General features: G+C 38.7%; 2 protein-coding genes across 2 annotated transcripts in view; one reads left to right on the top strand and one right to left on the bottom strand.

Annotated features, from left to right (window-relative positions):
- The window catches only part of LOC128737448 (IDLSRF-like peptide), a 10,540-nt gene extending 5,442 nt beyond the window's left edge, over positions 1-5,098 (bottom strand). Inside the window, exon 1 of the mRNA XM_053832084.1 lies at positions 4,978-5,098. Coding sequence (XP_053688059.1) covers positions 4,978-5,098 — 121 coding nt within the window. The remainder of the gene's footprint in view (positions 1-4,977) is intronic.
- A 17,218-nt stretch (positions 5,099-22,316) lies between these two features.
- Positions 22,317-68,573, top strand: LOC128738612 (chromatin-remodeling ATPase INO80). The gene is made up of 14 exons (XM_053833886.1): positions 22,317-22,659; positions 22,717-22,910; positions 22,997-23,143; positions 23,204-24,668; positions 24,785-25,379; positions 25,440-25,964; positions 30,825-31,089; positions 31,147-31,314; positions 48,698-48,856; positions 58,209-58,311; positions 58,823-58,923; positions 60,680-60,884; positions 61,255-61,407; positions 68,228-68,573. The coding sequence occupies exons 1-14, from the start codon at positions 22,398-22,400 to the stop codon at positions 68,488-68,490; spliced, it is 4,605 nt and encodes a 1,534-aa protein (XP_053689861.1). The 5' UTR covers positions 22,317-22,397; the 3' UTR covers positions 68,491-68,573.
- Positions 68,574-72,089: the final 3,516 nt, after the last annotated feature.

Raw genomic sequence — 72,089 nt, 5'->3', positions numbered from 1 at the left:
ACCAGCTGGTAACAAGCATTGTCAGCATTATAAGAGGGTTAGCAATAAAGTAGCTGTATCTTTTGCCAAAGTAGCAATTAAGTAGCAATTAAGGTAATATAAATGCTTATTGGCTTGCATGTAAATAGCATTGGTAATGCTTATTGGTTACCTGGGTAGTGTATTATTTACACTGTATTTTTATCGTGGTCAGTGTTTCGAAAATTGAAAAAAAATGGTGTCATCAACGTCGCGAATTTATTTTGCGCAAACACCTGGAAAATTCTCAACTTTCTCATCATGGATGATGAGATTTACGTCAAAGCGGACTTTCGGCAACTTCCGGGGCTACTGCACTTCGCCACCCAGCCCAAGTTTGATATTCCATGCATCATGCAGAAACATTCGTAATCTGCCACGAAATACATGATTTGAAAAGCGATCTGCTCATGTGGCAAACAGAATGCGCCGTTCGTGACTACCGGGACTGTAAACGGGCAGATCTACCTCAAGGAGTGTCTACAGAAGCGTCTGCTACCTCTGTTGAAGCAACACGAGGGCCTTCGATCTTCTGGCCGGATCTAGCTTCGTATCAATATTCAAAGGATGTCTTGGAGTGGTACGAAGCCAACGGGGTTCCTTTGTTACCCAAGGACATAAACCCCCTCCCCACGCACCGGAACTAAAGCCCAGTGAAAAATACTGGCCTATTATGAAGCAGGCATTACGGAAGCATCCCAAGGAGGTCAAATCTGAGGAAAACATGAAGGAAAAGTGGGTTTCCATACAGAAGAAGCTGCAGCCAGATGTTGTACAAAACTTTTTGAGTGGAGTTAAGCGTAAGGTGCGAGCATACGGTTGTGGTATTGAAGTTGAATTAAATAAATATGCCAAAAACATGCTGCTGGGTTATATTTTATTATCAGAAAGTTTGAAAAGGATCGGTCAATTAGACAATTTTCTGGAGTTTTTCTCTTTATTTGATATAAAGATTTTTTAAATTTATATTTATATAAGGAACCGAGTGAAAATTTGTTTGAGTATGCTAATCCAGCATCCAAAAAAAATAAGTAGATCCACCTGGCGGTGTGACCTGGCCTTTGATCTGCAATAACAATAATATTTCAATTTCTCAGTTAAATGAGGATGTATAATTCGCATAACTGTAGTTTTAAACTTCTGTTATCACTCATGCTGAGGATTGGCGTTTCGTCTTCAGTTATCAAATTTTTATCTATACCTATAAAAATGGATTTCTGTCTGTCCGTATGTTCCTTATAGAATCGAAAACTACTGAAACGATCGGCGTGAAAATTTGCATATAGTGGCTTTTGGGGCCAGGAAAGGTTATTATGATGGTTAGAGACCCCTCCCCCCACTAAGAGGGAGAGCACCAATACAAATGAAACACAAATTTCTGCATAACTCGAGAACTAATCAAGGAAATGGAACAAAAGACAAGATTTTTTTCTATGGTGAATTGAGACCCCACCCCTCTTTAGAAGGGAAATTATGACCCCTCTCCCCTTTAAGAGGGGGGGCTTCCATACAAATTTCCTCATAACTCGAGAACTAATCTAGCAAATGGAACCAAATTTGGCATATGAAGGTTTTTGGAGGCAAGAATTTTTTCTATGGTGACTTAGGACTTCCCCCCCTCTTTAGGAGGAGGGGCTCCTATACAAATGAAATACAAATTTCCTTATAACTCGAGAACTAATTAATCAAATGGAACCATATTTTGCATGTGGGTGTTTTGGAGGCACGAATTTTTTCTATGATGAATTAGGACCTCTTACCTTTTTAGGAGGGGGGCTCCCATACAAATGAAATACAAATTTTCTCATAACTCCAGAACTAATCAAGCAAATGGAACCAAATTTAACATGTGGGTGTTTTATAGGTCATTTTTTCTATGGTGATTTGGGACCCCTCCCCTCTTTACGAGGGGCATTATATCCCCTCTCCCTGAATAGTGGGGGGCTCTTATACAAATGAAATACAAATATCCTCATAACTAGAGAACTAATCAAGCAAATGGAACTAAATTTGCCATGTGGGGGGTTTTGGAGGCAGGATTTGTTTTATGATGGTTTGAGACCCCTCTCCCCTGTGGTAGGGGGATAAGGACTCCCCAAGTAACAATTCTAAAGCCACTTGGTTTTACTTGAATTTTATAAAGGTTTTATTGCGGTATTATTCATTACCTCTGGGTTTATTGTGGTATTGCGCAATACAAAGAGGATACGAGTCCAAACACACTTATAGCTAGCTAGAAAACCATAATGAAACTGCCAATAAAGCAAATTTATTGTGGTTGCTTATATTACCACGTTAAAACTTGTTGGCTGCACCTCGTTTCTTATAAACTTACCATAAGTGTGGCGTGGCAATACAAAATGGTGTCAATCAAAATTGATCTTATCGCGGTTACTTGTCAAACCGCAATAAATCTGTTAGTTTTATAGAGCAATTAAAACGGTAACACCCTAACCAAACAGTTTTTTTGAGGCTATTATGAAAAATACCAAAGTTCAACACCAAAATCATTTTTTATGCGAAGCCATATTGCCATATTGTAGTATTTTGTTTTAGCTCGCAAACAACAGTTCATCAAAGCAAAGTATTTTGCAGAAAGAAAGTTATTATCAGTCGGTTTTCCTGTCAAAGGCAGCAACTAAAATGATTTTTTTAGAAATTGAGATTGACTAACTGAATATTTTCAATTTGTTAAAACAAACAGTTTTCGAAAATTGCAAAATTTCAGTGGCGCGCTGATTATATCGACCTATCATATCAATATGCACGATGAAATTAAATGCGCACATGCTGCACACCAAAGAAATTGCTTAGGATTGAATAAATATTCTATGGGATATTTTATTCTGGTCGCTATAAACCAAATCGTTCAGAATGATCTGTCAGTATTTAAACTTTTCTGATCACGGATATATTTTCAAGTTGACAACTTATTTAGCTTTTGCCAGAAAAGCGAAAAGCGTTCTTAAATTATAGCGATGGCTGTCAAGCTTAACCGGTTTTATGCTTTCAGTAGAGCGTGATACGACTACTTGAGCTTATAGCCTGATTCTTATAGCGTTATGAAAACATTCTAAGGAGTGGGTCACTTGGCCAGAAAGCAGTTTTATAGCGGTCATCAGAAAGTTCTGGTGGAGCTCATAGTTTTATAAGCGCTTTTATGGAATTGGTCATGACAACCACTATACGAACGTAACAAAACTTGGAATTGTTACTTGGGTCTCATACAAATAAAACAGAAATTTTTGCTTAACTCAAAAACTAATCGAACCCGAGAAATTTTAGACTCTTTCATAAAACATTAGTCAATAACAAGACCACCAAAAACTATCAATAGTAAAATTAGATAATTCAGCGCGAGACGGCCACAGGCCGCGAGTGTTGCCGGCGCCTGCCGACGAAAGCGCCGGCCACTGCGGGGGATCACTGACCTCTATTACTTTCCTTTAGTTGGGTCACCGCTGCGAAATGGTACTTTCTACGAAAAGATTTTCCGTGAAATGGTACATCCCGCATAAGGTTTTTCGCGAAATGGTATGCTGCGAAACTCTATATTTCGCATTATGGTCAACCGAGAATTGGTGTTCCGCAAAATGGTATTCGGCGAAATGGTTTGTAATGATGGCGAATATTTAAATGCTATCCGCTTTATTTTATCAGGCTAAGCATTGGGGGGAGTTGTTTTCTACTTTACTGTGAGGAAAATTTGTATATTAAAACACCAATGAACTCCCCAGAAACTTGCAAAACTCGAGATTGTGACAAAGGTCATTCGAGATTCACGATTTATGTACAACACAGTTTAATTTGTGGCAATACGAAGTTTGTCGGCTCAGCTAGTTTAACATAAAATTTCCAAGAATGTACCGCGTGCAATAGTTATATTTTCTTTCTTGGGCTGTGTAAATATGTGTGAGCATTAGTCAATTTACACACACATGATCTATCACATGATTCAAATTTCTTTATGTAACTAAGTCTAATCATCACCGGATTTGGAGGTTAAGAGATGCTGAATGTACTCATTTGCATAAGTATAAGTCATGTCATATGTCGTATGTCATTTGCATTCAAATCGGTTAAGGAACCTATAACAAAATGAATTTTCATGTTTCGCACATTTGTTATACATAACTTTTGAACTAATTCCGATCAATGCAAAGTTCAATTGCAGCCTACTTTCATTTGAAACTGACGCACACGCACGCACACATACACGCGCGCGCGCACACAAACATATGTACACGCACTTACACGTACGCAACGATCACTCACATGAAAAAACCCTGCGAGGGTGGCCGTGAAGGTATGGATATCGAATATTGGTCGTTATCCCGATATCGGTTCACATCTTCTTCCTCCCAAAGTAATAAATGACGGTAGTTCCGGAAGAGCATGGAATAGAGGGGGAAGTGGGGATTTTTATTATGGATAGGCACATAGTATAAAGTTGTGAACCCTACACTGTGTCATTACATACATTACAGGCCAGCCTTTTAAAGGTCTTTCTATAACAAAAAACCACACACATACACACGCAGAAAATGCTCCGCTTGCGAAACGGAGTCGAATGGTATATGACACTCGGCCAGCTAGGCTTCCTTTCGAAATTCGGGAGTGACTCCTACCTTTATGCTATATATTTATATAGTAAAAAGGCAAAGCTCACTGGGTTTGTTTACATTTAGATTGTTGACTCTTTTCAAATATTGGTCGAGAAATATTCACATTCACATCCACATACAAATTTACATTGACTGAATAATAATGGCTGCTACCTGTTACATTGTATCTGATTTGTACATGTGCACTCCATTTTGAAATATTCGTATTGTGACGAAAATCACAAATATTTTTCGTATTTTTCGTTCTCTAGTTATTTGAAAAAAATTGTAAATAGCAGAATAATCAATAAAATTATTTTATAATTAAAACAATAATATTCGATGCTTAACTTACCACTTCTTTTAGAAACCTGAGGCAGATGCCCGTATAGACGGCTTAGGTCGATAGCAAATACAGCAATCGGTAATAATGCGAATATAACGTTACAAATAGCAATCCAGTGTAATTTTGCCATTGCGAGATATATTCTTAAAACCACAGAAGGAGGAGCCTTTAGATATGCAATGACTTGTATATTTTTGGCGAGAGTTTAAGTCCTTGACTAAAAAAATCTCATTAATAAAATGACATCAACTTAAATTTTCGAGCGAAGATGCATTGGAGCTATTATTAAAGCAAAAGTTAATGAAATTCTTTAGTTTTAAATAATTTAGTGAACGTAAACCTTCTAAAATTGCTCACTGTTGCTCCACAGCACTTTGAATTAACTATGACGTTTCGCGTAGGCAGTTTTCCTTTTTATATAAGATAGAAAATTATTGCGCAGACGCTGAAATGAATTTAGAAAAATAATATCGAAACCCCTGTATTTGCAATAAATTTTGAATTCGAAATCATTGGTAACAATGTGCTATAAACCTAGTTACCACTCAGGTATCTACAGTGTTTAGATATAATATTTAAAGTTACCCCTGTCGTACCTAAAAATGTTCGTTTTACATATTATGATAGTCATTATCTCACATAACTATACATAAATTATTAGGGGTATTAGAGAAGGGTAAACATGCATATGTGAACATTCGCAGGTCAGCTAAATGGTTCATGTCTTGGGGTTCTATATGAAATTTTGTTCCGAACCTGGTCAACAAATCATATCGCTTAATAGTTTAAGAGCTTGCTGAATTAATCCTTTATATGATAGCAGTTACAACTATATTAGCATAAACGAAGGATATTGTTTGTTTCTTTAACAATATCGTTTTAGTATGTTATGTACTCAACAGGTACCGATACCATTTGGCAGCATTCTGAATACTTTCAAATCGCTGAACTTGTAAAAATGGTAATTTTGGAGCCGCTTATGAAAACCAATTATGGACCTCAGGCAGTCATAAGACTGATTGGGAGGTTGTCCTTCGTTGTCTATTTGTGCATATGATACAGATCACTTGTGCTTATATAATACTAGCTGACCCGACAAACTTCGTATTGCCACACATTAAACTATGTTGTACATAAATCGTGAATCTCGGATGACCTTTGTCAGAATCATTGGCGGAACTAGGCGGGGGGGGGCTAAGTCCCCCCTAGGAGAGATTTAGCCCCTCCTAGAAAAATTGACTTGGCCGACCAATAAAATGGTCGAAAAAAATGCCTGGGCTATAGCCCCCCTATAAATGAGCGCTAGTTCCGCCAATGGTCAGAATCTCGAGTTTTGCAAGTATCTGAGGAGTTCATGGGTGTTTTAATATACAAATTTTCCTCACAGTAAAGTAGAAAACAACTCCCCCCATCACTCAGCCTGATAAAATGAAGCATTACGAACCATTTCGCCGAATTCCATTTTGCGGAACACCAATTCTCGGTTGACCATAACGCGGAAGATAGAGTTTCGCAGAATACCATTTCGCGAAAAACCTTACACGGGATGTACCATTTCACGGAAAATCTTTTCGTAGAAAGTACCATTTCGCAGGGGTGACCCAACTGAAAGAAAGTAATAGAGGTCAGTAGATCTAGGAAAATAAATAAACCTAGATAGAGGTGATCTCTATGGGGGGCTGCCCCCCGCAGTGGTCGGCGCTTCCGACGGCAGGTCGCCGGCAACACTCGTGGTCTATGGCCGACTCGCGCTAAATTATCTAATGTTACTATTGCTAGTTTTTGGTGGTCTTGTTATTGATTAATGTTTTATGAGTCTAAAATTTCTCGAGTTTGATTAGTTTTTGAGTTACGCAAAAATTTCTGTTTTATTTGTATGAAAGTCCTTATCCCCCTACCACAGGGGTGAGGGGTCTCAAACCATCATTAAAAAAATTCCTGGCACCAAAAACCCCCACATGCAAATTTTCACTCCGACCGGTTCAGTAGTTTTTGATTCTATAAGGAACATAGAGCAGACAGAAATCCATTTTTATAGGCATAGATTTGTATGAGAGCCTCTCCTCTTAGTGGGGGGAGGGGTCTTTTGCCATCGAGAGAACCTTCCCTAGCACCAAAAACCTCTACATGCAAATTTTCACGCCGATCGGTTCAGTAGTTTTCGATTCTATAAGGAACATACGGACAGACAGACAGACAGACAGAAATCCTTTTTTATAGGTATAGAAGATTATCAATAATGTATGTTTTCAAAGTTTTCTTAAATGTGTAAATAGATGAAATATTTTTAAGATATATTACCAAGTTATTGAAATTAATTATTGCCGGATAAATACAGTCAAGTCTAATGTAATTTGTTCTTGGGGTTACGATGCTGAAGTGCGAGTTTCATATCGATGGGCTTTATTTAATTCTCGTTGACAGCATTAAACGATCCCTTGCACACTCATAGAAATGCCCGTATGTACGTGTGGGTGCAAATCTGCCAAAATGTTTCGATCTCATGCGCTCTTTAAGAAATTTCTATTCCGCTTCACTCCTTCAGTAAACTTTTGGAGGTGGCAGCAGCTTACGTTCGTCAACGCGAATGACCGTAACTTTAGTCTGTTTTTGATCAGATTATCTTTGAATTTGAATATAAATAGGGTAGATGCTCCAGTAATGGAGGGATTATGTCGGGGGATAGTGTGTAAAGACAATTTGAACGCTCAATTTATCAGTTTCCAATTGAACTACATGATAATATGATGCACCATAGTGTTGGCTTTAAATACATACCAAAATTATACCATTCTGCTGGTTAATATAACTAAAATATTGCTTTTCCTGACATTAGTATGTGCTCCAAAAGTAGTGGTAATGTTCCTATAATAGTGGAAAATTTGCCTATAATAGTGGAATGTTGTTTACCGCCTTAGCAACGCTTGCAATGAGCATGGCAGCAGGTGGATAACAACGTAGGCTTGTTAAAATGCTATGGATTGTTACGAATTTCTTAAGCAATTGCACTCTATTGGACCGCTGAAAAGGAATTTGTAATTTTTGCACCAACATCTTGAATTTTAACTGTGTATCTTAGATAAAGCTGTTAACAAATATATATTTAACAATAGAAAACGGAAATTATCTCGAAATCCGCCAAAATCATGATATATTTCGAGTTTCCACCACTACTGGTACTACCACAACTACTGGAGCATCTACCCTAGTACAGGCTCATAATGATAAATTTGGCGTATATTTAGCACTTTATTAACAGTATATAAGCACAGACAAACAGACATAACTCTTAGAAGAAAAATCAACAAAAATTATCGTACCTTACATTTAGCTTGAACAACCCCATCGACATCTCTATATCGAGCTGCAGTGAACGTCAGCGACAGCATGTCTGGGGCTCAAAATTTGACAGCGGGCCCAAATCAGACTGCTGGCAGTTGAATGAAACGCAGTGCTGACATGCTATCTTATTTTCGCACACACGAGATGTTGGCGGCGAAAACATGGTTGCCTGCCGATGGGGTGGCTTGAACACTAGTACCACAGACAAACAGACATAACTCTTGGAAGAAAAATCAACAAAAATTATCGTACCTCACATTTAGCCTGAACACCAGCACCATCTATGATAGGCATTCCCAAATATCAAATAGCAACAAGAGTATGCCTCGAAGTAGCAATTATTTTTATGGGGAATTCCCCTTCTTTCGTCAAAAAGCGCCACTTTGACCAAAACGGAGACATTCCCAACTAAGCTTAAATTTGAAATGACGGTTTAATCGTTACGAAGAATGGAAAACGAGTGTTATGTCTGTTTGTCTGTGCTAGTACCATCTATGATCGACATTCCCAAATATCAAATAGCAACAGGAATACCCCTCGAACTAGCAAGTATTTTTTATGGGGCATTCCCCTTCTTTCGTTAAAAAGCGCCAATTTGACCAAAACGGTGACATTCCCAACTAAGCTTAAATTGGAAATGACGGTTTGATCGTTACGAAGAATGAAAAACGAGTGTTATGCCTGTTTGTCTGTGATATAAGTATATACACGGTAAAAAACTATCACGTTAAAGTAAAGTGATTTACCTTTGAATTCGCACTACTTGCCAAACATTATAATTTGAAATGAAAACGTGTTGAAAATGAATCAATTCGAAGCACGATGAAACCAACAGAAAATCACTTCAATTTCGGGTGTGTTACGTTTTGAATTTTGGACTGTCAAATGAATTGAAAAAAAAACGCATATTGAGATTATTAACTTGTTCGAAAAGTTTATTTAGTATATTACATTAATATGATGGGTAACATAATTTACCATAATAATTGATATTGCGTAATTATCCGTAACCACAATCACCGATCATTGAGGAGATTACCATTCTTAAATATTTTTGGTTGCCGCTGCCGTGTTCATGTCCATCTCTATTTGATCAATTCCCTAAACTGAAAACATTTAATTTATTAATTTCGATCACGGGGATAAATTCACTATACTCACGGTCTAGAATAGCAGTGATTTCAAACGAAAACATGGTTTGGCTAGCTGATTTTCTGTTTTTCTGCTGACCATTATAAGTTGCCCGTTTGTTTCGTAAGACTTTGACATATATGAGTTGCAAAAACAAGATTCATTTTCAATGGATGAAAACAGTCGTGCAGATTCTAAGGATATGCATTATAATTTGATGGTGTTTTATATTAAATACCTCTCAATAGAAGATCACTTTGTTGAAAAATAAAAATCTCGAAAATCAATGCTAAATCACTTCAATTTGCAGTGCGGCGTGACAAATTGAAGCAAATGCAAAAACCCTTGAAATAGACGTGACAATTTTTTACCGTGTAGTATATAGTCGCTTCGTCCGCTACGCTCTTCGATTGCTTCCATGGCGACAGCCAATGAGGAATACTCGATACGAGGATCGTTGCCAACTCATCCGAATCGATACTCTCGAACTTCGCCGAGAAACAGCGCGCGCCATGGTTGTTTCGGATATCTTGACATCCAACATCGACTGCCCTACCATCCTTCGTCAAATCAACTTGAATGCACCACCCAGATCACTGCGGAGGTTATCTCTACTAAATTTACCTTTTCGACGGACGAATTACAGTGCCAACAGCGCTATCTCTGGTCTACAGCGTTTTTTCAACCGAGTTTCGGCAGTATTTGATTTTAATTTATCACAACGAGTGTTACGTTCGAGTTTTGTCTCTATGTTTCGACGTTTTATGTATTAGTTATTAAGGTCCATTAGGGCAAGTCTTGCCTGTTGGTAATAAATTTGAATTTGAATTTGAATTTGAATTTGATATAAGGTTCTTACGTTTGGGTTTAGGTACTATTCCCAGATTCTCATGCACTTATTCAGAGTAATGAAGGTAATTTCTCTTAGAACATATCCACACGGAGAAAAATGTGGCAAGTTTAAAACAACCATAAATTTGGTTGAAGCTCAAACTAAATTTTTTATTACGTTAACATCGGAATTTATTTAAACAAAATTCACTAATCTAGTTGAAAGAAACGACTTTTCCACTTCGACTTTTTGTGAGTTGAAATGGTTATTACAAAGGTCAAATCCTGGCTGGAATGAAATTACCACCACTGCTGATTGTAGTGGCTGGTCGTCATGGCTGCCGGTGTGTGCTCGAAATAAGTGCGTGTGTATAGCTATTTTGTCGTTCCGATGGAATCAACCAACACTCCAATGGCAAACGTCGGTAATGAACAGAATGAAGCCTTGTGGGCTTCTTATCAACGTAATCACATATCATCGCAACAACAGCAGCATTTTGTTACACCCGTTGGATCATCGACTAGTGGAACTTCAAATAGTTATTTTCAGCCGAGCGCTTATTCTAGTTTCAATTATGGTCCATCGTCAAATGCGAGCAATTTCACCGTGCTATCCGATGGATTCGGGAATTTCATTAAAGTTTACCATCAATCCAATGAACAGTTCCATCGGAGAATGCAGCCAGCAATATTAATCTTATCAACCAACCATATCTGAAATGTATTCACCCTTTGGTAGTGGTGGTGCATCGTATCTCGCCGAAGGTTTACCGCGATCTTCACAGGAAACATTTTTGTAAGCTAATCAGTCGATTCAACAACTATCAATCGTTACCCGAACAACACTCTGCGCAAAAATCTTACGTACATCAACCTTCCCAAATGATGCCTTCCTCCGTTCCGACTGTTAATCTTATGCAACCAACGATCTTTACCAGTAGTTTTATCTGCTACAACTTCTACTTCTACTAATATCAACAATTACAACCAACTAAACGATGACAACGATGCTAAGCTGATTCAGAATACCAACAAAATACAATGGATCGTAGCCGAGGAGTACCAACACAGTACCAATAAGCAGCAGTTCATTGAAAATACCGGCGGTAGTTCTAAGTTATCCAATGCAGCAGAAAAATCGGCAGCAAAATCATCAAATGGCGGAAACGGCTATGCTTTCAAGAAGAATCGAGTGCGAATGACCAACAATCTTAACGATACTCATGTTGAAAAGATGGTATCGGAAATCGGAATGCGTGGCTCATATGAACGTGGCGGTCGAGCCACGGGTGCGGGTCGAACCAAGATGGAAAAAATCAACCAACAAACAGCGGGGACAGCGTCCACGGAAAAGTCAAAATTACGTGATCATTCAGAAAATTGGGAATGCGCCTTGATGGATAATACTCGGAAGTAGGTTCCTAAATGAATAACATTCATCAAAGATTTAATCAGATTTAATCATTGTTTTCAGCTTCGTGAATTCAAGCGCTGGAGGATTCCCTACTACCTATACAATCCCAATCCATTCCCCAACGATTACAAGACAACTAGGATTTGAACTTCTAGTATACGGATGGAGCATTTGGCATGACTTCCACCAGTTCATCGTGATATATGGTTTTCTATCACCCGAAATCTAGTTTTACGAATTTCGAAGTCCCTGCATCGGTACTACAAAACGAAACAATCTGGCAAATCTGGCGTAGTAAAAGCTTTCCAACCGATCGGAAACCGAGGCAAGGGTGGTCAATCGTTCACTTCCAAATTCGAAAAACGACACTCAGTTTTTCACCTTGGTCCAGCAGGGCGGCGTCGATTGGCTGTGACAGTATTAATGAGTAATGAGTAATGAGTTGGTCCAGCAGGGCGGCGTCGATTATTGGAATCAGGCGACCATACGGTACAATCGCAGTAATCTGGGTGTTGTTAAGAAGAATCCGGACAAGCTGACGTTCCCGAACGGTTTGAAAGTGGATTGTGAGGCGAAGCAGTTAATTCGGGTCATCAGCAACAAGTTACCGATTTTCCTGCACTTGCTGTTGAATTACAGCCAGATCAATTTTCGTGTGCTGTGAGCTGATGTTCACGGTACGGTTTTGGACTCGATTTACGATGCAGAATATAATAGTGTCAATTTCGCATTCAGTTAATTGGTTCGGCCATATAAATGATGGCTACATAAGTTTTGGCTTTGTAAAATTAACCAATACGTATTTAAGTAATTATTTATAATTTATTTTGCATGAAATTATCTTACGAAAATACACTTATAAGATAACGAACTTTAAAAAAATTGTTTCAATAAGTTGGTTGGTTGTTTCAAACAACATTGTTGGTTACATCTAACGCTGCAAGGATTATTTCAAAAAACAATATTAGTTTGTTTCAAACGTTTCAATGTTCAACTTAAAAGACGAATCAGTTTGTTTAAAACTAAAATCTGTTTAGATCAACTTATACAGTTTAGTTGATATTACCTAAAAGATATCAGCTGTCAAAATTAAACAACCAAGATTCTGGTTACTTCAAGCAAATATTTGTTGAATTGAAGTTAATTCCTAAAGCAAAAACAACCTAATATTTTAGTTAATTTCAAACGTAGCGGTTTGTCAAAGTAACCAAATATATATTTACGCAAATTTCAATTTGAAAATCTGGTTGAAACAACCTAAAATATGGTTGTTTTTAGCATACATTTTTCTCCGTGCAGGTAACCAATAAGCATTTCCAATGCAATTTAAAAGCAAGCCAATAAGCATTTAAGTTGCCTTAAATGCTACTTAAATGCTATTTTGGCAAAATATGCGGCTACTTTACTGCTATCCCTCTTATAGTGCTGACAATGCTTATTTGCAGCTAGTTACCAACAAGAAGAATTTAAATAGAATTGTGGATGCCAATTTACAACAGTGCAGACAAAAAGCTGATAAACAACACTCTGCAGTATAAAACGCCAGGGATGCTAATAAACGACTGATTTGCTGCTTATTTTAATGCTTATTGGTTACCTGGGTAGTTGAGCGCGTTCTTCCATATAATATTTTTAGATAGTTAATTTGGGAGTGTACATGAGCATAGAAAAGATTTCTTTTCGCTTTCATTGGAACATATGTAGACCAACTTTTGAAAGGGGCGGATAAGCAAACTGTCAAACAGAACGAGTGAGAGTTATTGTTTACTAGAGCCGCATAGGAAAATGAACTCTCACTCGTTCTGTTTGACAGTTGGCTTATCCGCCCTTTTCAAATGTTAGTCAACATATTGCTAGCTTGAAAAAGAAATAAGTGAAATTTTACTATTCTACAGTGTTTCTGTTTCTACAGTGTTCAACGTGTAGTTTAAAAGTTATAAATGAATTAATGGATGGTCATGGTACTACCACTTACTTTAGCCCACATGATAACGATCCTTCTAGCTTGGCTACTCCAAGAATGAACTATTACCGGCAGCCACGTAGCCAGGGGGGGGCCTGGGGGCCTTGGCCCACTCCGAAATATTTTGGCTTACATTAAAAAAAATCAATGCAGAATAGCAATACACCAAACTAAAACAGTAGCACAAGTATATTTTGGATGAGTGCGCCTTTGAATAACGATATAACCGACATCGTTTTCTATCTCTTACAGTCTGTGAAGATTCTCAACTATGCAGCTCTTTGTTACTCGGAACATTCGGCATGTACAAAGGCGACGAATTAAGGACATGGTATGGAGTCTTGGTACCTGGAACTGCAGATCGCTCGATTTCGTTGGTTGTGACAAGCTGCTCCATCAGTTAGAGCCCCGTAAGTTTGGCATCGTGGCACTGCAGGATATCTGTCGCAAAGACGGGAAGGTGTGGAGGATCCGTGGCGGTAAAATCCAATTTTTCCAGAGCGATTCAGCGACCAACGAGCTATGAACTGGCTTCGTAATGTTGGGCAAAATGCAGGATCGCTTAATGGACTCGGGGATAAAAGGTCGTTTCTTCAACTACACCATCATAAACGTACTTAGTCTACACGAAGGTAGACCCGCCGACGAGAAGGGAGCGTTCTATGCGCAGCTTGAGGCAACGTACGACAACTGCTCACCACGGGACATCAAGATCATCATAGGGGATATGAACGCCCAGGTCGGCAGGGAAGCAATGTATAGACCGGTGATCGGGCCCCATAGCCTGCACACCGAAACGAACGACAACGGCCAGCGATGCATCAACTTTGCAGCTTCCCGAGATTTAGTGATCAGAAGCACTTTCTTTTCCCACAAAGATATCCATAAAGCCACCTGGAGATCACCTGACCAACGAACTTCGAATCAAGTCGACCTTATTCTCATCGAGGGTCTGTTTTTCTCGAAAATCACCAACGTACGCTCCCTACGGGATACGGATATCCACTCGGACCATTACCTAGTAGCAGTACATGCGCGCTCAAAACTATCGACGGTTTATACCTCGCGACAAAGCCGCCTTCTCGGTTAAACATTCGGCAGTTAAGCATCCCGCTGAAAACTACGTGCGCGTACTGGATAAAGCTCTGCCTTCTTCTGTGGAGCTAGATGCTTCGACCCTCGAAAACGGATAGAGTATGATACGCTCGGCCATCAACGAGGCTGCAACCTCGGTGCTAGGAGTGGAAACCTCAAGTGCACGAAATGATTGGTTTGACGGGGAATGCCAACAAGAGGTATAGAGAGGAAAAAAAGAGCTTGCAAAAACTATCTAAGCATATCCACGAGAGAATTTGGCCAAGTTACGACCAGCGCGAAATGAGTTGACCATGATCCTGAGGAAGAAAAAGCGCCAGAAGGAGGACAGAGATTGTGAGGAGCTGGAACAACTATTCCGGGCTAATGACATGCGCAAGTTTTACGAGAAGATGAACCAAACTTGTGAGGGCTACACATCTAAACCTGACATGTGTAGGGATGAGGGAGGGGATCTAATCACAATGAGCGCGAGGTGGTCGACAGATGGAAGCAATATTTCAATGAGCACCTCAACGGCGATATAGCAATAGGAGACGCAACGGAAGTTGACCTCGAAGTGCCTACAAACGACAACAGCGTGCCGGCTTCCGATCTCGAAGAGAACCGGCAAGAAATTCTTCAGCTGAAGAATGGGACTACCGGTCTGATTAGCGCTTTATACATCGTCAGCTTTGAACGGCGTATGTTCCTTATTCGAAGCGTCTTGCGGAGGGAAAAGTAGGCTTGGTGCGAGAGTGCCAGAAGCTATGCAGTCTTTAAAAATCCTATAAAACATTCTTCTCAACAGCAAACTAATTAGCAGAATTCATATTGTACGCAAACTTTTGAAAAGCATTAGAAAGTTACTTGTGGTACATCATGTAACTTACATGAATACTTATCTAAACTAATCAATGGGAAAAAAAATTCTGTAACATAAACATTAAATACGTTTCTTAAACAAATGGTTATTCTGCATAATAACTTGGCCTTCTTCAAGAGGCCAGAGAACCTCTTAGGTTTAAAACTTCTCTAATAAAAAACTGGCTTGCCCCCCCCCCCAAACGAAAATCCTGGCTACGTCACTGATTACCGGGTATGGCCACGTGAAGGCGCTAGGCACGAACTTGAAACGGCCAGAGCTTTGTTGAACGCTTTGTTATATTGCCTTCCCCATTTCATAACCCCCTACTAAGACCTTCCTCAAATATGCCTAAACACCTCACCATCTCTTATTGTGCGTTACATCATATTTCATACACAAGATTATTACATTTCATTACATTATTCATTTTTTTAATTATCATGAAAAGAAAAACTACAATAAACAACTCTCTAATAACACTAGTGAGCAAAATATAACAAAAATCGTGAACTCAGTAAGTTGAAAGTGAGGTCAGAAAAAATTCACGTAGAACAGTGTTTGAGATACACGCAAAATTTGAAATTTTGCTTAAACAAGGAAAATACATGTACATAAATACAAATATCTCCGGCTGCAGTGCATCAATTTTAAATCTCTTTTCTTCGTATTAAGGGTGAGAAAATTTGCTATCGATCAGTTGAACTTCACTTTTTTGTAAGAATAATATGTACTGTTGAGCGGTGTTGGGCACCGCTAATTTCCTAATTCGTTAGCCGACCAACCGCGAAACGCTAATTTATAAACTCAGACTAACCGAATTGTTGCTGATCCATAATTCCAAATGAAATTCCGCTGTTTATTGTAAAAGTAACGAGCTTCAAAGCATTTTATCCATTATAATAGGTTTGGATCCATGCACGGGTTCTGATTTTCACTACAATTTGTTTATTGATTTAATTCTAATTAACAAATTGTCTGAATGAATTTTATAATCTACACCAGCGGCTCCCAACCTTTTCTGGCTCGCGAACCCCCTGGCGGAATTCCCTATCCTATTCTGCAGCGAACTAAATTTTTGACGAACTCAGGAAGTTCGCAAACCCCTATTTGGGAAACGCTGATCTACACAATAATAGCTTTTGCAGAAATTTGTTAGACGGCACACCAAAGTCAAACAGGTTTTCTACTGTACAAAAGGTACGCATGCAGTTGAATCCAAAAGTCGTCCGGTGGAAGCTGAGCTGAAGAAAGCCAGTAGATCGGAGGGTGCGTTGCGCGGCACGAAAGTAGAGCTGTGATATAGGATTCTCGGGCTATCGATTTCACTGCACTTATCACTTTTGGTACAAACATTGTTTGCTCGATCTTTCTGCGTCGTTCAAGATTATCAGTGCCATGCTGTAGGGTTTTGTACATTTGAATGGTTTTATACAGAAAACTCAAAGCAACACTTGCACACCGCGATGTGGCCATGTTGCGAAACACGCTTTTTTGAAAAATGAGTGGTTTTTGATTGGACGATGGAATTATCGTGAGTGTCTCGTCTGTTTGTCTGTGACTATGCTTTCTTCAAGGGGTGGTGATTGTCGGCTTTGCGGATGACATCACCTTGGAAGTCTATGGTGAATCTATCAGAGAGGTAGAGTTGACGGCTGCCCACTCTATAAGCATTGTTGAAGATTGGATGCGATCCAGGAAACTAGTCCTAGCGCATCATAAAACGGAGGTTATCGTGGTGAACAACCGCAAGTCGGTGCAGCAAGCAAATATCAGCTTCGGGGACTGCACTATTTCATCAACGCGGTCCTTAAAACTCCTGAGAGTCATGGTCGACGACAAGCTCAAGTTCGGGAGCCACGTTGACTATGCCTGCAAGAAGGCTTCCACAGCTATTTCGGCATTGTCTCGTATGATGTCTAATAGCTCTGCGGTATATGGCAGCAAGCGAAGGCTATTAGCCAACGTGGTCCAGTCCATACTCAGGTATGGCGGGCCGGTGTGGTCATCGGCGTTAGGTACCAAAAGCTATCTAGCCAAGCTGGACAGCACCTATCGTCTCATGTGCTTAAGAGTGGCGAGTGCGTATCGCACAGTTTCACATGACGCAATCTGCGTCTTAGCGGGTATGATGCCTATTGGTATCATCATCAGCGAGGCCGTAGAGTGCTTCAACCAACGTGGAACTAGAGGCATACGGAGTACCACAAGATCGGCCTCGATGATCACATGGCAGCGGGCATGGTCTAATTCCACAAAAGGCCGGTGGACACACCGACTTATCCCGGAACTATCCGGGTGGGTCAACAGGCGCCACGGCGAAGTCAACTTCCACCTGACACAAATTCTGTCAGGGCATGGTTGTTTTAGACAGTATCTGCACAAGTTTGGGCAGGCGGAGTCCCCCGCGTGTCCCGAATGCGTGGACTTTGAGGAAACTGCAGAACATGCTTTCTTCATATGCCCTCGTTTCGCGGACGTGAGAAGCAGCATGATGGCAGTGAGCGGACAGGACACTACTCCGGATAACTTAGTCCAAAGGATGTGTTCTAGCTCGGACGTCTGGGAAGCGGTCAATGCGGCTGCTACCCAGATCTTACTTGAGCTACAAAACCGCTGGAAAGCCGATCAACGGCGAATGAACAGCCTAACTACCATAGTCCAGTAGTTATCTAAGAGTGTGCGTTAAGCACAATAGCCCCTCCCTGAAGTAATACCGATAAGGTGGTGCCAGGGGGGATTGAGGCTGGAGACTCGAGTAGGGTTTTAGTGGGTCTGGATCCTCAGGCCCCAGTAGAGGGTGTCGGGATACCAAACCCCACTCCATGAGTTGTCTTCTCAGGTGTCTGATAGCAGATTTCCCTACTCGTTAAAAAAAATACTTTCTTCAACAATATTTTAGATAATAATTAACTCTATAATTTCCCCTTACACTACTTTTTCGAATTCTGTTTCGTTAAGGCGTTCAGGTCAATTGAGCATCTACTGAGCAAAAAGCCGAAAATGAAGCCTGGAAGAACATCCGTTCATAGCAATGAGCCTATCATGTCAAAAAGAGTTGAACATATTCAACGATTGGTCATGCTTCCCACCTCTTGTATGAAAGGGCCAAAAGGGAATTGGTCGATAAGCAACATCACTTACACATACCAGGGATTTAGAGAATCTCTTTCCAAGGGCTAAGTCGCCTGAGTCAATCGTTGAATAAACCGTCTTAATGCAGAATGACTCCAGCAGGTGGGGAGAAGAGCTCGCTCATTATCCACGATGTGTTGTTAATCGGGCCAAGATTAACCCTTGAAAGTTGACTGTTTCACTCTCCCTAGGCCCACCGCTTCAAACAAGTGCTCTGATGGTCCCTCCCTCTTCCCCATTCTAGTTTATTTATAAAATGTGGTATATATGGTATATGTGGTATATAAGAATAGAACAATCTCACCAGCAGTCCTTCGAATGGAATAGAGTTGCGTCCTTTTAGTTTCCATAAGTGCTTCTAATAATTAGTTTAATTTTTTCTTCTGGTATCCAATATCCATGTGCAGTACTAACATTCGTGTTGGCCAAAGTTTTATATAGCAGGAGGTGCTTCATAAGCTAAAACGAACAAAATTAAAATAACTTATTTCATGCTTACCTATTAACAAGGTCGTGTGGCTCCGCCGTCTGCCCAAAACCTCGATTTTGAGATCAGACAACCGGGAACCACCCAGTATCGCACCTCCCATGCTTGGCTACTCAATAGAGCATTACCGGGTATGGCCACGTGGAGGCGCTAGGTAGGGGCTTGGGATAGCTAGAGCTACAGGGGTTAGACAAAAAGATCGGGACAGGCAAAATTTTGATGAAATTTAAACGACCATAACTTTAACAAAATTGAACATTTTTAGATGAAACCAATTGCATTCGACGGGGAAATTTTCCTAGTTCTCCTAAAATATTTCAAAATTTGCAATAGTCAGCGGACACCGGGGATATTCCGGGTTGTCTGGGGGTATGTCAAAAACTGATTTTTTTCATCATTTCATTTTACGAAAATGGCCGTAACTTGGTTGTTTCTCGTCGGATTTCCGTTCTTTTTTCACCAATTGACTAGAAATAAAATCTAGTTTTGGGATAAAATATGAATATGAATAAATTTCCATGACAGAGAAAGATACAAGCGATGAAAAAATCAGTTTTTGACATACCCCCAGATAACACGGAATATTTTCGGTGTTCGCTGATTATTGCGAATCTTGAAATATTTTAGAAAAATTAGAAAGATTTCCCCGTCGATTGCAATTGGTTTCATCTAAAAATATGCAATTTTGTGGAAGTTATGGCCGTTTGAATTTCATCAAAATTTTGCCTATCCCGATCATTTTGTCTAACCCCTGTATCAGTAACTTCGACAGTTTTCCCAACAAACATTCTAGTTGAATAACAGCTTATCAACCCTCACAAAACCACCGTGATTTCTTTTACACGAAGAAGAAAAACAAAAATTCCCGACTTGTACCTGGAAGTTATCAAATTAGATATTTCTCCAAAAGTCAAATATTTAGGAGTAACTCTTGATAGCAAACTAAATTGGAATTTACATTTAGATGAAATAATAAATAAGGCTATGAATGCTTTATGGATAAGCAGGAAAACGTTTGGAAATAAATGGGGATTGAAACCTAAAATGATTCATTGGATCTATACGGCAATAGTAAGACCCAGAATAACATATGCAGCCTTACACACTTAATTTTTTTTTACCGAACTCTGAGCAGCCGAACGTTCGGTAAAATTCGATGGTGCCAATCGACGTTTACGGATCATTAGTAATGTTTGGCATCATAAAAAATTTTTACCGAACGTTCTGCTGCTCAGAGTTCGGTAAAATTTACGATATTTTACCGAACTCGGTACTTTTTTTTAAGTGTGTAGTATGGTGGCCGAAAACTAAAATTAAATATGCACAGAAGGGACTGGAGAAGTTGCAAAGATTTGCTACAATCTCCATTTCTGGAGCAACCGGTAGTACACCATCAAAAGCACTAGATGCTATTTTAAGTTTACTGCCACTACACCTATTCGTGCAATTGGAAGCTGAGAAAAATGCACTAAGGCTAAGAAGAACAAAGAAGTTTCTTGATGGAGACCTTATGGGCCACCTCAGTATTTTAAGAGATTTCAAAATTAATCCTATATTAACCCAGGAAGACTGGATGGATAGGCAATATAACTTTGAACGACTATTCCAAGTGACCGAAACAAGTCCCACGGAGTGGGAATCAGGTGGGCCTAATATTCAACCAGGATCCATCATCTTCTACACTGACGGTTCTAAATTAAACAACAGAGTCGGAGCAGGGGTAACGGGCCCCGGAGTCAACATATCAATATCTATGGGTCAATGGCCGACTGTATTTCAGGCAGAAATACAGGCAATAATTGAATGTGCTACAGTTTGTCTGCGACGAAATTATAGACATGCAAATATATGTATATTTTCTGACAGCCAGGCTGCATTAAAAGCACTAAAGTCAGTATCGTGTTCTTCGAAGCTGGTTTGGGAATGCATTAAATTGCTACAGCAGGTGGCTAAAAAAAGTACAGTAAGTCTTTTTTGGGTACCTGGGCACTGTGAAATTGAAGGCAATGAAAAAGCGGATCAATTGGCAAAAGCTGGATCGATTAAACCTTTCATTGGACCAGAACCATTCTGTGGGGCCTCAACGTGTACCCTCAGAATGGAATTGAGTAACTGGGAAAAATCAATGATAAATGACATATGGAAAAATAATTTAACAGCTCGCCAATCAAAGCGATTTATATCACCTGACAAAACAGTAACTCAGAGACTTCTTAGTCTATCTACAAAAGATTTACGTACTTTCTGTGGCCTGGTAACGGGCTACTGCTCAAGTAACTATCACTTAAAACAGCTAGGCAAATTGGAAGATGACTCTTGTCGTTTTTGTAACCTAGATAGCGAAGATGCGGAACATCTGCTTTGTAACTGCGTAGCACTTTATCATAGAAGGAGCAAATTCTTTGGGGAGGGTTTAATACAACCCTCAGTTGTGTGGACAAGTTCTCCCAATAAGGCAATTAACTTTATTCGTGGTATTATACCTTATTGGGACAATGCCATTAGTCAACAAGTGGAAACCACTCCTATTAATAGTGATACGACACCTTGACGTGGCTTACAGTAAATAGCGGCCCGCCACAATAGATCAAATTAGTGGTCGCAGCGGAGAAAAAAAAAAGCTTATCAAGCGCTTGTTACTCGGTAATTAGCTATACAAGGGTTGAATAAGCTACTAATCATCAAAAATGTTTGTTGGGTTTCTAAGTTTTAGAAAAAAATTTAAGTCACTTGTGAACAAATTGCTTGTAAAAGTATTCTGTTATGTATATTTAAGTGATATTATAACGATTTAGACGATTTGTTTCCAAGATCCACTCAATATTACAAAAAATTATCGCGGTTTCAACAGCGTTTTTCGCAGTTGCACGTTTTTGCACATCGCACATGTGACTGTCTTCCATTTATGGGCAGTTTAGCAAAATCGAACCTATTTAATACTAAAATGACTAAAATACATGTAACAGTGTATTAGCATACCTTCTTTTTGACGTTTGCTTATCGCTAACCATGGTTGATCCATCAAGTCAGTTTTTACAGTTGTCATGTACGAAGAGTGTCGAAAACCTGTTATTGTAAATAAATATGCCGCGAGCACTACACAGCGGTCAAAAGTTTGATTAGGTTTAGTTTAGTGATTTGTGAACAATTATTGTGTTACCACTTATGTTTGTTTGAGGTTAGCAAAATGGCAGGAAATAACATTCATCTTGGTGGAAATGTTGGTGACAAGAAAATGGCTAAACCTTTGCATATTCAACGTATCGAAGCCGCTCTCGATATGCGACCTTTTTTGGCCTACGCCGAAAAAGTTCTTTCCGAACCATTGACTAGTAGTGATGATGAGGACGATGAAGATACTACTGACGATGATTCCGACTCAGACTCGTCTAGCGGAAACATCCGCAATTATAGGAAACTAGCTTTTGGTGTAAAAGTTTCGAAGCAAGGTAAATAATATTGATGCACGCTTTCTTAGTATCTCACATACTACATGTTTCTTCCAGAGCGCAATGAAGACAAGCGATTTCTTTATAATTTAACTTCCGTTGGTCCGGAGAGGCTCTGGTTGCAAAATCTTTTACTATCTGATTCCGAATCGGAAAGTGAAATTTCGGATGAAGATGAGTATATTCGAGATATGCTCAAAAATCACCTCCGAGAAAAAAAATACAGAGGAAAATACTACAGCACCATAAGCGTATGTCTCACGTGGATTTTAATATATTATCTTGATTTGTCTTACTCTGTACATTATCGACTGCTTTGTCTTATTTTCGATTGCAGAATTCTCAATACGGATATTATGGAACCGGGTTGTTATCAAACTACGACATGTTTCCAGAACATCAACGATCTATCGTAGGGGTTCGAAAACGTAGAATGAAGCGTGTGAAGAAAACAGTAAAACTAAAATCCGGAAAAAAGAAAATGGTAAATCACAGACACGGAATATATTTTAAGTAATGCTTAAAATTTTCAATTGTCTTGTAGCCCAAAACTGAAGAAGATGATCGAGTATCTGAGCTTGGTGATATCGATTGGGAGGAACAGTTGGCTGCATTGAAAAGTGATAATCAAGATGATATCGATTCAAAACCAACTAGTCCATTGGGAACCAAATCGAAACGTGGACGCAAACCTGCTGCAAAAACTCCAGAAATGATGGCCGCCAGAAGACGGAAAATCTGGCAACTAATGGCAAAGAAAGAATTAGGCAAATTACAGCGAGCCAAAATAAATAATCACAAAGACATGATAACCAATTGTCGACGAGTAGCATCGCTATGCATGAAAGTTTCGAGACAGAAAGCGATGCAATCGCAAAAGTTAATGAAGGAAACCATTTGGAAAGCTAAACGACTGACCCGCGAAATGCAAGGATATTGGAAAAGGTATGATCGTGTTGAAAGGGAAACGAGAAGACGCATGGAAAAGGAGGCTGAAGAACAGCGCAAAATAGACATAGAGATGGTGGAAGCAAAACGACAACAAAGAAAGTTAAACTTTTTGATTACACAAACAGAGCTTTACGCTCACTTCATGTCAAAAAAGCTTGGAAATGTGTCGAAAGAAGAACAGTTGAAAATTTTGTCACAACTTGACGAGGAATCGAACCCAAGACTAGCATCAATTGATTGTTATGATAGTGATTTGATGAAACAACAGGCTCATAAGAATGCTTCTGACGCGTTTAACAGCGATCGTTTACGCAAGCAACAGTTTGATAAGGCTGTTCAACAAAAAATTCCGACTAATCAAAGAGTAGATGAATCTGGAACGATAATTGATTTACCGCAACCAACTATTTTCCGTGGTTGTCTAAAAGGATATCAGTTGAAGGGGATGACCTGGCTGGCAAATCTTTATGACCAAGGAATAAGCGGAATTCTTGCAGATGAAATGGGTCTTGGTAAAACGGTCCAATCGATTGCCTTTTTATGTCATATAGCGGAAAGTTATGGTGTATGGGGTCCATTTTTGATTATTTCACCGGCTTCAACTTTGCATAACTGGCAGCAAGAAATGGAAAGATTTGTACCGGATTTTAATGTCGTTCCTTACTGGGGATCACCCAACGAAAGGAAAATCTTGCGCCAGTTTTGGGAGCAGAAAGATCTACATACCAAAGAAGCCAGCTTTCATGTAGTGATAACTAGTTATCAATTAGTAGTATCAGATTACAAATACTTCAATCGCATAAAATGGCAGTACATGGTTCTTGATGAAGCCCAAGCGATTAAAAGTTCAAGTTCTGTCCGTTGGAAACTGCTTTTGGGGTTCAATTGTCGCAATCGGTTACTACTCAGTGGTACGCCAATACAAAACAGCATGGCTGAACTGTGGGCGCTATTGCACTTTATTATGCCTACGTTATTCGATTCGCATGAGGAATTTAACGAATGGTTTTCAAAGGATATTGAGAGCCACGCGGAAAACAAAACCGGCATAGATGAAAGTAAGATTCACCATTTTTTTAAACTGTTTATATATTGAATTTGCTGTGCTGTGATTTTGTTTTCTTTTTTTATATTTATTATGTTAAATAGATTTACGGTAAAAATATTCTTTCAGAACAAATTTCCCGGCTGCATATGATTCTCAAACCATTTATGCTACGACGTGTAAAGAAAGATGTAGAAAATGAATTGTCGGACAAAATTGAAATTATGGTTTACTGTCCATTGACGACGCGGCAAAAATTGTTGTACGTTGCGCTAAAAAAGAAAATTCGCATTGAAGATTTGTTACACCTAACTGGTCATGGAACTGGCGATGGACATGCGTTTGACAAAAACTTTACATCCAATCTGATGAACCTTGTGATGCAGTTTCGAAAAGTGTGCAACCATCCGGAGCTGTTTGAGCGGCGAAATGCAAAAAGTCCATTTTTCTGTCAAACGGCCGAATACACGATTGCGCGGGTAATATTCAATGAAGGTCTTATTTCGAGATCCTTTCCCAGTAAGCGTCATTTACTATACAACCGGTTTAATATTTTCAAATGTGAAAACGTCTTCACATCGATATTTGGAAATTCTGATGGATCTGCTGTTAATTACCCAAATATGCAGCATTTGAATGTCAACGACACCTTCTCATTTAGTCGATTTTTACATTTATCGCCATCAGAAATAGAGAAGTTGACATTAAACGGTCTCATCTATTAGTAAGTATTGAGTTCTGGTTTTTACTAAGGCTATCGTAAATATTTACATCTAATTTGCAGTTTCAATCATGTCTATCAATGGCATGAATATCTTAAGCTGCTTCATTATCGTTGGGTTTTTTGGCGAAATTCCGGAAAAACAAGCTGCTTATTACTGGAACCAACAGTTGAAAAATGGACTAACCCTCTGTATAAAACATTATACGTAGTGTTAACTAATTTAATTTTCACGGCAACTAGTCAAAATAGTATTTATACTCACACCTGCCACCGGAAACGTACAATGCAGGAAACAATGGAGCATCGAATTTTGAGAAGTCGAAAAGTTGTGAATTTGAACCCTGTTGAACGACAAATGATGGCATCAACTTCTGACTTGGCATTTCACGACCTAGATGACATGCAGCCAGCATCAGCAAAGGAAAAGCACGCCAGTACAAAAGCTTTGACTACAAATGTTCCTCTTTTACCGGAGTTCTTACACAGTTTTCAGTCTGAAACAAAACTTGAATGTTGGCCAACAGAGATGCCACGGTTCTTATATGGACAAATTTCACGCATTGTTAGTCCCGGACGAAAACACTAGTAAGTACTCAGCTTTTCTATTATACTAATATAACGAACGGATGCCACAATAGATCAAATAAATGGTCGCAATGGAAAATGTACCCAAGTGGAAAAAACGAACCGATTCTACAGTCCAACGATCTTTCCAGCAGTTGATAATATTAACATAATGTACTCTGCAATTAGAACTATGCAGTGGCTGGTGTTTTCACCATTCCGGTCGTTCACAAATTGCTGTTGCACAAAACTAAATATTATCGACCCCAAAACTTTTCCATAACACCTTGGGAGGACTGAAACTCCAAGGTATGCCTCCAGCTTGACCAGTTTTTACCATTTTCCAAAACCGCCTTATGGACTAGCTTGTTACTGTCAAATTTGTTCTAAAACATTTTATACATTTGCTCAACATTCTACGGACAGTTAGCACTGTGCCAACAAACCGTTCTGCCGTAAATGCTATTGTTCACAATCAAGAGTTTCTATTGACAGCTCAGTGAAATTTTTATTTTTCTGGAATTATCATCGGATACCTCAGGTCATTTGATAAATTGGAATTCCTTCGGCTAGTTTCTTATTGGTAGCTGCATATGCTAACTTACTTTACTTTATTGGCTACGTGCCGATATGGACCCTGCGCCGAATGAATTATGGTTCTCTAGTACTATCGGTCCTGTGCTGCCGTTCTATAATCGCTTTGAACACCAGCTGAACGTACGTCTTCGACAGCGCACATCCATCGGGTGTGATGTCACATGTCACGAACGTACCAAAGTGTATGAATTCCTCCACTACTTCACATCGTTCCCATCCAGCTCCACTTCGATCAACACCATTTGGACTCCCACGTCCTCTGCCAGCAACCATGTATGTACTTTGTTTTGGCGTTGTTAATGGCAAGCCCCAATTCCGCTGCTTCTTAAAGGTCTCTTCCACTGCTCTACGTTTGTTTTCGATTATATCGACGTAACCCACAAAACCTAGAAGAATGTGAGATTTCGTGATGATAGACCCCTTCCTTTTCACGTTTGCTCTTCGTATTGCATCTTCAAAGGCCATGGTGAATAGCAGGTTAGAGAGTGCATCGCCTTGTTTCAGTCCATCTAACATCACAAAAGCGGCTGAGGTCTCACCCCCCACTCTCACCCATATAGCGTCGCACGAATCAGCCTAATTAGCTCGGCGGAATACCATGTAGCGATACTCATGAAATCTAGTTTGGTACTCACCGACGAAGGACTCCGCAAATGGCCTCGATTTACAGAACAGCATATGGTAGGTAAGCCAACTTACAGGCAGAATTGAGGAATGTAGGCAATGCCTCAATAGCTTTTACGCCCGGGTCGATAGAGTTTTTTGAAAATAGGCCAATTGGGGCCATCGAACCACTCCTCTGGCATTTGTTTTTCCTCCCAGATCCTGGCAATAATCCGGTTGATTGCGTTGTACAGTCACTAGCTGCACGTTTTTAGAAGTTCAGCCGAGATAGCACCCTTCCCAGCAGCCTTACCGTTTTTCTTACTTACTTTACCAGTCGAGAGCTGGGGTGGTTTCCTCTCCTTTGTACTTGGTCCTGGGCAACTCGTCGCCAACTCGTTGCGCGCCTCGACGCACGCAAGACGGCTTCAACCTGGTCGAGCCATATAGCACGTTGAGCCCCTCTATACCTGGTGCCGGTGAGGTTCTTGAAGAGAACGGATTTCACTGCACATTCGTCTGACATCCTTGCGACGTGGTCGACCCACCGTAGTCTCAGAACTGGTCTCGCCAGGTGTACGATGGGAATCTCTCCAAGCAGTACCTGTAGCTCGTGATCGATACGCCTCCGCCACACCGCTTTCCGTTTGTACTCCACTAAAAATAGGCCGCAACACCTTGCGTTCAAAAACGGTAAGTGCCCGGGTGTCTTTCGTAAACAAAGTTACTGTCTCAAGTCCGTAGACTACCGGTCTGATTAGCGTTTTGTATATCGTCAGCTTTGTGCGGCGGCGTGGTCGATCCTCCTCCGGGAGGAAAAGTAAGCTCGATTTCCAGCTTGAAAGCGTCGTTGGATTTCCTTACTCGTATTATAGTCGGAGGTGACCAGCGATCCCAAACATACGAACTCATCACCCACTTCATCACCATCAACAGTCACTGTCCGTGGGAGGCAAAGGTTGCTTTCTCTGGAGCCTCTTTCTACCATACGTTTAGTTTTCAATGCATTGATTTGTAACCCTATCCTCCTAGCTTCCGTTTTTAGTCTGGTGTAGATTGCCTCCGCCGTCCCAAGGTTTATAGTAATGATGTCAAGGTCGTCTGCGAAGACTAGAAGTTGGATACTCTTGCTGAAGATCGTTCCTCTCGTTTCGATGCCCGCTCATCGGATCAAACCTTTAATAGCGATATTGAATAACATACAGGGCATTCCATCCCCTTGCAGCAACCCTCTGCGCGATTCGAAGGGACTCAAGAGTGTCCCCGAAACACACACCTATCACATCACTCGCTCCAGAGTAGCTCTGATCAGCCGTGTGCATTATTTGCAATAGCTGTTCACGTTCAACTGTATCTGAAATCCACGAAACTATGATGCGTGGGCACGTTGTACATTTCTGTTGTCTGGACATTTCTGGAGGATTTGTCGAAAAGTAAAAATTTGATACGTAGTACCACAGGCTATTTTTTTATTGATTATTTCGAAAGATTAACATTTTGACCATATGTGTTTCAAGTCATTTCGATGAATTTCAAAAATTGACAAAGTTACAGCTATTTGTACCGCGCATGTCTGGAGCGATTACACAGCGAATAAAAACTTCAACGTCGTTTTTCTCGAAACCAGGTTTTGAAAGTCGGTACCATAAATATCTCAAGAACGGCTCAAGCAATTCTCATGATTCTTTTTTTGTTTCAAAGCCAACAAAATTATCTAGTGTTTGACCCATCCTTTTTTCGATATTACAATTTTTGTATTTTTTAGAAATGTTTAAAGTCAATTTTTTCGACTAAAAACCTAACTTTTATGTTTGAATGTCCGCCATTTTGTTATACGTTCGAATTTAAAAAAAAGGATGGGTCAAACACTAGATAATTTAATATACTTTCATGTCGTTTTGGAATTTTTCAATTCGGATAAGTCCCCCAGCGCCAATCCATGGTACCGCAAATCATGTTTTTTTTCGAATGATCATGTTCAAGGAGCCGTTGGGGGGAGGGGAAGAGGTTCACATATGCAAACAAAATTGTAAATATTAGTAGAAAGTGCAATGTTTAGAATGCAAAAAACCCGAATCGATTAGCTTTTCGCGTTATCGAGAAAAAATATTTGAAATAAGGCAAAAAATATGGTGTAAAAAGTACTATGCCCCATTTTGCCATTTTTGTAGAGCTCTGCCGGGAATCGGGCCTTTCCTGCGGCTTTATTATTCTTCAGCTGACGAATTTCTCGCCGGATCTCTTCGAGATCGAAAGGCGACACGCTGTTGTCGTTTGTAGGCACTTCGAGGTTAACTTCCGTTGCGTCTCCTTCTGCTATATCTACTATATCGCTGTTGAGGTGCTCATCGAAATACTGTTTCCACCGTTCGACCACCTCGCGCTCGTTTGTGATTAGATCCCCGTTCTCGTCCCTACACATGTCAGATTTAGGTGTCCCTTACGAGTTTGGTTCACCTTCTCGTAAAACTTGCGCGTGTCATTAGTCCGGAATAGTTGCAGTTCCTCACGATCTCCGCCCTCCTGGTGCTTTTTCCTCCTCAGGATCGTGGTCAACTCATTCCGCGCTCGTCGATACTTGGCCAAATTTTCTCTCGTGGACATGCTTAGATAGTTTTTCTAAGCTTTTTCTCTCTTTATCGCTTGTTAGTATTGGAAATGGAAAAATTACGCTTTGCCGCCACGGATCCTCCACACCTTCTCGCCTTTGCGACAGATCTACTGCAGTGCTACGATGCCAAACTTTCGCGGTTCTAACTGATCGAGCAGCACGCCACCAAACAAATTTAGCGATCTGCAGTTCCAGGTACCAAGTCTCCATTCCATGTCCTTATTCCGTCGCCGAATGTTCCGAGTAGAATTTTTTTGAATCTTTTTAGTTTTAGTTTACTGAATTTAGATAGGTAGCCGTAATAGGGTTGACGCTACCGAGTCTCGAGATGGGGCTGCCATCTTACAGTGTTGAAACAACATTGTGCCTCCTTCCCTGTTGATATACGACCTTAGTTACCACCGGGGTTGATTACCCGATCTCCGCTAAGGTTGCTCGTATTCCGGCTGGTACCACATGGGTGTAGGGATAGTAGTTGCTGGATAGGGGGCTAAAGACCCCTATGGGTTAAGTTTTACGCATTATCTAACCATTTACTAACCGTTTTTCAGCTCACTGATTGCCCTTCTCCTGTGTTGGTGGCTCCATAGTTTGGTTATCATTCACAATTCTTATCCTGTTTCTGCTGACCTCCGTTTTTACTTCTCCGTTCAACAGTATTTGGGTTGTATTTAAACGACGTAATCCATTCACTAGAAAGCATTGGCGGATCTAGCGCTCGTTTCTAGGGGGGCTATAGCCCCGGCATTTTTTTTGATCATTTTATTTCGTCAGCATATTAAAATTACATGCACATTAACGCATAGAATCTTGTAACAATGATGCAATTAAAAACTACTCTTAAATTTTCATTACCTAGAGTTATCTAACTACAGTTTTTTTTCCTAAATTTAAAAATCCATGTCAATTTTTCTGGGGGGAGGGGAGGGGCTAAATCTCTTAAAAACAGCCACTTTTACACAAAACGCTATTGCCGTTAAATTGTAATTTCGCATTAAAACTTTAAAATTACATTAACATGTATTATGTCGAATATGCAGTACAGTAGTGCATTTATTTCTTTGAATTAGCTGCGAGAGCCGAGAAGCCGCATGGACAGCAATCCGACATGAGCATTGCGAATCCAGGGAAGGATTCGAGTTGGTGGATAATGCGTTGAAATTGTCTTATCCAAGTGCGCATGGCTGGTCTAATATTGTTATCCCAGATAAGCAAACATTAGTGTCCGATGCTGGCAAGTTGGCAGTATTGGACTCCTTATTGTCACGTTTGAAAATACAAGGACATAGGGTGCTAATTTATTCCCAGATGACGAAAATGATTGACCTTTTGGAGGTTAGTATTATAGGATAGCTAAGGTGTTGCCATCTAAATTTGTTGTATGTTTTATAGGAATACATGTGGCATAGGAAACATCGATATATGAGGCTGGATGGGTCTAGTAAGATATCTGCAAGGCGTGATATGGTTGCAGACTTTCAAAACCGTGCTGACATTTTCGTTTTTTTGCTGTCAACGAGAGCTGGTGGTCTCGGAATAAATCTAACGGCTGCAGACACGGTAAGTTTGTACTCTTTTGGTTTAGTGTATATTAAGTTTTTCCGTAAATTAATTTTGCTAACGAGAGGCTATGGTAGTACGATTGTCTGCCGGATCGTGTTTTAAGTCCCTTCGTCGATTTTTATTTTCAAAACTATGTTTGGGAAAAGCTTGCGTGAAACAGCAAGATGCCGCATCATTGGAGTACGAAACAAGTTGAGCGACTGAACCGGATATGCGGCATTCCAGTTGTCCTTGACACTAGTCTTACAAACTAATTGTTAGACTTAAAATCTCGACTGGGAACAACTATTAGAGTCAATAGGAAAATCGTAGCACTTGCTCCGTAATTGTCATAAATTCTCAGTTGGTGACATCAACATTCCTGTGCTTCTGTATGTGAAATTTATAATTTGAGCCATTCCACGTCAAGTGACCGAGAAAAAGTACAAACGTGTAATCGACCATCACGGATTTGAACCAAATTTTGCCAGACTGTTCGTTTTCGGTCAGAAAGTAAAAATCCAAAATTTGTCGCCGATCGGTCATTCCCTCGATTGATGGAAGCACCTCCAGTTTTAAGGAAAATACCCGTTTTGTCAAAACCTCTTATTTTCTTTTGCTTATATCTCCGGAAATTAGGTTTATAAAGAGACTATTTTCACATTTTCAAAGGAAATTACCCAAGCATTTCGAAAAAGATATTATTTTTGTGCACCAGTGCTGTCAAATATTTTTAAGCTCAATTTGAAAACTAAATTTACATTTTTCTCAATGCAGACAATTCCCGAGCAAAGTCTTAGAGCAAATTGAAAACAAAATTTGATATCTTGATGTAACGGATTTTGAATACTCGTTGTGATTTCATTTTGGTCGACTTAGCGGTTAAAATATCAAAATTGATTGCAAAAATTCCACGCCGTTGAATTGAAATTGAATACTACTTTTGCTATCAAAAATATCAAACGGAATACTAATCTTACTGACAATATTAATAAAAAGCAGAATTAGTTGTCATTTTACTATCATCATAATTTTGCTATCATCATATAATTTGAACCAACCATTTTACTAGAAAAAAAAATTATGTAAAAAAAGGTTAATTTAAATATTGATGGTTTATTTACGTCATAAATAGAATCTATCAACACATTTCTTTCAATAAAAATGAAAACAAAATGAAAGCAAAGTCTGATACACCACTGTCATTTTGAGTTGGTAACAAAACATGTTTTCTATTTGATATCAACAGCAGAATATGCAATAATTTTGATAAACTTTTGTTGTCAATCCTTGCTCGAGTTTGATCTCAAAAATTTCAACTTCATCGTGTTTCGCAGATGTTTTTACATAAGAATCACTCATCGCCCCGAGGTATTCTTTGTCGATCCCGAGATAAAGCGTTTTAAAGCAAGCAATCCCCCAATTTTTAATGTAAAACTAAGAGCCAAATAACTTTCTCTTGAAGCAGTGATTCTCCACGCAACGTGAAAATATTTTAGCAAATGGGAAAAGTATTTTTACAGTATATAACAAAGTTTTTCTTAACAGTGTTGCCAACTTTTCAGTTCCCGCATGATTATTTACATTAATTAAGTGAATATTAGTCTCCTAGCAATAATAATAAACAAGGAAGGTAAGAGCTCATGTCTATTAGCGAGATGACACAGTTTACAGGGCTACGATGAAAACAATTAACGCATATTAGTATTTTTTTGAAACGGTGGCTCTACAGTTGATGAAGGGACGGTAGGGGAAAAAATAAAAATGTTTTGGTGAAAGAGGGGAAAGAGCGGAAAGGAAGAGGAGGGGGGGGGGGGGGGTGAGGTGCAAGAGTCGAACCAAGCTATAAGACCCATGCACCTTCCAGCATTGGACAAAAGGTAGGAGTCAAAATAACTACTTGTTAAGTGTAGCTAGCAATACTTCCCCCCCTCCTCACCTTTCCGCTCTTTCCCCTCCTTCACCAAAAAATTTTCATTTCTTTCCCCTACCGTCCCTTCATCAATTGTAGAGCCACCGGTTCAAAAAATATTAATATATGAGCCGCTCCGAATTATAGTGGTCTAATGACCATTTAGTTAATTTTACAGGAGACGCAATTGTCTAAAAACCTCTATAATACATTCTATACAATTATTTTCTCCAAACCAAGTGTTCTAATGTGTAGTGTATAACGTGATTCAACATGAGAATACATAAAAATCCCAACTTTTGTCAAAATCTACGGTTTATTCACACCAATGTACATAGACCAGTATGATTTCATATATATTTTCACCGTAATCCCCAAAACGTTCCGCAACATAGTGGTCTATATCCATTCCATGGGATTTGTAAATGGCTATATCTTGCATTGCTGACTATCTAGAAAGTTGCGGTCTTCGGGAAGGTTATTCCAATGATTACCAGCTTCAGGGTGGTATGGAAAATAGCGCAGAAATGTCTCACTACGTGGCGCCAGTGTATACGTAATATTCATATACGGGTTGTACCTTGCGCTGCTAACTATCTAGAAAGTTGCGGACTTCGGGAAGGTTATTCCCATGACTACCAGCTTCAAGATAATAATATTAAAATAGTATAGAATTGTCTCACTACTACAAGGCTATGAGAAATAGTTAACTTCAACATTCAATTTTTTTTTGTCTAGCTACGTTAACTGCCTGTAAAAATTCATCTACAATTAATGGTACTTCGTAGAAGGGCAGAAAAATCCCACCAACTGACTTAATCTATTGGTCTCAGTCACGTGAACATATCCCCAGTTGCTTTCTAAACATTTTGCATGATTCATGAAAAATTGTGTAATCAAAGAAAATTCGGTACCAACTTTTCAAAAGGGCCAATCTGCAAAATGTAAACAAACCGAGTGAGGGTTATTTTCTGCTGGACTAGCATTGGAAAAGAAACCCTTACTCGGTTTGTTTACACTTTGCAGATTGGCCTTTTTGACAAGTTGGTACCGAATTGTTGCATTTTTTCACTAAATCTTATAAATCGAAACTTGCAACAACTTGGTAGGCAATTATGTCACATAAATAAATAAATAAATAAATGGTAAATAGTAAAATATTCACTAATTTCTTAGCTAGTTAAATAGCAACTGTAACATAAACACCCTTTCCAAAGAAAACAACTTCTCATAGTTATTACTAAGACACTAGCGCCGCCCATTGAGTAGATTCTTAATTATTTTTACCATCTTAAAGGTAAGAGTAATTTTATAATTTGAGTCAATTCTTCACCCGGTTAATCGAGTCTAAAATCTGGTCAATCTTGTATGACGTGGTAGATGAGGTAGCCTCTCAGTTGGCCTCGAGGTACGATACTGATCTAATAAGCTAGTCGTCGTATATTCGAATCTCGGCTGAGAGGCGCTGTTAGAGTCAATAATCAATAGCATCGCATTTCTCAGTTGCAATCGAGATATACAAACCAAATGGTTTACTGGGAACAAATGCTTCGACGCCCTGCCGGTTGGTCCTTAGTCATCGTTGCCGTCTAACATCAAGTAGGTCTAGTCATCCTTCGCCGGAAAGTTGTTTTTCACCAGCACCTTCAGCATGCCTTGACTGACGCATCCACATAAAAATGTTCGTTTTGGCGAGGTACTTCTTTACTGTTTAGTTCCGACCTCCCCAAGGCACGGAAAGCTGAGGGCACCTTGCTCTCGGTGTCCCTTTTCAGCTTCTACTGCAGTTAACCATTCTCTAGAAGGGAGATGATGTTGTATGTGCCGGATCGGCCATATCCGGCGGACACGAAGTGCCTCACAATGACCAACTTCTTCACTCCGGGCTGGATCTGGGAGTACGAACAAAGCATTGAGTGTAGTTGCTTCCCTATTTTCGTCACAACTGCTAAAAATCAATTGATAACGCTGTCGTTACCTTGTGAGGATTATAAACCTTCTCTTTTTATACGACAGATTTCGCAGACAGCTATTAAAGTACAGGAAAATTGCAGGGCTAGTGATATGGTTCAAGGGTTTGCAAGGAGGAGAAACTACCGGAGTACCGGATGGAAGATGTAATCTGTCCCATCTACAAAAAATGCAACCGGTTAAATTGCTATAATTACCGCGGCATCACGCTGGTCAACACTGTCTACAAGGTGCTCTCTCAAATTTCGTCTATATCCAATAACAAGAGATTTCGTAGGGCAGTATCAGGCGGGCTTTATGGGGGCTCGTGCTACTACGGATCAAATTTTTACTCTCCGACAAATCCTCCAGAAATACCGAGAGTACAACGTGCCCACGCATCATAAAAAAAGCAAAGCCATGGGTATAAACGTCCTTCAGAACATGACCCTTCATTATCGACAGACTTTGCAGCCGGTTATTTATTAGAATACATGAAAATTACGGGGCTAGCACAAAGATCCTATTAACTCTGTAGCGACACCACACAGTCGAGATTCGAACATACGACGACTGGCTTGTTAGGCCAGCATCGTACCCCGGAACTAACCGGGCGGGCGATACGGGCCCACGCATCATATTTTCGTAGATTTCAGAGCAATATGCGATACAGTTGAACGCGAATATCTATGGCAGATAATGCACGAGTACGGTTTTCCGGACAAACTGACGCGGCTGATCAAAGCTACCCGGGAGTGAGTGGTGCGCTACGCAGGCGTTTCGGGGACTCCTTTCGAATCGCGCAGAGGGTTGCGGCAAGACGTTGGACTGTTCTGTATGTTATTCAATATCACTATTGAAGGTGTGATCCGGCGAGCGTGTATCGAAACGAGAGGAACAATCTTCAGCAAGAGTAGCCAACTTCTAGCCTACGCAGACGACCTCGACATCATTACTAGAAACCTAGAGACAGCGAAGGCAGTCTACGCCAGACTAAAAAGGGAGGCTAGGAGGATTCGCCACCGCACAAAGCTGACGATGCACTAAACGCTAATCAGACCGGTAGTCCTCTACGGATTTAAACAGTAGCTTTGGAGAGTGGCGTAGGCGTATGAACCACGAGTTGCAGGCACTACTTGGAGAGATTCCCATCGTATACCTGGCGAAAGTTGGGAGATTACGGCGGGCCGACCACGTCGCACGGATCCCGGACGACTGTGCAGTGAAATCCGTTCACTGTTCAAGAACCGCATCGTCACCAGGAATAAAATGTGAAATCCGGTTCAAATCCGGTTATAATCTCTGATTACAGCTTGGGTCGACCCATGCACCTTCCAGCATTGGACAAAAGATAGGAGTCACAACGACAACTTGTTAAGCATAGCTACCTATTACCCCCCCCCCCTTCCTTTCCACCCTTCCCCTTCATTCCCGGAAAAAATCCTTCATTACTTTCCCTTACCGTCCCTTCATCAATTGTAGAATCATCATTTCAAAAAAATATTAATAAAATGTCACCGATGGAGATATCTCACCATGAAAATTTTCAATAACCTTAACCATTTTGCAATTGATTAACAACCATATTATAACTATCACGCAACTGGTCATCAATTATGAAATAATTAGTATGCAAACCATCTAACCCTATTTAGAACTGGCAGAGCTATTCGCTGTTAAAATCAAGCATTTGGGCGAGACTTTAGTTGGATCAACGATTTGATATATTTCTCATTGATTTAGGAGATACAAAATGTTATGCGTTTTTTTTTCAAAAGAGATAAGTTGAAATGTCGTAGTTTTCCGGTTGTTTGAGAGTAGGCTAGGCTAGGGTAAAGTCATCCTAGCATTGAACCATGCATAAATAAAGTGTTCATGCAGAGAGCCAAATTTGAATAAGATCGAAAATACGTTCCTTTACTGCTCGCATTTCTGGGGAATCGCTATCGCTAATGGATCCAAGGTCCGCACAATGTGATGCCACTGTTGAACAAAATGAAATTAGGATTATAGTTGATAATAATAAATATCTTTGCTAACATGGAATCACTACTGCTGGTGAGTGTTCGTTCAAATCTTCCTGTATTCCCATCGGACGCCATGGGTCAAGTTGTCCATGTGTGAAAAATACGTTGGTAACGGCAGGGTTCATGTGCCCGTATATAACATTAGTTCGAGCAACGTTGGTCTCCAACTGCATCGTGTTGAACCTGATTAAAATATAAGGTCATACGCATCAAACTGTAAACATATCGATGGTTATTCAACCTACACTCTGTCATACAAATCTTCACACATTTGAATGTAAAGTTCCACGGAAAAGCTAGATCCAAAAATTTGATTTTCCGATCCAGAAGTTTGATACCAGCCATACTCTGCGCAAGTTTGGTAAAACCATTGTCTCACTAAAATTTTACGAAATTCATAGAACTATAAGTTAAAACTTTTTACTAAAGCAAGCTGAAGTCAAAATCTCAATTTGGAATCATATTTAGTTTTCTTACTTGCGCCGATATTTGCTCCGTGATTCCAAGCAGTATTTCTGTAATATTGAATTGCAGCCGCGTAGGTAAAATCCATACAGCCGCTAACACCTTGAGTAAACCATTTAGCTAAAGCTTCCATATCGCTATCGACAGATTCATCGTTTATGATATCACACATTCCTTCAATATCTCCTGGCCAATGATACTGCACGACTCCAGCCATATAGTCGGATATGGAACTCAAAAAATTACCCTTATCCAGTGTGTTCGAGAAGTCTATATTATTACACACCATGAATTGCTCACGCACTCGATCAAATTCTCCTTGGTCCAAAAGGTCTTCAATCTGATCGAAAGCCCTGTCTATTCTTTCAGCGCATGGGTCACCCCCTACCAGTCGTATGGATTCTGTCACCACCTCCTTATATTCTGTAATGTATCAACCTTGTAATGAATCTTTTGCACAACATTGAGTTCATCTTACCGACAAAATCCAATTTAGCTAAGAGCGGAGCACTTGACGCCCATGCGCCATTTACTAAATGAGGATATTTCTGTCTGAACCAGGCAACCATTGTTGCAGAGTAAGATCCGCCAGCCATGATGACACTAGCATTGGCTGCACCTTCAATTGTATTCCTTGCTTCTTCAACAAAGTGTGCTAAATCTGCTAATGCTTGATCTATATTTAGAAACTTAAGCAGATCTGTTCGAGTATTTCTGGAATGTAAATGAAAATTATTCAAATCTGTGATATAAGTCAATTACATTCTGTGATTCTATTACACTGTCGGACGACTGAGGCCGTAATATCTATGTTCCGTATAGAATAAATACGCGCCCAGATCTTTTGCCATATCATAAAAATGACCCCGTGAAATACTACCAGCGCTAATCGTCCATTCTCCTCCCACATATATGAATAGAGGTCCTCCAGGTCTATAGTGTTCTCCATTCTCCATATAACGCTAATCAGTCACATTGGCATATTAGTTTTATAAATTTATAAAATTTCGATTAAACTCACCATGCTCCACGTAGATGGATTTTGAGGATCAAAATTATCGACTTTTTGTCTTATCCATTTTGTTTGCACTACTCTGACATCTTTTGAGACCGTACCTCGTATCGGAGGTTCCCTATGCAATCGCTCCCGAAAATCAGTGTGAGTAGCTACTAGAACTATAAACAACGTCAGCAATAGTTGGGCGATAATTAGTTGCCTCATTTTAGACTTTTCTACTGTCAAATGACATGGCATATACTTGACTGCGCTTTTAAGTAGCAGTACCAGCAGTTAATCTTATCTAACAAAGCTCAAATCTGGTAAATTTTTACAATCACATAAATCAACTACCGACCTATATTGTACCGTACCGCTTTTAATTTCGATCAGCTTTTAATTCTTTGATGTGTTTATAGGCTATACAAATGCTTAATAATTTTCCATCTACACCAATCCTTAAGGCAAGGTAAAAAGCAGTCACAAAACTTGTAATTTTTAGTAATCCATTAAGGATCCATACAGGATTCAACTCAACTCAATTCAATTTCAAACACTGAGTTATTGCTTGCCTGTTTGTATGCTATCGGAACTTTCTACTAAGTTCCATATAAATTGGATAGATACGCTTCATTATGTTCATAAATCTAATAAAAATATATAATGCGACTTCTAAAGAAACCTAGCAGAACGTTTTATACTTTCTTGATAATGATAATAATAAAAATTTGGTTGTTCGTTTGCATATTTTGACTGTTCGAAATATATACATTTTTCCTATCAGGGAATAAATTAGAATTTTTGCTAAAGCCGTAACCAGGTGCGATTACGGTAAATAACCTTTAAAACCGCTTCAATTACTGGGCTTTTAGCTGCGTGTTTAAAATTTCGTGCCATAAAATCTTATCAGATTATCGAATGTAATAAAACAATAAGTTTATCTGACGTAACATTTCGACTTTGCTTGTTATATGGTTTGTAATTTAGATTCACGCTGTGAAAAAATCACAACTTTTATCTGTTTATACAGAGTATGAGTCCATCGATTTTCACGCGATTGTTTTTCAATAGTTATAAATGGACGTGAAGATCGATGGAAACTTTGCTCGTAAAAACGATTTATAAAGTTGTTCCACAATTTCCCGAATTCTCATTTTTAGCGATTAATCGGTTCGCATAGCAAATAGTGGAGGCAAATGGCACTTAAGTCATTTACAAGCGAAATTGCGCTTTGCCGTTATGGTTTCATGCTAGGGATTGTTCGAATTTAGTATATAGGTATAGGTATGCGACAATTTCATAAATTAACAATACACTAAAGTTAGACGTCACACGTTGAATCGTTGACATCATGTAAAAACCGCATTAATTCGAAAAATGTTGTAAACAACCGTGTCAATTCAAAAGCCGTCATAAAATAAACCGTGTTAATTCGAAAATTGTTGTAAAAACCGCGTTAGTTCAAAGCTATTTAAAATCCAAAAGTCATCGATAAAACCGCTCGAATTTAAAAATCGCTGAAAAACCACCTTGTTTCAAAAAATGTTGCAAAAAAACCGCGTTAATTCGATGATCGTCATAAAAAACGCGCGAATTCAGAAATCGTAAAAATAAACCGTGTAAAAAAGACTTGGGTGTATGCAGAAATTTAGTGGTTTATGCTATATTCTGCAGTATATATTCAGTAGGATTTTAATTGACGGTAGTCCCAAAAATTGTATATAATTTCTCTATTTTTTCTGTTTTTTGGAATGTTTCTTTTTCACACTAAATAATAAAATTATTAAAAGATAGTTTTTAAGTTTTTGAGATATAATTTTTTCACGTAGGACTACGTCTTACTTTAATAGGTGGCATGGTAGAAAAGCAAAGATGACCGCGACACGAAAAAATGATAGATTTTCAACTATAAGCTCAGCCAATTCTGAATATATTTTTATGGTTCGCATATTATTTGAATCACAAAATATGTGCCTTTTGTATAGTTTTTATTAGATGATTGTATTTTGCAAGTAACTCCTGGAATTTTCACGTAAAGTTGAACAATTTTTCCAAATTCACTGCAGTATTCCTGCATTTGTTGCCATAGTTACCATTGTTATTAATAACATATAACCAATTTAAGTGAGAAGTGAGTGATTTTGTGCATCTGATTTCACAATGCTCCAAGCAAAATACATGCCAAAATACTACAAGCGAGTCCGTGAGGAGGCATGATTAACTGTAACGGCTAAGAGGCCAGCGTTGACGGTAGCAGAGCGCTGTAATCTCTACCGTTTGAAATCCTGAAATGGTCAATACATCATTAGTTGGTGCATCGCACGAAATAGTTGGTCCCTCCAACGTCAAAGTGTTGCGTGAGGTGGCCGCTCCGGCGCACGTAAAAGCCAGCGTATCGCCTAATGTAACAGGTGAGTTTTATAGAGACCGAAAAGATGTAATGTAGGGTATGAGATCAGCCATCAGACATTAGTTGTTTCTTTCATTGCTTGGACGTTACTGTTTATCACGTTTATACGCATTTTTCTGTTACTTAATGTCTATAGTCATAACAGGCCCTGCTTGTGACGGCACATGAGATAGTTAAAAGTTATTGTAATTATTTAGAAATCCTTAGAGTTGTTTTATATAAATCAGCAAACTTTCATTATGGTTAAATCTTTGTAGGGATGTTACCATACAGCTTCTATATTATAAAAGTTTAGAAATGTTGGTGATGATCAAAGTCAAATAAATTTTAATTTTAAAATTTTCATGTCTCCACTGCCTGAGGGGTGAAATAATTATTCAAATTCACCACTATCTTAACCAGCGACAATGTGATTTCTTCCCTTCAACCCTTTAAACAAACCATTTAAAATATTCGGACAAGCGACATCAACTCGATGGCGTTGCCATCGGAAATCACATGTGGTTGATATGTAAGAAAAAGAATGTCATTTATGATTATACCATACATTTCTTCAATACACAGTGTCCAAATAAAAAAAATCAGCATTATGATTATGTCTGATTTCGACCTCATGCTGCTCAAAATAATGGTTTAGCATTTACCAGATTGCTTATAATTTACATAATGCGAAGTTCTGCAATATGTAATAATCTAATCTGCTAAATAAATTCATAAAATCAATAATCATTTATATTTCACAGTGTCTATCTATGTCCATTGTAATATGCAGTTACGGTTACTCCTTTCAAACATTAAGACAAACATTTTGATCAAACGTCTTTTACGTAGTGGAGACACTGGATAGTAGCTTTCAGAACGGTGTAAGAATTATAATTTTATATCTGATAACACTATGGGTTTTCACTGCAGTACAGAATAGCCAATCCAATCGTTCCAATCAATATTAAACTTTCAAAATAAACGCAACCGTTAATAAAGAGTATTATAATTTCCACCAGCAATCAATTTTCAATCAAGTGTTTTTATTAAGGTGCGTCTAGATTGGCAACTAGTGGCAGCCAAGTTGTTCCTAACTGTTGCTAATGTTTCCAAGTAACTATGGTGACGTATCACAAATTTGTAGGTGGCGACAGAAGCAACATTGAGCAAAATCTAGCAACATATCGCACTCCAAATGTAGCCAAAATTGTCCATTTTAAACGCACCTTTACATTAGCTTTGCGTAGTCCTACGTTGAACATGCGGTCTTGTACACAACCCCTCTGACTTTTAAAAGAATGTTAAGAAGGCGGTAGTGACGCATGGTATTTTACTTGGCTTCAAACATACAGACATTTTTTGCAAGGAAATAAGAATTTTATGCTTGTAGTGATTTCCGGAAAAATTTTCCACTCGTGTCTATTTTGTCCTTTAGACTCTATCATCGCCGGTGGAGCTGACGCACAATTTGTAATAACTCAGCTCTGTCAGTGATGGTGGTATCTACCTTCCACATTCCAAAAATGTGGTCCAGGGTAGCTCGGGAACCCGTAAATATGACCCCACAATTTTTTTATTAATACTGATAGCCCAGTAGGAGTTTGACTGTTTTTTGAATGCAGCCAATCAGCCGCATACGAAGTTTACAGCCTACAATCCATGTGTCCACTCAAGAGAAGCCTACAGTCGTTCTCTCGCTTTGCGTTCAAATTGAAGAGTGTAAACTGCAAACTGACTGGGAGCATAAAGGTACCAGTACACTGTTTGCTGAATCATCCAATATTTGATCTATTTCATCAAATAAATTTGAAAACCCGTGTACTGACCCAACCAAATATTCGAACAAATTTTATTTTTCAAAATGTCGCCGAGCTTTTCCAATAAAATTTGGCGGTTTGTAAAACAGTGTAATATGCCAATCAAATTAAATTTGTTTTCGTAACATTTTGCGCTGTTCGCCGGTTTGTTTGCTTGAAACTTATCAAAAAAGCTCACAATGTTTATTATTTGAACTGCTGCCAAAATCGAATTTGGTACAGCAAAAATCGTGCAGAAAGGAACTTTTGCAAAGGAAATGACACTGGAATAAATCAGGACATTATTAAATTAATAGTGAAAAGTTAAAAAGATTATGAATAATGAGGAAATCACTTAATAGACCTGTTTTTCGAACATGATTTGTTTAACGGGAAAATAGCAGACATTAACTTTTCGTCGGAGAGCCCAATTTCGGAAGCAGTTTTTGGACCCAATACCTGGGGTCTGGTTGTAAAAATATAAATACTGCCTTCTTCTTGCCAATCCGAACACAGCGAATATATTTTCATGAACAGAATTTTTGTTTCAAACAAAAAAACTGCTTTTGAAATTGGCAGAATCGATGACGACTAATTTCACCTTATACCCTCTAAAATTAGGCACTACCACGTATATAATACTACATATGTGAAATGTATTCTAGTAAATCTAGTAAATAAATAGTCAGCATGTAAACGTTCATTTCAGGATCGAAAGGCTACATTCTGTTTCTGTTAACATGGATAATTTACTAGAAAATATGAACAATAATTGTATGCATATCCACTTTTTCGCGCGCTTAATGGCGGCTAATAGGTACGTTTTTCGACAATGTTTATTTGCTTTTGGGAACTCCACTCACGTATGCTTGAAAGTTCTACAACGACAATTAAGGCTGGAAATATTAACTTAACGTGAATAAAGCTGCCAAAAGCATGCTAACGTTTTCCGAAAGTTGTATCTACTAGCCATCATTACGCACGCGAATAGGTGGATAGCTGTGTGACATTCAATTTTATTCTGGTTTTGTGTGTCGCAAGTAGTGCGCTGTAATCGCACAGTGATGCGCTATCCAGCTTTTTACACCATCTGCCATAATAACGGACGGTATCAGGATTGCTAATGTGCGACTAATACAGTGGTTTGTGTGCATCGTGAAAAATTTTTCGCAGCGAAAAAAAATTTGGAGATGCAAACAAACCGCGTATACGGATACGCGGCGAACTGTGCGTGCGGTAAATGTCAGCAATCTCTATAATACGTACTAGTACTTCATAAACTATGTACATTATAGCAAAAATTAGACTGCAAAAATGAAATACTGCGGAAAAATAATGTCCCAAATTTATGCATGCACCCAACATTCATTTTTCTTGAATAGTAGGGGTATAGATTACCGGGTAATAAGCGCTTGATTAACTGCTATTCAACAGAAATGTTTGTTGGATATATCTGGCATCTGCTTACGACCTTTTGAAAAGTTGGTGCCGAACTTATTATATACCAAGCAGTGCCTATATGTAAAGAGCATTTTACGTGACAAAGCGACATGCTGACTTGCTGATATTGATGTTGCGCTTTCCTGTGCTATGCTGGTACTTTGACAATCCGCAGATGCCCCACGGGAAAGCAAAACAGAGCTGCCACAAATACAGATATTTGTGCATACATAAATTTGGGACCCATCAATTATTTCAGTTGCTGTGATTTCTGGCTCTACTAATGTTTCTGAATTTTAAAGTAGTCCATAAACTATTTATGTTATTTAAAAGATTAGATTAAGAAAATTAAATACTCCGGAGAAAACGGTAGGGTCCCAAATTTATGCATGCACAAATATCTGTATTTATGGCAGCTGTGAAGCAAAATCAATATCAGCAATGTTGATATGGTTCGTAAAATGGTCAATTCGGCTGATATTGGTATTGGACAAAAGCGACACGGCTGACATTGGTATTGATATTAGTGATGTCCGAAATTTTTAATTATTCGATTGCCGATTAATCGATCGAGTAGGCACTGATCGATTAGTTCAGTATTCGTGCTAGTAGTAGTGTTCGACATCGGAACGAAAATTGAGGTCCGGGTTCCGGTCCGGTAAAAATCGGCACGAATTTTCTTATTCCGACTTTATTCCGGTCCGATTTGGCTCTGTTCAGGTTCCGGAACCGGACCGGATCATTAGTCTTTATAATCGGAATAACAAAGTTCGTGCCGCCTTTTAACCGGACCGGACCGTAACCCGGACTTCAATTTTCGTTCCGATGTCGAACACTAGCTAGTAGTATTCGACTATAAATATTCGAATATTTCGTTAAATTATTCGATTAATCTTACGATTATGAACGATTAATGGGGATTATTCTCATTTTTTTTATCTTATTTAAACTATTCGATTAATGAATCACTCGTGCCGGCAGTATTCGATTACAAATTATTCGATTATTCCATGCTGTAATCGATTAATCGAGCGATTACCGGACATCACTAAATGTAGAAATTGAATTTACACTCAAGTCGCTTTTTACGCGAAGGATACGTCCCGCGGAAATCAAAACTGCGTAAATTCCGAAAACCGCGTGAAAATAGTCGCGTAAAAAAATCGCGTAAAAAGCGACTTCAGTGTATATAAATTGCATATTTTTATACCGCAGTAATTTGTATTAATTATTTTGAATTAATAATAACGACTATTAAAACGTGTTTAAAAAAATTAAAATGGCTTTCAGCTTCCTGTTAAATGAATAGCCTCACTTTCCGAGCGTAATTTTTTGCGTATTTGATCTGTTTGATCTGCACAGAAATCTGCTGGCGCAAACAATTTCAGGCCGAATGTATTTGATAATCTCACGAATTTCATGCTGTTTTGCAAACAGTGTACTGGCCCCACAAAATATGTCAAAATTTATTTGATTTTGTAACACGGGTAACGTCTCAGATCGAATTTTTGACATCAAATTTGACAAACAGTGTACTGGGCAAGACAAATATGTCTGTCAAATACCAAAATTTGCCCAAATTTTGACAGGAAGAAAATTTAACGATAAAGCAAACAGTGTACTGGTACCTTAAGATATATTTTTTCATATTTCTTTGTCTCCAAATCGGCCACCCACAGTAAAAGTTTGTCACTCGGCGTCCGTCTGACGCAAGCAATGTTCGTTTGTATCGGACAGCCTTCGAGCGACTTCTTTCATGCACATGTAGTGGTTGTTTTTTTGCAATATTTAATCATACGTTAGCGCGGTCGCTTTTCGTGCGGTGACTGCCAGTCAATTGACTGTTTTGCAGCTATTCTACAGTAGAAGGAGGAAGCGGCACAATTTGTGTCTAAAAATAACCCTAACCAGATACGTCGCTACATTAATAAAGGGAGTTGCGCAGTTTCCTTTTGCCCAGCACCTCTATGGTTCAAAGGTACACGGGTACCAGCGAGCCACACGCCCTGGCGGGTGTTGTGGGTTCAAATTCAGTTATAATCTCTGATTATAGCTTGGTTCGACCCATGCACCTTCCAGCATTGGACAAAAGGTAGGAGTCACAACGACAACTTGTTAAGCTTAGCTACTTATTACCCCCCTCCCCTTCCTTTCCACTCTTTCCCCTCCATTCCCAAAAAATTTTCATTACTTTCCCCTATCGTTCCTCCATCATTTGAAGAACCATCGTTTCCAAAAATATTAGCTATTCGCTGCTCAAAACTCTTTACTAAGCTTTATCAAAACGAACATGCAAAAAAAGATTGGAACGCATTTGTTCTACTGTACAACTGGAGGTATGACCGCGCCAACCTTACTTACTTACTTATTCAGCCGAGAGCCGGGGTGGCTCTTGCCGTATCAAGAATTCCTCTCCATTGTACTCGGTCCTGGACTACTCGTCGCCAATTCGTTGCGCGTCTCGACACATGCAAGTCGGCTTCAACCTGGTCGAGCCATCCAGCACGTTGAGCCCCTCTATTCCTGGTGCCGGTGGGGTTCTTGAAGAGAACGGATTTCACTACACAGTCGTCCGGCAGCCTTGCGACGTGGCTGGCCCACCGTAGTCTCACAACTTTCGCCAGGTGTACGATGGGAATCTCTCCAAGCAGTGCCTGTACTCCGCCAAAAATAGTCCGCAACGCCTTCCGTTCAAAAACGGCAAGTGCACGTATGTCTTCCGTAAGTAAAGTTACTGTCTCAAGTCCGTAGAGGACTACCGGTCTGATTAGCGTTTTGTACATCGTCAGCTTTGTGCGGCGGCGTATGCTCCTTAATCGAAACGTCTTGCGAAGGGAAAAGTAGGCTCGATTTCCAGCTTGAATGCGTCGTTGGATCTCCTTACTCGTATTATTGTCGGCGGTGCCCAGAGATCCCAAATATACGAACTCATCAACCACTTCCAGCTCATCGCCGTCAATAGTCACTGTCCGTGGGAGGCAAGCGTTACTATCTCGGGAGCCTCTTCTTACCATATATTTGGTTTTCAACGCATTAATTTGTAACCCTATCCTCCTAGCCTCCGTTTTTAGTCTGGCGTAGATTACCTCCGCCGTCCCACGGTTTCTAGTAATGATGTCGAGATCGTCTGCAAAGGCTAGGAGTTGGCTACTCTTACTGAAGATCGTTCCCCTCGTTTCAATGCCCGCTCGCCGGATCACACCTACAATAGCGATATTGAACAACATACTGGACAGTCCATCCCCTTGCCGTAACCCTCTGCGCGATTCGAAAGGGCTTGAGAGTGTCCCCGGAACGCGCACGTAGCACATCACTCGTTCCAGAGTAGCTTTGATCAGCCGCGTCAGTTTGTCCGGAAAACCGTACTCGTGCATTATCTGCCATAGCTGTTCGACCGCGCCAACCGCTGGTTGTATTATGCATCGCGTTCGTATTCCACCACTTAACGGACGGAATGAATCTCAGTGCGCGGTGGTGTGACTGCGGTAGAAAAACAAGGATCGGTTGAACCCCTACCGGGGAGTGCCAAACAGTATTTAAGAGAATAACTTTCCCAACTTTCCCTTGCAGTCGGCGTTCAGTCCGTTCGAGCCATTTTTTTGGTAAGTGCTGCTGGCGCAACGCCTTCGAAAATGCGGGTTGAAATTCGTCGTAGATTACTGCATTGCAATACGCGATGCAAGACGATTTACAGTTCCATGTTCCGAGCTTCCAATCGTAGTCCTTATTTCGTCGTCTAGATCTTTGCTGATTGATCCGATTCATAATTTCTTCTGTGTTTTTTTCAACTTTTTGTTTTTGTATGGCGGCTTGTTGGACCGGCTTCAACCGCCTCTCTCGCCGCAGAGTCATTGAGCCCAGCACTTTTTTTAATTACTGGTCTTCGACTATGTCGCATAAACAGTTTTTAATATAGACTTATTCTAAGTTTAAGTACCTTTAGTTACATTAAAATCATAACAGTCAGACCACATTAACTTTGGCACGTGGACGATTATCGGCCAACCCTTCCATGGACTTCAAACGCCGTTTTGAGTCGCTCCTAATATGAAGAATAGACGTTCGAACTAGACGCCTTTTCTGCCAGCATACGATCGAAAACTTGATCCCGTGGTTACTCGTATTCCATTCCATCTAGTACCGCGTACAGGTATAAATTGTGTTGCATTTTAAAAGTGACTCAAAAATTGAAATTATAGGTTGTTTATTTATTTATTTATTTATTTATTTATTTATTTATTTATTTATTAATTTATTTACTTAGTGCAGTGTAATGCAGAGTAAATCAGCAACATGGCTTAAAATTTAATTATCTTTATCGTGTAAACAAAATTATGAGATCTTCTTGTTAGTAGTTATGTTAATTAAGCTAATGCTTTACTCATAGTATTTTAAAACATTATTTTCGTTTTGTTTTTACAGGTAATATTTTATGATTCTGACTGGAATCCAACTGTTGACCAACAAGCTATGGATCGTGCACATCGTTTAGGACAAACTAAGCAGGTTACGGTTTATCGATTAATCTGCAAAGGTACCATTGAAGAAAGGATTTTACAGCGCGCCAGAGAAAAAAGTGAGGTATGTATTTAATTGAATTCCATTAAATCCAATGAATCAAGATTAATATTAATAACGATATAGTTATAGTGTTATATGTTTTATGCAGTTTGATATTTAATTATATTCATCAAACTGGAAAGTTATGGATTCGCGCATGCCCCTTCAATTTTGCTATTTTGACTGCTGTTTTGCTCAACCATTATGCAAATGTCAAAGATAAGCATAGGACACTTGTAAAACTTGTCCTGCCACTATAAGACTGGAAGTTCAAATTCTGCTCAGTTTAGCGGACACTATAAATTAAAAAAAGTCTTAGTTTTTCTTAATTTGATACTAATTTTGTAATTATCTGAACATGAAGAAAGTGGAAGTGGATGAAAAACGATCATTCACATTAGTATTCCAGTGCCGCACAGAACAGACTCGCTGTAATAAAATACTGGTCCTGTAAAAACACGAGTTTCGTATTGCGTATTGGAACAAACATTTTTTATTTTGTTAGTAGAAATGAGCACTTTTATAACTTTTGTGCTTTGTACACAAAACATAGCCAGAGAAAAAAGACTGAACTGTGTTTCGTTTCGTTCAAATATCAATCATCATCAATACCTTTTGTTTTAAGTATTTTGGGGTGCGAAAAAAAATTACGATAAATTTTCATCGAAAGACCCCTCGATTGTTTATGTGTTGACATTTCGAAGCAAACGGTTTGAGTTTGGTGTTGAACTAGGGGACTGGCAACCCTATCCCTTTCTATTGCAAATATCAGCAAAGCACATATCGCGTGCCGCATTCAATACTGCCCAAAACAAACATACCGTGAAAGCACCTAATTCCGATCACCTAAGGCATGATTCATCTTTGAGTCCCTACTGAAAAATATAGCTATGATATCCATTTAGACGGTATGTGTCTTTAGCAAGTATTTTTAATTATGTTTCATGGAAAACTACTAAAATACCTAAACTATTTACCGAAAGTTAAAAAAAATGCATCAAAGTAAGATGTATCAGTGCACCTAATTCCGATCATGAATTATAAGGGGTGATTCTAATTCCGATCACAAGTGTATCTAATTCCGATCACGTCATGATGAGCTGTTAAAGTATAAAACTATTGTCAACTCGTACCAAATGGATCTGAAATGTATTGCATTTATGTAGTTTGACGACAATCCCCTTACCAGTCATCTTCTGCTTGCGTTAATGATCATTATTATCATTAGCTTAATATTCATAAAATTTGTGCACTCAAAAATCGACAAGCGGATTATGAAACTTTCCTCTTCTTTTATCTTTGTTCAACTGTTACAATTACAATAAAATTGGGCCACATTCGACGTTTTCATAAAGCTTTGATCATAAATCATAGTAAAAATCAAATCTGAAACGTTGTGTTTCAGACATGACCGCGTAGTTGGCGTAGAACTACGTGAGGTTGGTTTTCGCGAAGAAACCTCGAATATTAAAGAAAACTTTTTACACCATATTGGTATCACATCCCTGGCACGAACGTCATTCTCATACATTTTTCTTGAAGCCGTTTGAGCCAGGCTTGCTGGCTCGATTTTGACAGCATCTGTAAGAATTACGCAATCATAGGGTTTTATGGTTCAGAAAATATGTTGCATGCAGGATGTAGATAATGAATGATGTTCGTTTTTTTGTGCTATCGGCAACATAAGATAGGAAAAATTCTGACTTTTTATAGTCTTATTTTTTACGATAAACAAAAAAAGGGGATCAACACGCTGCTTTCGTCATACTGCGCAGCATTAAATACAAGCGTTGTCTCGTTTAAATTTTGTTTCAAAATTTGTTGTCTACCTCTATTACCACCACTATCGGAGGCGGCTTCAGCTGACAACTGTCGTGACAGGGATGTGATTGGTATACGTGTAGCGTAAAATAGCGTAAAGTGAGAAAAAAACAAACAATATAATAATAATAATATTATCTTGCTGTGCGTATTTATGGTAGGTGAGCTATTTTGTGATATCAAAAACGAATATTTTTCCCAGTGCCATAATCGGAGTATTTCAATACAGAAATCTGCCTCACGCATCCAGCTATTAACAAAGTTATAGGAGAAAACTTAGGTCATCAAAATAATATGTTATTGTTATATTAAAAGAACACGCATTAATAAGATAGATAGATTAATAATAAGATAGATTCATAACTGCGCTGTCGCTTGTTTGCAGCGTTAGAAAAGCAAAACGTCTGAGCCTCTCAGTTGGACTCGAGGTACAGCACTGGTCTAATAAACCGATCAAATGATGAAATTTGCTATTTATGAAAATAGCAGTTAAAATAACTAAACTACTAACAAAATTTGCTCAAGGCATATCACAAATATATCAAATTATGAAAAAATTTGATCTAGTTTATATCCATATGAGTAACAAAAATCAGTATTCTGTCTTGCTGTATAACCAAATTGTAACAAAGCTATTTATAAGTAACAGAACGAGATAGAATCTGGGTAGAAACATTTATAACAAAGTTTGATAGAAATATCAACTTGAGCAACAATTCTGTAAGATTTTTGTTAGAATCATCTGATCGGGAAGCTATTAGACGTGACATGTTCGAATCTCGACTGAAAGAGTCAAAGGATTTGTAGCACTAGTCCTACAAATGTTCCGTACTCTTACAGGCTGCGAAGTCTGTCGTATAGAAACAGAAGGTCAAAATTCCAAATCGGAATGTAGCACCTAGGCTGTATTGAGCTCTGTAGTAAGCAAATTTTGTTCTTTGTCTTGAATCAGCAGCAGCCACAAGCTTGATGCTTGTGAAGATGCAGAGGATCCCCTGGTCTTTATTAGCAACAAGTATTGGACTAACATTCCTTCCCATCCCACCAGGAACCGCATTCGGACGTGGCCGGCGTCGGTATTGATCAGCACGCACGGACCTGATAAGAGGTTGCACAATAAGGAAAAGTGCGCTGTCCTAAGTATGCTTTTTCCAGCCATCATTTTACAATTTTCATTGGTCCTGGTCAATAACGGAGTAGCAGCACACGGGCGGAATCCTATGCTTATGCTTGCTTATGCTAATCAGCAGCAGCCACAAGCTTGGTGTGTATGGTCGTCCGTGCCTGGGAAACAAGACTATCATACGGAAAATGTATGGAAAATTTTTAGCTTGAAATCTTTCGTTAATTTTCATTATTTAGCGATTGGCAAACAATTTTTTCAGAAAGCCATACAATTGCTGCATCGTTTATGATCAAAATTCGTTTTAAATTGGAAGAGCTGTTAGCGTTCAAAATCTTTCATTCTTTCGTGACGGTGGCTTGACTCCAAATTTTGGTTTGGCTGTAAGACGTAGTTCTACGTCAAAAAAATTCGATAATCCTACCATGTTATCATGTTGCAATTAACCCTAAACTCCAAATAGCAACTTCTATAGCTTGCATTTTGCCAGTTTATAACTTTGATATAGTGATCGGAATTAGAAGCAGAAAAAAAATTATGTTCATAATTCCGATCAATCACTTTAATGGAATAAATTCCGCAAATTCAGCATTTTTTCAGCCAAATTTGATATACAACGGTTACATATGCTTGCATCTATTTGTTATCATAGAACACCGAAGAAGGTAATATGTTTTCACGCTGCTATGATCTTAGCAAATTTGATCGAGCGCTTAGCACTTCGGCTAAGAAAATACATTTTGATGGCGTTTTTTGCTACTGCCTGTCGAATTTAATTTATTTTGAAGTGCATGGTGCCCCAAAGGCAGTCATTTTTCAACAACTGACACATAAACACATAGCACAATAACTAAGCGTGCTCATTTACTACAGATTTTGGCTCAATTTTCTAAAAATTGACCATTTAGGTTGAGTGATCGGAATTAGGAGCTGATCGCAATTATGTGCGGTCACGGAACATTGTTAATTTTTTAGTTTGTTTTGATCGTGGTGGTTTATTCAAGAAGTCATTTAAAACTTCAATTAGCAGAAGCATTAATTCAGAAGGATAGAAAGTGGCAGGAACGATATTTGAAAATACTAACTATATTATGGTTTTATGTTGCGATGGATATGTTAGCTTCGGAAACATGGCCGCCTATCAACCTGCTGATTTGAACACAAGATCACACTGTTGAACTAGAGAACTGTTGAGCAACGGCACTCCAGATGCCACCAAAATTACTGATTTCAGTACTTTCACGTCCTTCATCTCTATCGAAACGAAGTGAAGTTTTTCTTATCAATTTAAGTGAACAGTTTGGACAAAATCAGTATTTTATCTTACTAAATAATTGTTCTGATGGTAGGTTAAAGTTTTCTGTGCTTCAAGTTAAATTTTGTGAGTGATGTGACGAATGGAACGGACAAAACAGATTAATGAAAAATCGACGGCGGAAAAGTGCAAATATAGTGATGAATTTTAATTGGGCAGAAATCTCAGTATTTAGTGTAATTTATGACCCAAAAAATAATAGAACCTATAGTAGCCAAAATTTAGTGCTTCAAATTGCAAGATCCTATTACGGCTAGCAGGTTAGTTGAACTGATTTTTTTTTGTGATGGTTTCCCGAGTCTATGGGAGCATGTTGGTACACTGAAGAAGGGAAGGGAAGGGTGATATTCGGTGCCATACTGACTGCTATAAATGTACTCTGACGACCTTGTCGTTAAGTCCCTACACCACGCACAGTATGATAATACACCCGAAACCCATCCGCGCCGTTGGCGTGTGCAGAATATTCCGAAACAGAACTCCCTGCACGGAGATCCCAAGCTAGAAGTGGGAAATACATCAGCGGAAGAAATATTCGGATTACATTCGAACTTACCTGTATCACTAGGTTGGAATACCCTGTCAGCACACAGGGAAGATACGACTGCTGGTCGCTGGTAGGATTGCACGACTATGCCGGAGGGCTCGAGGACTTTCATAATACCATCTTCAATGTGTCCCGCGTGAGCTTCAGGTGATAATCAACTAGTTGAGATGAACTGGAAACGATCAACGGATCAGAAAAAGTCATATTCAAAACGGCTTCCTAGTTGCTTGCTAAGAGTGATTGTCGGGGGATCACAAATCACGATCGAAGTTCCAGGACGACTTTGTTGATAGGAACTTCCGATAGTCGTCCTGATAGGGGGATCCCCTCCTTCACCAAAAATTTTTCATTTCTTTCCCTTACCGTCCCTTCATCAATTGAAGAACCACCGTTTCAAAAAAATATCAATATATATTTATATATGTATGACCGCATTTCAAGGACAAGACTAAAAGAACAGTCTAAGAAATACATGATTTGTTAAGCGATTTGCTCATGTGGCAAACGAAGTGCGCCGTTCGTGACTAGCAGGGCTGTAAACGGGCAGATCTAGCAAAAGGAGTGTCTACAGAAGCGTCTGCCTCCTCTGTTGAAGCAACACGATGGCCCTACGATCTTACGATCTTCTGGTCGAATCTAGCTCTGAGGAAGACATGAAAGACATGAAGAAAAAGTAGGTTCCCGTATCAGAAGAAGCTGTAGCCAGATGTTGTACAGAATCTTATGAGTGGGGTTAAGCGTAAGGTACGAGCATACGGTTGTGATATTGAAGTCGAATGAAAAAATATTCCAAAAGTTTGCTAATGGGTTATATTTTATCGTCGGAAAGTTTGAAAAGGGTCGGTCAACTAGGTAGTTTTCTACAGCGTTTTTTCCAGCGATACAATTTGATGTGGGACACCCTTTAGACAGCACACAGTATTGCTGCAATTTATCGCTTTGTGTCCATACCGGAATCATCTCAATCAGTGCTCAAAAAATTGACAGCACTGCATGAAGACGAATATAAAACGCATTCAGCGCATACTGTTTTACCCCTGGTAGTATTGTTTTGTCTGTCAGCCCATGGGCGTGACTACTGAACTGCTGACGGTGTCTGTTTTTCTCAGTTGTTTGCCCTCTAAAACAATTCATTCGTGAATTGTAGTACTGAAAAATTGCTCGATTAACCTGTCAGTCAATTGTCTTGCTCTTGACTGATATCTCTAATCCCAAACCTTAGTTTTTTAAATTGCCTGCTTTTTAAAATCGACCGAAGCTTGGTTGAAAGAAATTAATTGAAACTTTCGAAAAATGTTTACGATTATTGTAATTGCGTTCTTTGTTCACGCATTTTCGATCCACATACCTACAATTACTACGTCTCCGTTTCCCGATATTGCACGTTTTCCACCTCGAATTTCGTCGGGTCGAGGTTCATACTGATATTCTTTTAGTTTTTTCTATCAGTTGGATGTTCTTATGTGCAAGTAAAACTGGTTTTACAATTCTGCCAACGTCATTTCTAGCCTTAGGTGATTTCATCACAGTCAATAGTGTATCACCAGTTTCTGACATACATGATTTCCTGTTTACAGATTGTAAGCGGATTCGCGTTCACTCTATAGGCGCTCTACAGATGGGGCGACAAACGACAGGTGACCCGCCGTAAATAGGCAACCCTCCCTTACCTAATTTTCCGCCCTTTCCCCTTCACGTCTGGTCCCATTCTGGTGAATCCTAACAACATCTTTATTTCGTCCTCTATGTTAATTGTAAAAAACTACCGTTATAAAAATTTAATTATAGGTCAAGACAAAAACAAAAGGTTGGTCTATTTTTTTCATGTTTAAAAATGAATTTCCTACAATTCTTCGTTAGATGTAATTTCGGAGTAATCGTTAGTTTTTGAGATACGATTTTTCAAACCTAATACCCATGAAAATAAATACGCCCTTTTTAAAAACGAGTCTTGAATCAAAAAGGCGCCAAAGTCTCGTGCATATTTCCTCATATTAAACCTGTAGGTAAAGTTTCATCGAAATCAGAAAATCGAAATCAGAAATGTTCATTTCAAATATATTACCATTATTTTATCGGTTAAAGAATCCAAAACTGAAATCATTCATTCGAGTGTTGAAATTAAAATTACTCATTTAGCTAATTTCATACATTGGTACGTAAATGGCAAACTCGTATCGTGTTCAATGAGAAGCTTCAGAAAAAAGACAAAATATTTATGATTATACTTTGACAATGCTATTTCTAAGTAAATATCAGACAAGTTATTTTTGGCTACATTTGAAAGGTTAAATCCTGCAACTTATTGAATTCGTACAGGATTCTTTAAACTCATGCAATAAATTACTGTGACCTGAAAATAAATATGTTGATTTGTAATAAATTTAAAAAACTATTTGTCACTTTCAGTTAGTCTCCCAATTCAAACTCCAACCTACTACTTTTACCGACATGAGACAATGTTTATTTTGCTCCCTTCTGTTTATATCTTTACCGGTTTCCGCACTCTACTTTGTTTTAAACTAAACCTCTGATGGTTCTTAACTCGGGACGTATTATCATCGAGGTAGGTAATGTTTGATTGATGATAAATATGTTGGCTATGGACCCTTCACGATTATCTTTTATCGTCCACCGGAAAGCAACACTGTGGCGGTAATGATTTAATAATTTATTTGCTATTGTTCACCAAGTGCATGAGGTTTCTTATTTCATTATGCTCCTATTGAAGTGTAGTCTTACTTTGTGCTGTAAGCAAAACAAAAACTGGCTCGAAAAGATGATTAAAAGCAGGCAAAAGATATACAAAAGCGGTGTTTAACACCTCTCTGTTCTTCCTCAAGGACTGTCGATAGCCTTTCCATATAGAACGCGTGACAGTTTTTAAATTTCAGGCGGTACTAATTTGTAATCAATTCATTGTGATAGATTGTCATGGGAAGTTTTACCGCCTCTGATCCGGCAGCGATGAGTTCCGGAATATCAACACCCGACGTAAAATCTTCGTGAGCACGACACCTATTGAATATCCTCACAACCGGAAGAGCGGGCGACACGTGCTGTCGCTAATGAGCAAAGGCTTTTGTAATTGGGCACGTCCATGTATGTTTTAGCGCCAATGCCGCTGGAAGAAAAACACTAACGAAAATTTGAACTGCTCTATAGAAAATTCTACAAAAATGCTTTCGTCTTTACTGGACCGACTTTACGTGATTATCTTAGTTATAGTTTTATTAGTACTAAATACTTTGTTTGCATTCACGTGATTTATTTGTGTGACGATAATTTCGGTTGGTAAATTTTTTTCAGTAAATATTCAGTGAGTTAGTTTTTTCAAACCGAATATTGGCACTTAGAACCAAAGGCCCAAGGCTGTCTTCGGTACGACTTTACCGAATAATTTGGTTACATAAAATTTTATTAATTTTATAGACTATCTCAAACTATTACAGACTAGATATCTGTCAAACAATGTATCATGTATTTTATTTTGGATTCTCATTAAATTTATATTTTTTGGGTAAAATTAACTACCCAATTGAAATATTTCATCTGTTTCATCAGTCACCGTACTAAGCCTGTTTTATTAAAAATAAATACTTAAGTAAAGTGCGATACGTGATGAGATTAGTGTTGTGTGGTGCTGTATGCCTTATATAATAGTGATAGTTATAGTTATAATAGCAACAGTTTTCTCGTCAGAAGAACTTTTTCCATAGAAACGAGTTTCAAATAAAAGATTATCAATAAGGTGAGACAACCAAATGATCATTTCACTCAAAAATTTAATGAATCAGCTGTACTAGATTTCAAACTGTAACTAAAGAGATACCTACGAAAATATTTACTCACACTCAAAGCAATTATGGTAATCGTTAATACGAATGGTAGCTTTTTTCACTTCTAACAAATATCAATGGTATACATAGTACAGTTGTGCCCAGGCATAGGCGTGGTGCGGACCAAATCAGATCGCCCATGAATGTCGCGGGCCCCAATAATCTCTGGCCATTCTTGTGCATAACAAAATGTAAAATATGCGACAACAAAAAACATTTTCTCAGAATCGCCACCAGATTTAAACCGGGAAACATTCAGATTCACAACATGCACGAGGCATTACTACTAAACTGACTCCTATGTCATCAAAAAAATTTCTCATATGTCCACCGTCTTTTAAATCTGTCCGCGGGCCGCACAGACCATCTTGAAGGGCCGCAGCTTGGCCATCACTGAGATTTGACATAGTAGAAAAGCAAAAATATATAATAAAATTTTCTAGAAGTGGAAATAGTTCTCACCAAAAATGGCATTTTATATTTAACAAATTCAAAAATAGCTTCAAGTTACTTGCAAAATTTAACTTACTAATTTTTTAAATAAGCGAAGTCCGGGAAAATCGGAATATTTTCATTGAATGTTTCTGAGAAAATTAGCGACCTTGATTTTTGTATATATTTTTTTTTTTTTTTTTTTTCAAATATGTTTTAACTGTGCGCAAAGTTGTTCTATATAAATTGTGAATCATACCAAAAAATTTACACCAAACTTGCTATCTAATTTCCAGATTCAGAGGATGGTGATTAGTGGCGGCAACTTTAAACCAGATACACTGAAACCAAAAGAAGTTGTCTCATTACTTTTGGATGATGAAGAAATCGAGCTAAAATGTAAGTTAATAGTCGCTGTAATGTGTTTATTACGTCCCAATCAGTAAGGATTCAGGAAATCGGTTTTAAATAAGATATTTCGGTTGCACTTAAAATAATGTTTTATTGTATTTCATTAACAACAAACCACTGTTATATCCGTGTCACCGTATCTTGTAGCAATTATTACAAATATATATTAGAATATTTTTAATAAGCATTGATGCAGGTCAAGGTTTATGGTTATTCTAATAGCTTTTTACTATGCTATAATGTACTAATCTATAATAGTCGTTCTTAGCAAAACAAAAATAAGGTAACCTAAAATCATTTCCTGACATCCTTCCATTCTGGATATTTGAATTATGATAGTAGAAACCGCATTATAAACCCCTCACTCAGGTCCACCGTGTGTGTGTGTGTGTGTGTGTGAGGTTTTTTGAAATGAAATTAATTAATTCATGCTCGTTTAATTTTCCTTGCATTGATGCCACCAATTGCTGCTCTTGCACTTGTCCTATGCGGGACACAGACCGACAAAAGACTGAGGAACGGAAGTTTGCCACTGAAGATCTACTGAAGAACGATAAAGAACGCGATAAAAAGCGAAAACAGAATGCCGCGTTGTGTAAGGTAAGTGGACTATAGGCATGTGGTGTTTCATGCATTATTATTCATATATGTATGTCTTAAATGAATCCTAGTTCAGGCATTGCTATCACAGTATCGTTGAAGCGACCTTTCAAACTACAGAACTTATTCTAACTAGAGAGTAAGGCGGGGCATAAATGAATGTTTGAAGAATTTTTCAATTTTCAAGAGATATAAAGGAGCACAACAATAAAATATATTTAATATTAATGAAACATCTTAATACCTTCATAGTCAATTATAAATCATCCAGAGTGATTATTAAGCAAAATTTTCCAGAGAAATATTTGGACATTAAAAATGAAATGTAAAGAAATATATCATCTAATCATTTGCAGTTGGAATCTTTCTCTTTGTTTTGGTGTATAAATTATCAGAACATAAACGAATATTTTAAATTGATGAATTGATTCAAATGAAACATGACTACCCGATCAGGAGGACCTAACAAAATTATAACAGATCTTGTTATTTTGTTATCAAATTTTCTAACAACAGTTGTTATTAATTTGATATATTTGATCATATTGTAACAACCTTTGGTATAAATTAGCTCCCGTGAGTGGTTAAAATATCAAAAATAATAACTAAACTGCCTCTAATTAATACCTGATTCATAACAAACCATGTAATGATTTTATCTCAACTGTAACACATTGTGTTAAAGGTTAATTATCAACATTTCAAGATATTCCAAAAATAACACAGCTGATAAAGATATATTAGCATGTATTGGTAACTGTGGAGTGCGTATTTGATATACTTTTAAAATGATGATAGTAATTAAAATAAGTTTATTAAAATATACATTATTAAAAAATATATTAACATATTAAAATAAGTAACATTTTTTACTATAAAAGTAATTTTCAAGTAACACATTTTGTTATTATCGCGAAATGTGACATTCTTAGTGGCGGAATCTATATACCTCATTCAAAACTCAATGTGCTACTTGTATTTGAATCTATTACAAACTTGAATTTGCTGCCCAATTGGTTTATTTTCGATTTGTAACATAATATGTTAAAAATATCAAAATGTGTTATAAAACAGGTATAATCTTGTTATGGCCTCCTGATCGGGTAACTATCAATTCCCATTTTGCTAACTGTTTTGATTCGCAATTGAAAAATGAATACGCGTTGCTAGCAGGCTTGGCATACACTTTTCGCTTCGATTTTGCTCTTTTGATTACTGCACCTCAGCGAAACCGAATTTGAAAAAGTGATGGGCATTTGTAGAGCTGGTAATTATCTATAATATTGCTGAAGAAAGTAAAGCTTTATCTTTAGTATTTACGCCGCTGTAGGGCTGCATTGCCGTTGGTAGCCAAAAGAGCGCCCTTTTTGCTACCAAGGGGGTAGCAGCCTTACAGCGTCACAAATACAAAAGATAGAGCTTTACTTTCTTCAGCAATATTATAGATAGCTACCAGCTCTATAAATGTCCCATACATCACTTTTTCAAATTCTGCTTCGCTGAGGTGCAGTAATCAAAAGAGCAAAATCGAAGCGAAAAGTGTATGCCAAGCCTGGTTGCTAGTGTTTCAAGATCAATACGGTTCAAAGTTAGGCATTAAAAATTAGGTTCTAGTTGAATCAAAATGTACTTACAAAAGAATACCTAACCACATACATATACTTCATTTTTTGAACAGCTTTCATTTTAGTACCGAAAGATATCTTTTAAATATAATCATTTAATATATATTCAATAAAAATAATCCCCTGTACAGAGTTCGGATCAAAAAAAATTAAAACCGGATGGTGTGCTTGATGCTGATGACTTAGCATTCTTGGAATCGGGAGCAACGAGTCCTGCACCAAGTGAGCAATCGAACAACAGCGGTCACCTTAAGTTATCCGAATCTATTAGCAGAGATGATTCCAGCAATGACGAACTAATTGACTGTGATAGTACTAGTGGCTCAGTTACACCAGGTAAAATGTCATTTTTTCAATTTTTATATAATTTACATTACCTTAATGTGATGATATGTATCTATATTTCTGACGAAAGCTGTATCCTGTTCTTTATAGAATAAATTCATTATACAATTGTGGTTATCTAGACTATTAGTTAACCACACTTGTATAATGTAATAATTCTACAAAAAATGGAGACTGTTTATTTTATACACATAAATATATATCACCACTTTCAGTTACTTACAGAAAAAGTATCGCGTATTTTAATTGTTCCTGGTTATGAGCATAATTAATTTATACTGCAACCATTCCATTTCTTGGTTACAGCTTGGCTAACTTTCAAGTAATTGCTGGACCTTTTCTTTTCTTCTTTAAACTTTAGTCTTGTTTTCCACTTACGACGGATTGGGAAGGCAGAGGAAACGTCATCACCCACGTGGAACCAAACGAGGCAGACCACGCGGCTCGCGTCGTGGTGGCGGAACGGGCAGTTCCGGTCGAATAGATTCAGCTACAATATCGGCGGCACCCTTTGGTATGTACATTATCAATTCCATTTCTAATCCTACATGTGCAGACGGCATTCTTCCAAAAGTTACCGAACATTAACTGTCAATAATTAAAATAAAATTTTCTACGCAAAAATGTAACAATTTACTATTCTATTTGAGTAAAGTTGAGGAATTATAATTTTATTTTAAAATAACGCTTGCACAATCTAGTTAACAAAATACATGTACACCGACCAAGTTGCACAAATTCATAGAAGAATAATACTAAGGCAAGTTTTTATTGCCCATTGGTATATGACAGAGCTAGTTGTCAAAAAAACGTTTATGTTTGTCCTCTATTGTCCTCCGTATCCTCCAGGTTTTAATACTTATTTACAAAATATCAAACATATAAAATTTATACATGAAATTACACTGTTCTTCTCAATTGTTTAATAGCAAATCTACCAGCAGGTTATTTTATTCCCTCGTCATCTCACTTTCTTTTCGGAATCAATTTTTTTCGATAGATGGAGATACATTTCATGATCCGTAAACCAAGTGGTTGGTATTTTAACTCCAAAAACATGTATACATGTTTTAAAAATTGATTACGAACGATGCTATTTTGTTTGGCTTTTAATATTTTTATCAGAAGAAATGATTACTGCTATTTGCTGTGACGAATCCAAAGAAGAAAGTCGCCGTTAAGTGCTGGAGCGATAGAGGTGATATGATGAGAATCAGGGAGTAACAGCATAGCTTGCCTAATGGTTTACTTTGTTTGTATGAGATCTCGTGAGAATTATTGTAATAGGGAAGAAGATAGTACTTCATAGTACTTTAAAATGTTAAATGCTTGCATTGCTTGATTTTTTTTTGTCTGTGACTTTTTCCCCTACATGACCAATTATTACGTTTTCAAGTGTTGATGTAGATTCGAGATGACTGGGTTTTCGAAGCTAAAATTCGAACGTAATATTAAAATAGTGGCGTTACACAAAAGACTAGCAGTTCTAAAACAGACAATTAACCGTTGCAATATTCTCTTGCTTTATTATGAATGTTTTCTTTTTATCCAAAAAATACAGAAAAAATTAAATTAATGAACATAACTAGGAATCTGGTAAAATTCATCACCGTATAGGGTAAACGCACCATTAGTGGTGGTAGTACCAGTAGTGGTGGAAACTCGAATTATTCCTTTATTTTTGCAAATTTTGGTACAAGTTAGATACTTATCAAATAATACTGTTGCTGGTAGTTCGATACTTATCAAACTTGTACCAAAATCTATATATATCTATATACCTATATTAGTAAAAACCAAAAAATATGTATGTGAAAAAATTGAAAATTAAAATGGTCATGAAGCGTTCTCATCCATCAACGCCCATTTAGCGGCAAGCTAAGCAGTAGCTAATCTTAAACCTTACCCACATGATACATCATAATTTCTTAACGAGCGGTGAGTTGTCCATTTCATTATTCGACTGGATAATTGCAATTGCCACCTTCCCTAGAGCGTGATGTCAGTGCCTTTTAACCATTTGTTGAGCTAATGCATAGCATATGTGACTACAATTAAGATAATGTAGCATAAATCGAATCTGAATTGAGATGGAAAATGGCCTGCCTGATTGGCATGGCGTTATTTTTACTTGTTAACCGTGGGATTAAGCAGGTGAAATTCCAGATCTTGTTTTTTTAATGTCTGGAGTTTTTAAAGCCAGCAATCTTACTCTAAAAATGATTACGATCCAATTTTTTACAATAAGAACTACGATATGATCTTAAAATTCAATGGAAACTTTAGTCTAGGAAAACTTTGTCTAATTAAGAGTTAATGCAGGTAAAACCGACACCCTTCGATTTTTTGAGTTAAAGGCTGTTTTGTAATTTTCCAATGCATCCTGTTAACAGCTGTTATTTTGTACGATTTAAATCATTTTACAACCGCTGAAGTCCAATATAAAACAAAAAACAAAACAAAACCAATCAGTACTGCAAAAAACAGTCCTAGTGAAATTTAACCGTTTGTCGAAAAAATTTGACAATTTCGATACTTTTTACATGCCTGATTTTTCAAAGATTATTCTTTAGATTACTTTGTAAAAATGTAGACTATTTTTTCTTTCATTTATGCTCTAAAACAAAGGTAAAATTTTAAGTCAACTCGGGGTAAAATCGACACTTTCAGTTAGGGTAAAATCGACGCTGACATTATGCTTCCCCAAAGAAAAATGCACAGCTAAAAACAATGTATTTCACTGTTTCAAAACTTCGAATACCCACATTGAAACAAAAACTTTGTAAAAGTTACCATAAATATTGCCTTACAATTTTTAATGTAAACCGCAAAGTTTACAGCAAATAAAGGGAAAAACTTTCGACTTCTTCCCATACAAATAAAAACCGAAAACAGTGAACTTTGTGGTACATTCACTGTACATTTTACACTGTTTTGCGGTGAAGTTGCAACAAAATTTAAGGCAGATTCTGCAAATAAAACCGAAGACTTTCGGATATTTAGGGCATAATGAAACTGTCTGTTTAATTACGGTATTCCAGTTTTAGCTTTCGTTCGAGTCGCAATCATCATTCATGTTAGGAAAGTACTAGAGGTGAGGTCAGTAGACGTAGAAGCCGTTATCAAAACTTGACCTTCTATTTTTTATACGACAGACTTCGCAGCCAGCTGTTTGAGTACATGATAATTGCGAGGCTAGGTGCTACGATCCTATTGACTCTAAGAGCCTCTCCCAGCCGAGATTCGAACATACCACGACTGGCTTGTTAGACCAGCGTCGTACTTCGAAACCAACTGGGAGGCAAAAATACTCACTTACTAATGTGTCAATGTCCGCCGGCAGAACAAAGGAATGAAATCAGAGATCTCCACTGCCGACGGTTACCCGCCATGGCTTTTACCTGTCACCAGGACAAGCTCTAAGGAATAAGCTGCGTCGCTATGAGCCTCTGAGTCTGTCTCTTTTACGCTGTCCTTTCGGATTCCAATCGAGTGCTTCTCTGCAGATCGCGTTCGCTCGTTTCCTCAAGGTGTGTCTTCCACTTTTACCTACGTACACGAATTTCTGTTGCTGTCGTCCGTGGGTAATATCGACGATGGAGTTTCTCATTGGATATCCAGTTGTCAGGCCACGAATGATCTATCGCAGGCACCGGTTAATAAAAATTTGCAGTTTTTGCTTTGTCTGCTAAGACGCACCACATTTTACAGGCATACAACAGTACGGAATCAGGGTTTTCGTATGTATTGTAGAGTGGTTTGAGAGCCATATGTTTCTCAGACCTGCAAAGGCACCCCTGGCCTTTCTGATCCGTGCTGCTATATTAGTCTTGGTACCACCATCGGGCGTTGTCTGGCTACCAAGATATTGAAAGGCGTTCACCTGCTCAACCTGTTGTCCCGCTACTGGGAAGTTGGTGGGATTGTCAGTGTTCACTACCATTGCATTAGTATATTGACTGTGAGACCTGCTGTCAGGAAGCTCTCGGAGAGGTCACTTAACTTGCTTTGCATATTGTTTCAGCGTTGTGCGAGCAAAACAATGTCGTCGGCTAAGTCGAGGTCATTTAGGTCATTTAGCACGGAATCCAGCTTGCTGCTGTCGGAGAGTAGCGTCGATCTTCTCCTGGATCCGGTTGAGTAGGGTAGGGTAGGGGTGCTTTACTTTGAGACTAATACAGAGCAAAGTGATGCCATGCCAGTTACCGCATTCAGTTAGGTCTCCTTTTTTAATAACTTTGACCAACATGCCCTGCATTCAGTTCACCGCGCAAAGCGATTTCACATATGTTACTGAAAAGCCCCCCATGTGGGCTGACAAAGGCGGGTCAGCTTTGAACATCTCGGCTGAAATAAAGTCTATCCCTGGCGCTCTATTCGATTTTATACTCCTGATGGTCGCTTCAATTTCATCTAGTGATGGCGCCTCCGAGTTGACACGATTAATTCGATGAACTATTGTCATCATACGCTGCTCATTTTGTTGTTGAAAATGTTCAGTCCTTCGCTTAAGCTGTTCTGTACGGTCAGTTAGTATCGGACTCTGTTCTTTAGCGGTATCTTTGTATTTATCCTGGTACCATTAAGATGGCGAGAAATATCGTACAACAAACGTATATCACCATTGGCGGCGGCGTTTTCTCCTTGTTCGGCTAGGGAGTTAGCCCAGACTCTCTTGTCCCGCCTACAAGCACGTTTAACAGCCTTCTCCAGTTCGGCGTATCGTTGACGGGCAACTGTCTTAGCCGATCTGGTTCGTGCTCGCTCAATGCCGGCTTTCGCCTCTATCCGCTCGTCGATCTTCTTCCAAGTTTCATTCAAGATCTACTCCCTACGCCCGCTGTGCGCTTTGCCGAGGGTTTCATCACTGGTCGTGATGAAGGCATTTTTGATGCCGGTCCATTGCTCTTGGACGGTTCCACCAGGTGGCAACTCCAAGGCTCGGGATTCAAGTTGTTCGACAAAGGCCCTTTTCACCTCAGGATTCTCCAATCGGCGAACGTCGTAACGGCACCCAATTTTCTCCTCTCGTCGCTGGACACGTGCGACGCGCAAACGTATTTCGGCGATAACAAGATGATGATCGGATGCGATATCAGTGCTATGTTTGTTGCGTACATCAAGAAGGCTCCTTCGCCATTTTCGGCTGATGCAGATGTGGTCGATTTGGTTTTCTGTTCGGCCGTCGCGGGAAACCCACGTGACTTTATGTACTATAAGGGAAGGGCGATCCACCAATGATCATGTTGTTATTACCACAGAATTATGTAAACAGCTCCCCGTTTTCGCTAATCTCTCCTAGGCCATGGCGTCCCATGACGCGTTGTTCGAGCCAATCTTCGCGTTGAAGTCGCCCAAGTGGATTTGGGTGTCTCCCTTCGGGATTTTCTCAACTACGCTGTTCAGCGTCAGTAAAAACTCTCTTTCTCCTGCAGGTCAGCAGCATCTGTTGGCGCATAGCACTGGATTGCTGTAAGGTTTCTAATCCGTGTTCTGAATCTGACAACGATTTTTCGCTCATTTATCGGTTCCCACTTCATCAGGGCTGCATGTGCCCCTGGACTCAGTAGGAATCCAACTCTTTCTCGAGTAGCATTTTCACCTTGTATGCCAGAGTAGAACAAGACTTGCCCGGATGATGTCTTGTGTTCGCCAGTACCCGGCCAGCGGACCTCGCTCAGCCTCAGGATTTCAAGCTTCAGGCGGCGTGCTTCCCTTGCAAATTGAACCAGCTTGCCCTGCTGGGCAAGGGTCGGCATATTCCATGTTCCGATTCGTGTCCGTGTTTCCATGCTAAAGGGCATTGCCAATAATCCAGATAGATTTCTTCTTTCATTTTCATTAACTTTTTCTGTTCCGGTACAGTAGATTGTTAACGTAAAGTCCTTATCCCGCTGACGGGGCTGCCTTTTTAATATGGGCGGGAGCCACTGTGCCCCCTTTCCTGTTAGCGTACGACAACCGAGGTTGCGTACCCCAGCCGGCACCACGTGGAGGTAGGAATAGGAGTTAGTGAACAGAGGTTATGGAATGTACATGTTCACCCTATGCCAGGCCTGTGAGTATCGATGGAGAGTAATTTTGGGCGCCATTTGCTTTGAGCCAATTTGCATTGTTGCCAAATTATATTACAAAAAAGGTACAGTGAAGTTACAGCATAAAGTGTTGTAAACAGTGAAATTCATAGTTCATAATGTTTTTACATTAAAGTTCGATGTGCACTTCTATACGTGTCTAGGTAGTATTAGATGTTCCTGCCTTAAAAGACGATCATTGATATAGACCAGGTTTTTATTACTCAGTTACTTTTCAACTGAATGCCCTTCTGGCATACAAAAACAAGTGTTTTAATTTCAATGCATTTATTTTAAATGCATAAAACTGGCATTCTGATGGACAAGTGAAAAATATCAAAAGTGCTATTGACTTTTGCATAAAAAAAGAGGGATGTAAGAATAAATAAGCAAAGTTCTTGGGAATTTGCAGCCTGGTTTTTCAATTTATGTGAGCTTTGCTTCTCGGACTCCATGACAGGCAGCAATGGAGAGTTTACAAGAAATATGCATTTGTTGTTACGTACGATATGTATGATTCATGCAGTCGATTTTACTCGTATTTTAATTTAATTTTGATAAGCTCTAATAACTCTTTCGAATAGAGATTTAAAAATTTGCTCGATATGCTTCTTTTTTTTATTTTATTTTTATTTAAAAGTTGTTTCCATTGTTGTAACCTGAAGACACAGTTTGGGATTAACTAATGTCAAGTCCCCTAAAGGGATAGTAAGGAGCCTTTAAAAAATTTGTTACAATCTATGATATGTTATAAATAAAAGATAAACGAAAACGACGGGGGGAGGTAGTGGTGAATGACCCTCTGGGTTAAAACTACTCTAATAAAAACAACGGGGAAAGAGACGTGATCGTTCCACGCTGTCACTTAGCGTCTTAAAGACGGGTTCCCTGAGAATCATATTTTTTTTAGAAAAGCTTATAGGCTTAATATTTATGAGAGGACGGTTTTACTTTTACAGGGCGTCGATATTACCTGCACTGCTGCTTGTAACCCCTGACGAAACAGAGTTTTCATTTTCATTATAAATCAAAAACATTCATTTATAACATACCTCGTAGAACGAGGAATCAAGAGTCATACTAAGTTTTTGTGAGGTTTGTTAGTTGATAATTGACATAAAAATATGGGTGTGGGTAGTTCCGTGAAACTAAATCGGAAAAACGTTTAAATCTAATATATTATTTTTACTTTTATAAAGAAGGATTGTTAAATCTTAACGTGTCTTGTTTCGCATTGCTCTTACTCATCCTGCTTTTTAGATGCCTCTCCATCAACCTCTGATGCACCTGTTATCCAGCAGCTTCCACAGGTAAAGCGCGGACCGGGACGCCCACGTTTAAAACTGAACGGACCTGGACATCAAGGGTACCGCAGCCACACACGAGTTGTTCAACGTATTAGGAAACCTGTTGGGCCACTGGTAGTGCCGTTAGGACAAAGCCCTGCAGCTACACCGATAGTACAAAGTCCTGCTCTCAGTCCGTCACAGAGTCCAGCACCGGATCGATCACAGGACAACTGAACATGTATAGCTAAACTGTGTTTACTTACTTGCGTGTGTGACGTGTCGAACCTGGTATTTTATTGAATGTTAGTTATTACGAATGTAGCTCCGTAATTGTCATATTAATATTAAAATTATCTTCGCACTCGCTAGCTATTACTGATTCTCCGAAAGCAAAATTCTGTTTTCCGTAAACTGGGTCGAACCAGGTGTTTCTGTCAACTAAAAAAAATAGAAAATCTTGTTCGGTAAGTATAATTTTTGTCATTACCGTCGTCGTATCGTTGAACTTAGGAAATAAAATGATCAAGTCATATAATTACACTCATTACGATCACAACCACAAGAACTTTTCGATTATCCCTTTAAGCACGGAGGGTTTTAGTTACGATATTTTTGGTTTTTGGATCAATATAAATTTTTTTTATCGCTCAAGATACCAAAACCAGTGTATTCTACACATTGCAATAAATGTTTGTTACATTTAGCAACCTACACAATTGTGTGGTTTCGGCCTTATCTTATAGCATTGCACTATGGGCATGAACGAGCCGAAAAAACGGATGCAAATAAGATATGGCCTGCAGGCTGATAAATTGTAGGTGATCTTATGTAAAATTTTCCGGAGAATCGCATAGTGCCCACCGCGTTCCTGTTTGTCAACCGGAAGTGCCCCATTTTGCTCATTTTCCCCTATTTTTAACATTTTTTACCCTTTTTGGACTATACCAAGCTAGGCTTTGAAAAAACAAAACATGAAAAACCTAATTATTTTGTCCACAGAATTGAATAGGGTTGACCCCGTTTAGTTTAGAGCGAGATTATCGCTTCGAAGCTTCTGAAGCAGCGGAACGGTCGCTACGGAAATACGCGCAACTTTTTGCAAGTTAAGTTTTAACTAACCTTAATACAACAGATATACCGGAACGTCCAGATTGGCTTAAAACATTCAAATGTTGATCCAAGAATTTGTCTTAGAAAATCCCGTAGTTGAATGCATCATTTGCCACACTTCTTTATTATTTTACAATTTATAAATGACCAGTTTTAGGTTCTGGTAGTACTCTAAACGGAAGTCCCGTAGTGTGGAGCATGAACGAATGCTCTACAGTATAATGTATTCATTCTTACTGACTCAACATGAGATGGCAGCAGCAAATTTCGTTTTATTTCATCTACTAGCAGACCCGACAAACTTCGTATTGCCACAAATTAACCTGTGTTGTACATAAATCATGAATCTCGGATGATCTTTGTCACAATCTCGAGTTTTGCAAGCCCCCCAGTGGGCGGCGCTTCCGACGGCGGATCACCGGCAACACTCGCGACCATCTCGTCCTGAATGATCTAGTGTTACTATAGATAGTTTTTGTGGTCTTGTATTGTATGAGAGTCCATATCCCCCTACCACAGGGGTGAGAGGTCTCTAACTATCGTAAAATAAATTCAAGACTCCAAAATCTCCCACATGCCAAATTTGGTTCCATTTGCTTGATTAGTTCTCAAGTTATAAGGAAATTTGAATTTCATTTGTATGGGAGCTCCCCTCTTAAAAGGGGAAGGGGTCGTAATTCACCATAGAAAAAATTTCTGCCATCTAAAACTCCCACATGCCAAATTTGGTTCCATTTGATTGATTAGTTCTCGAGATAAGAGGAAATTTGCATTTCATTTGTATGGAAGCCCACCCTCTTAAAGGGGAAATGGGCCATAACTCGCTTTCTAAAGAAGAGAGGGATCTCAATTCACCATAGAAAAAAATCTTGCGTCCAAAACCACTTACATGTCAAATTTGGTTCCATTTGCTTGATTAGTTCTCGAATTATGAGGAAATTTGTTTTTCATTTGTATAGGAGCCCCCCCCCTCTTAAAGTATGGAAATCCATAGAAAATATACCATAGAAAATATTCTTGCCTACAAAAACACCCACATGATAAATTTGGTTCCATTTGCTTGATTAGTTCTAGAGTTATGAGGATATTTGTATTTCGTTTGTATGAGAGCCCCCTCGCTTAAAAAGGTAAGGGGTCCTAATTCATCATAGAAAAAATGGTTGCCTCCAAAAACACCCACATGCCAAATATGGTTCCATTTGGTTGATTAGTTCTCGAATTATGAGGAAATTTGTATTTCATTTGTTTAGCCTCCCAGTTGGCCTCGGGGTAAGACGCTGGTCTAATAAGCCAGTCGTCGTATGTTCGAATCTCGGCTGGGAGAGGCTGTTAGAGTCAATAGGATCGTAGCACTGACCCCGCACTGTCCTGTATTCCAACAGCTGGTTGCGAAGTCTGTCGTATAAAAAAAGCAAGGTCAAATTTCGATAACGGAATTAGCACCCAGGCTTTTTGTGTAGAAGCACCCCCTCTTAAAGTTTGGAGGGGTCCTAATTCACCATAGAAAAAATTTTTGTCTCCAAAAACACCCACTTGCCAAATTTGGTTCCATTTGCTTGATTAGTTCTCGAGTTACGATGAAATTTGTATTTCATTTGTATAGGAGCCCCCCCTCTTAAAGTTGGGAGGGGTCCTAATTCACAATAGAAAATATTCTTGCCCTCGAAAACTTTCATATGCCAAATTTGGTTTCATTTGCTTGATTAGCTCTCGAGTTATGAGGAAATTTGTATTTCATTTGTATATGAGCCCCCCTCCTAAAGTGAGGAGGGGTCCCAGTTCATCATAGAAAAAAATTTTGTCTCCAAAAACACCCACTTGTCAAATTTGGTTCCATTTGCTTGATTAGTTCTCGAGTTATGAGGAAATTTGTATTTCGTTTGTATAGGAGCCCCCCCCTTTAAAGAGGGGAGGGGTTCTAATTCACCATAGAAAATATTCATGCCCTAGAAAACTTTCACATGCCAAATTTGGTTCCATTTGCTTGATTAGTTCTCGAGTTATGAGGAAATTTGTATAGAAGCCCCCCCTTTTAAAGAGGAGAGGAGTTATAATTCCCCTTATAAAGAAGGGAGGGGTCTCAATTTACCATAGAATAAATTCTTGTCACCGAAACCACCCACATGCCAAATTTTGTTCTATTTGCTTGATTAGTTGTCGAGTTATGAAGAAATTTGTGTTTCATTTTTATGGGAGCCCCCCCTCTTAGTGGGGGGAGGGGTTTCTAACCATCACTAAAACCTTTCCTGGCCCCAAAAAACCTCTACATGCATATTTTCATGCCGATTGGTTTAGTAGTTTTCGATTCTATAAGGAACATACGGATAGACAGACAGACAGACAGAAATCCTTCTTTATAGGTATAGATTACTTATGACGTGAAAAAATAATCCCACTGCGATCTGGAATATCTCTGGGAAAATGGATCCAAAATTTACTAATATATTTTTTCATTGAAGGTCAATCTAAGGTGGTTCTTTGAAGACAAGTTGTATAAAAATCGATCAAAAAATAGTAAAGATAGAGCCAAAAGTGTAACTGCAAGTACACTAATTTTTAAAGTCCCGGCGGGAACGTAAAGGTTAAAGTAGGTATGCAATAAGGCCGAACCTACACAGGTATGAAAAACAATGTGCATAAGTAAGTTGTAAAAGTTATTTCGCGTAAATTTTTAATTACATCAATTAGAAATACTTATTACTAATAATTTAATATCTAAGCAA

The sequence above is a fragment of the Sabethes cyaneus genome, chromosome 2 (assembly GCF_943734655.1).
Source record: "Sabethes cyaneus chromosome 2, idSabCyanKW18_F2, whole genome shotgun sequence".
In the NCBI taxonomy this organism is placed as follows: domain Eukaryota; kingdom Metazoa; phylum Arthropoda; class Insecta; order Diptera; family Culicidae; genus Sabethes; species Sabethes cyaneus.
The sequence above is the reverse complement of the archived record's forward strand: the minus strand, read 5'-3'. Positions and strand labels throughout refer to the sequence as shown.

Excerpts from the sequence above, each read along its gene's own strand:
- LOC128738612 (XM_053833886.1), top strand. The coding sequence starts at position 22,398 with ATGGCAGGAAATAACATTCATCTTGGTGGAAATGTTGGTGACAAGAAA. Across the intron at positions 24,669-24,784 it reads CAAAACCGGCATAGATGAAA|AACAAATTTCCCGGCTGCAT; the intron begins GTAAGATTCACC and ends ATATTCTTTCAG. Across the intron at positions 25,380-25,439 it reads TTAAACGGTCTCATCTATTA|TTTCAATCATGTCTATCAAT; the intron begins GTAAGTATTGAG and ends TCTAATTTGCAG.